The following is a 70,643-nucleotide window of genomic DNA, read 5'->3' as shown; positions in this document are numbered from 1 at the left end:
GCGTACCTTCAGGAAGTTCACCTACAGGGGTGTGGACCTGGACCAGCTCCTGGACATGTCCTAGTAAGTGAGACACTGCCGTTGGTCAGCTGGAGTCATCAAAATGAAAAACTTACACCGACTGACACTGTAGTTGCACTATAGCACATACTCACACTCACTGCACATATATATCTTCTAAACATGAATGTAAAGCTTAATTTTCCCTCATTTAAAACCTTTTAGGTTTACCTGTATTCAACTCATGTTTGACATTTAAGTAAAGCTCAGGGGTGTAACTGTACACAAGTCACGGTTTGGTATGTACCTTGGTTTTGGGGTTGTGGTTCGGTATGATTTCGGTACAGCGGGAAAATACAGGAAGAAAATAATTTGGTCCTTTGAGGAAAATGTGAAAATCTAATAGCTCGTCGATCAAAACTATTACTGAAATAGTTTAGTTATGCTACAGTAGAAAAAGAAAACATCCCTTCTGTTTATGAAGACTTATGCTCAGAATTGGTTCTTATGACTTGATTTCGACCACATCGGAAACCAAATATTTATAGCTGTTCCGAATGGCCTCACTTGAAGGCGACTGCCACAGACAGGGAAGGGATGGGGAGACATGGTATTGTGTAAATACTGGGATAAGACTGCGTATTTTAGTAATATTGTTTGTACTCAGTCAGTGTCATGGGTGGATCGTCCTGCTTGGATCTTGTTTGTTGTTCCGACGACAGCAACACTACATAAGCATGGGTAACAAAGGCAACTTTGCTAAGCCGGCGAGTATACATCTATAAAAATGCTACACCTATGTGATGCGCTGTTAAAATGTTCTTGGTGGAACTTGCGCTCTAGATTATGGTTCTACGTGTTGGAGTTTGTGGATTGTTAAACTGTGTTGACAGGTCACAGAATATACTGAACTGAGGAAAGTTAAGAACCAAACATCCGGTACCAAACAGTTCAGGGTGAATACATATACTTTTAAACCCCTAGTAGTGAAGCCTTTATGTCACATTCTGTAGGTGAGATGGTGAAGATTATTTCTGCATAAGTCAGGAATGGCCTTTTTACTAACTACATCTGGCTATAAAATTGTCTCCAATCTAAATTGATGAAATGTGTCTGCATCAGCTCTCTGTCCAAAGATATTGAAAAGGTAGGTTTTGTCACAGTCCCAATGTAGATGATAAACATTGAGCAGAGTGATCAGTTAGTAATCTGATAGTTTTAACTGATTTAGAGCCATCTGGAGATGATGATAGTGTGATTGCACCTTTTTATAGTCATGTCACTATATCTTAATTCCCTATGTTTTCCATTTCAGTGTAGCTGGAAGTGTAAAAGTTGCTCACAGAGCATTTAAATGCCAATCAATAACTGCCACTAGAGCTACAACAATTACACAGAAACAAGACATTTAATCAATCAATGTTTTCAGTCATTCTCAAATATTTTCTGGTATCTTTAGAGGTTGCGCCTTGGGAAGAAGTGATCTGAATTTTTCACCATTTTCTGGCATTTTATAGACCAGTAAGATGAGTTAATCGATAAAATAGTTGACAGATTAATTGATAATGAAAATAATAGTTGCAACCCAAACTGCCACTATGGTGTGCTGATGATTTGCAACACATGAAACAAATGTTAATGCCAAAGATCGCCAAGAACTTTGTTGACGTCATTGTCCTGTCTCTCTCTGTAGTGAGCAGCTGATGCAGCTCTACTGTGCCCGCCAGAGGAGGAGGCTGAACCGTGGCCTGCGCCGCAAGCAGCAGTCCCTCCTGAAGCGCCTGCGCAAGGCAAAGAAAGAAGCTCCCCCCATGGAGAAACCAGAGGTGGTGAAGACCCACCTGAGGGACATGGTCATCCTGCCTGAGATGGTTGGGTCTATGGTTGGAGTGTACAACGGCAAGACTTTCAACCAGGTTGAAATCAAGGTGAGCTGCTAGTGGTCAGGAGGGAGGAAGAACGTATGTGTACATTTTGAAATGCTCAGCTTTCTCAGACAACCATATCCATTACTTTGGTCACCTTCCTGAGAACGAATGTCACTTGAGTCCCAAAAAAATTACATGATGGGTGATCTGATAGTGAGGCATGCATGTGTTTTTAAAAAAACAAAACAATCCCCCTCCCCCCCACCATACTAAGCTCAGGATAACAGTAGACTGTGCATACAAAGCTTGTGTCCAGGTAGAAGTTAATCAAAGCTACAATGCTTGCAGTCACACTCACTTTGAAGCCATTCGTAATAATTTCCTGTATCTGTGGCCTGTAACAGGAGACGTTTCCTATTAATGTCAGAGCTTTACGCATATGGTTTAGGGAAAATTTGATGTGTAAGGTTGCTTTCGGACTTGAAATGGATAATTGACCATTTGAAAGACCCAAGTAATATATTCTAAATTTAGAATTATTGTTTCTTTGTACACACACAACCACAATTGAATGGTGGCTGTACATGACTGTAGATGGTAAGATAAACTCATTTGCATTTGAAAGTAATAAATTAGATACAGTCTCATTGATGCACAGCTACAGACCTGACATTTTTGTGAAATTTGAGTTGATATAACTCTTAAAAAATTTCAAGTTACTGCTGTTATTTCATTCTTTAGCATGCACCTTGTATGACCCATTATGCTGCAAATTTACCCATTTATACCTACTTTGTTATCCCCTTCCTCCACCATGTAAACCAGCCTGAAATCACAACTAAAGAATTGTAATATTCAAAACATGAAGGACCATAAAATATACCTCTGGCAACATCAAATTCATTGATTTAAAGCAGGATGTTACAAAGTGATGGTGTTGATTTAAAAACTAAGAGCTGTGTTAAGTGTACACTTTGAATTTATCCTAGACCTCAGGTTATGATTAGCAGTTATTACATTACTGTGTACTACTCTTGAGGCTTGATTTTATGCTGTGCAACTGCTTGTGATGTATCACTGTGAATTTTTACTTTTTTTTTTTTTTCTTAAGTCTGAATAAAATTGAGTCCAATTGTACAACTTACTGTTCTGTACATGCTGCTCTAAGTATTTATCTTGTGGCATTTATCTTGTTACTAACAAAGCTGTTTGTCCTCCCCACAGCCTGAGATGTGCGGTCACTACTTGGGCGAGTTCTCCATCACCTACAAGCCAGTCAAGCACGGTCGCCCTGGTATCGGAGCCACACACTCTTCCCGTTTCATCCCTCTGAAGTAGAATGGCTGTATACTTTGTATAAATAAAGACAATTGGGTGCTCCACAAAACTTGTCTGCTTTGCTTTCTTTAGCATACTGCCTCAAAATGAAAATGTTTGTACAGGGTGTTTTCATACAAAGTTGAGTGTTTGACCGTGATTAACAGTGGCTGGCTTCAAGATAATTGTGAAAGAATGTACAGAATGTTTGCTCTGTTGGTTGTGATTAATATTGGAAAACCTGAATAAGTACATTCAACATATGTGATTGTTTATTTCTGACTGCATGATTAATCTACTAAGACTTAAAATAGGGAAGTCCCATTTTACAAAAAAAGAGGAAAACCCAAGTATAGTACAGGCTGAAACAGTTCATATATGTGGTGGCTTTGGAGATCGTTAAGTTACTAAACTGCAGCTTTTTTGCTGACATTGTCTGAACTTAGACATGTTTACCAGAAATCAGAGCAGAAAGATAATTAAAAATACAAGAGTCAGTTTCTGGGAGATGAGGAAACACCGCGCTACGCTGCACCGATGCCTCCTCCGAGCGGCAGTGCGACCCTGAAAGAGTACCGTGTGTGTGCACCCGCCGGGGCAAAGGTTCCTCTTCTTTCCGGTGTGAAAGCAAGCTATATTGTGTGTGTGTGTGTGTGTGTGGCCAGTCTGGGCCATGGATACAACCTTTAGCAGCTGCGAAATCTGTTTACTGACACCAAGCTAATAAAGTCCAGAACTTGGTAAAAGAAACAGTGGCCAGATTGGTAAGTATTTCCCTTAATTTCGGTTTGTGTCGTAGGGACGTTTTTTTTCTTTACACAAAATCAGCAACCGCTAGCTTTGAGCTCGGGTAACGGCAGCTAGCGTTAGCTTAGCAGGTTAGCTTCAGATCGAAAATGACAGAAGAGAGCTGTGATTTCAGAATTTAGCTATGCTATATATAGATATATTTCAACATCGACACTGTTTAATAGCTGTCATTTTCTAACAACTTTGGGGTTCGTCATTCAGTGCCAAATGTAACTAGCCGTTGTACCATTTTACATGTTAACAGTGTGAAATGCATTTACCGGTGTTCTTCTCAGTGTGGATGAGTTGAAACCCGAGAACAAAGATGTATTCTAGGCAAGCTAACGTTAATTGTTCACATTAACGGTAAGTTACCGTTGTTTTACTATTTCACCCGACTTGTTCCCCACCCTTAAAGTTAGCCTGCTGAAGGCTATCAAGTAACCGGCTGAGCCAAATTGGGCCTTTCCATGTCTGCAAAGGGGCAGTGTAATTCTTATCTATTATAACACATTTTACAGAACAACACAAGGGCCTCGTTAAGTTAAAGTTTAATGTTTAGATGGGTTCAGACAGTAGTATAGATGCATTTCCTCTTGTACGGGCTAATATACATTTTCGCTAATCTCCATTCATAAATACACTTCCCTTAGTCCACTCTTCATATAGATCTCCGCTGTAGGTACGAGTTGACAGCTTAACATATGATACTAGTGATTGTTAAGTTGACTCTTTATGGCACTTGTGACCTGAGGTTTAACTGAAGGTACTAGTTGGTGTGTATTTTTGTTTCTGAGCTCAGTGTTTCTTATACACAGATTTAAGGTGGCCCACCACAGTGTCAGACCAGCCTGCCACAACTTCCTTACACTAACGTAAGAAAAAGGCACTTAAGTTGTTAAGAGTATCCCATTTTTCCCACTGCTCTTTGAGTCATACTAATCCCTCACCCAACACAGATTATAAAGTAAGGAATGTGTGGTATTCCCTTAAACCCTGTACTTCACCTGTAACAGAGCTGGAGACATACAGAAGTCATAAGCCATGAATTGTCACTTTTGTGCATTTTTAAGATCTATGGCTTCATATTTCTGAGACAACATACTGTATAAAGTCCTCATAAATGATTTATGTTTCCCCCTTCTGTTTGAGGCACATTTTGATCATTTTTGTTGTGGTCTTAAGACTGCTGTAACAGATTTCTTTTTTTAAACTGCACTATCCCTAAGTCAGGAATGTCTTCAAGAAAGGAAACTGTCCTTACTTTGCTGTCATTATGAGCAATTGCTGTCCCCTCACCATGTTTATTATCAATATGTGTAGCTCTGTTTGTTAACACAATGTAGGAATTTTGAATGATCTTGGTACTGTACTTTGTCCATAGGTTGCAGAATCGGAGTGAGGCGTGTTGACCGGTGAATGCATAGAGTCAAGAAGGTCAAACTTTGTGACAATAAAGAAGGTATCTGGAAAAGGTACAGTATGACACCTAGGGTTCATGTTATTTCTCTTATCACTGCTTTGATGCTTTGGAAGTTGTTTAAATTGATGCATTTAAAGGAAGTAGAACTGAAGTTGTGCCTAGTTTTTTTTGTATTTTTTGCACTGCTTATCTGTTATTTCTAATGTCAACATCCAGCTGTGTGACAGTGAGCATGACGGCTGTGGACGGCCTTTCGGACAGTACAGAAGTAGTGGAGATGGAGGATGTCCCATCTCAGTTCTTTGTGGAGAAACACTCTTGGGAGGGCCTCCGTGACATCATCCATTGTAGCAGAAAGTACTCAGGCATGATCGCCAACAAGGCTCCCCATGACTTCCAGTTTGTGCAGAAGAAGGATGAGAATGGTCCCCACTCTCATCGGTTATACTACCTTGGTAAGCCACTTGTCAGTTTACAGTGTTGCATGGTAGCGTGTGATTTGTATTAGTTATATACTACTCTCTTGTACTCTTTTCACTTGACCTCAGCCTTGTTTTCCCGCTCGAGGCAGCAGAATATGATCGCCTCATGACATTAAAACAAATCACTGTGTGAAATTTCTCCTTTTCTTGTTTTTGCTGTCGTTGAAGTTGCCTTTTGTTTCTTTTCTGTGTGTGTACCAGGAATGCCTTACGGAAGCAGAGAGAACTCGTTACTCTACTCTGAAATCCCCAAGAAGATCCGGAAGGAGGCCCTCTTAGTGTTGTCATGGAAACAGATGCTGGATCACTTCCAGGTGAATTCCCCTTCTTCCTGCTCGTGCAGTGCCAATGCCAAACAGCACAAGGCAATGTGTATTTTAGATGTTTTTGAAAAATCCCCTGTAAGAATTTTTGATAGATTGCAGCCTTTTCTTTAGTTTCACTTTCAAGCTGGTTTCATTTTAAGATAAGGAGTCCCTGAGGGAGTGACATTACAGTTATTTTAAGGATCTGAAATATGCTCTGAAACTTGAAATATGCTCTGAAACTTGAAAGATTGAGCAACCATGTCAGAAACTATGAGAGGAATGCCTTGACTGAACAATCATTATGTAGTTTTTTGATCTGGGAGGGGATGGGTCAGTTGAATGTGTCACATCTGATATTTCTCAGTAATGATACTGTATATATTAGTAAACCAACAATTATTTGCACAGATAACTTGTATATTAATTATTTTCAATTTCTACTAATGTTGTACATCTGTCGTTTCTCTAAGGCTACGCCGCACCAGGGGGCCTACTCTCGAGAAGAGGAGCTGCTGAGAGAGCGTAAACGTCTCGGGGCATTTGGTATCACCTCTTACGACTACCATGCTCAGACAGGCCTGTTCCTCTTCCAGGCCAGCAATAGTCTCTTTTACTGTCAGGATGGAGGCAACAATGGCTTCATCGTGAGTATACTGCTGTTTTTTCTTCAATTTGGAATTCTCACTCTGGACAGATGTCATTTAGAGAAAGGTACAAGTCTGTAAAGTCAGAATTCCACAATGCCGCTGTGTAGCCTGTGCTGGGACTGATGAAGTACTTGACAACAATCCAAAAAGAGGAAGGGTGTTACTAAGCATCTGCTAGGTAGGGCTGTGCTGTTGCTGTGAGTCAGTTAAGCCAGTGTGTACTTATTCATAATGGTGTCTGCAATTATCTGTATGTTGCATTCTCATAGCAAAATGGATGTACTTTTTTGTATTTATAATTTTAATACTGTTGCCTAGAATTAATCAAAATGTTTTGGTATCACATGTATATTATTACAGTACTACTACAGATCTGACACCATGCTTACCATGCATTGCAAGATATTATGGGGAGAAGTCTATATATCAAGTTGTGTGATTTTCATGCATTAGCTTCGGATATAAATTGCATCTCTGCTAGAAATCTTAGCTATAAGAGAGTCACGGAGGCACCAATTCAGTTATGTGAGAATCTTTGGACCTATAGTTTATGTAGCAACTGTTTTGTTAAATTGGTGTTTGTGACATTTGGTGATCCTCCTCTTTGATGATGTGGTTGGTTTGAATCTGGGATCCTGATCAAGATTGTTTAAGTTACCTTTATTATTTGAGAAGGCTGCATCTTCAGGGTGCCTTTGCATTGATGTTTGTGTCTTTTGTAACTTTGATACTTTGATACATAAAGTTGTTAAATTCCTATGTCATGGTGTTTCCCACCCTACAAACAATTGGATCACTTGTACATTATAATGTTATTGATTTCACACCTATTGAACAGCTAGGACATTTAAAAACATCTTGAAGTTTAGCATTTGTCTGCAGGCCATGTCTTTACACACAAGTTAGGTTGGAGGTATGAGATTGAGGAGTTGGTGATTATTAGAAAAAAACTTTTTTGCACTTTTGAAGCATTATACGAGGTGCACTGTTCATTTTATTGAAAATATTGTTAATTGTATTGATTTGTTGTCAAGTGCCACGTCTGTTTGTGTCTGTCGTCAGCTTGCAGAAATCTTTTAAGAAAGCCTCCTGATGGAGCAAGGTGCACTTCACTGTGCTCAGTGTACCTTCTCATATCTATGAAACGTTCTGAATTTAAAAAGATCCTTTATCTTTGCTTTCAAGTGTACTTCTTTCTTTGCCTTTGGCTAATATTGCGTCTGTTGGTTTTAGCAGTCTGCTCCTGTAAAGCCAGTGGAGATCAAGACCCAGTGCTCAGGGACCCGCATGGACCCCAAGATCTGCCCTGGAGACCCTGACTTCTTCGCCTTTATCAACAATAACGACCTGTGGATAGCCAACATTAAGACTGGCGAGGAAAGGAGACTCACTTACTGTCACAAAGGTGAGAAGGTTTTGGGTTTTATTTAATTATTTGAATAGTTGACAAAAGGCCGTACAATGACATGTTTACATGATATGTATTTACTAGCCTTTAACATACTGTAACTGCATAGTATTTTATAGTTTGCTTTTTTACTGTTATACCAATTAACATTACATGAATGTAATCCTTTATCTTTTTAAATTTTCTTCCAGGTGTGGATAATGTTAAGGAGGACCCCAAGTCTGCAGGTGTAGCAACATTTGTCATCCAGGAGGAGTTTGACCGTTTTACTGGCTACTGGTGGAGTCCCTCAGCAGTGGAAGGTCAGCAACTGTAGCATTAGATATGCTTTTTGAATGTACATACACTATTTTCTGTATAAACTTCTTAAATTCATTATTTTCCTCCGCTTGTCAGACCCTGATGGAGGTAAAACAGTGTACCTGCTGTATGAAGAGGTGGATGAAACGGAAGTAGAGATTATCCACGTTCCATCTCCAGCACTGGAGGAGCGGAAAGCAGACGCATACAGATATCCCCGCACAGGTGATTGCAGCCATATTTTATACACACACATGCTTGGAGCAGTGAATTGTTTTTATTTGCTATTTATATAACTTCACATTTTCTCTTTTTTTTTTAATTTATAGGTAGCAAAAATCCACAAGCTACCCTTAAACTTGCAGAGATCAAGACAGACCATCAAGGAAGAGTGAGTCTTTCACTCTTGGCTTGTTTTCCTTTCATCTCCCATGTCGTCATCAGGCGTTTCTAATGTGTGTGTTCATACGTGTCTACAGATCGTGAGCACACAAGATAAAGAATTGGTCGTCCCCTTCACCTCCTTGTTTCCAGGGACGGAATACATCGCCAGAGTAGGATGGACGAGTGATGGCAAATAGTAAGATGATGTCACCATCTTCAAAATAAACAAATCTGCTATTTGGATTTTGTGTTATTGTGAGATTTTTTGGGGGAAATGCGCAAACATACATGCTGTTCTCTGTAGCATTTGAAGGAAAATGTTATGTTGCTGGGCAAGATTAGATGTTTTTCTTTTTTTTTTGCTTCTTCTTTTAAAGTTTTGTCTGCTCTGTGTCCCCCTAGTGGCTGGGCAGTGCTGCTGGACCGAAGTCAGAGGAAACTACAGCTGGTCCTGCTGCCTCCAGCCCTCTTCATCTCTGTCACAGATGACCCAGCTCAGAGGCAGGCCAGTCTGGAGGCCGTGCCCAGCAACATGCAGCCGTACATAATCTATGAGGAGACCACCGATGTCTGGATTAATGTAGGTCCTTTCACCTGGCACACGAAGATTAGCCTCTCAGTTGGCTTTTGGTTTGGCTCAAAGTTATTATATTTATTCATATTCATATTTTGAATTTGTCATTTTGTTGTCATATTTACCTTTGTGATAGAGTTTTGTAAAACACTCAAACCAGCACACCGCGATCAGAAATGGCATTATAAAGCTGATACAGTCCTAGTTTTAACTAGAGAGGGTTAATGAGTAGATCACTGATGGTGCATGAAGGTTTCTGCAGATCAACTAACTGTTCTTCTCTTTCTACAGGTTCATGATATATTCTATCCCTTTATTCAAACAACAGAAGATGAGTTTAGTTTCATTTGGGTAAATGAGTCGAAAACAGGTTTCAGCCATCTGTATAAAATCACTTCCCTGTTACAACCGGGCTGCTACCACTGGACAGAGGATTACCAGCACATAGAGGGTAAGTGACTAGTAAATGTCTATGTATGTCTTTTTTTAAAAGTGAATAGTATTTTATCTCATCTGGACTCAACTGTCAGGGTTTACGTCAGAGTTTTTGGTATGTCAAGGAGCATGTTGATTCTGTTATCTGCTTTTTCCAGGAGACTTCAAATGTGCAATCAAGGAGGAGGTTACATTGACCAGTGGAGAGTGGGAAGTGCTGGCAAGACATGGTTCCAAGGTTAGACGAAGTCCATCAGTATTGCATATAAACACTTATACCTGTAAATGATATGCAGGTAACTATAGTGCAGTCAGAAACAGTTTTTTTTCCCAGGATAAGAATTCTTGGCATTACAAACTCCTGTAGGAAGAGAAAAGCAGCAACACTAAGAAATCTATATCTGCATATATTGCAAGTTGCAGTTTATTCTGGGAAGTTGCTGCTGTTTCCTTAAAATATTTTTCTTTCTATCTAATGTTGTTTTGCTTGCCTTACTGCTATTGTCTTCTCATTCTCCTTCCATTTTTCTCTCACTGGCCCATTTTACCTCTCTCTCTCTCTCTCTCTCGCTAGATCTGGGTGAATGAGGCAGCCAAGTTGGTGTACTTCCAGGGAACCAGAGACACTCCTCTGGAGCATCACCTCTACGTGGTCAGCTATGACTCACCCGGAGATGTGGTCAGACTAACCAAGCCTGGCTTCTCTCATAGCTGCTCTGTTAGTCAGGTAAAACTTGAAAAATAAAGTTGTAAGGCAAGCAACATGGATGATATTTTAAAAATAAAGTAAAGTTAAAAGCAGCTGTTTAATTCGGCACATATTTTGTAGGTAAATGTGGGCTTGTTTCAGGAAAAATGTAACTTCAATGACTAGTTAACATGAAATCCATCACCAATCATTGTTAACATTGTTATCATTTTGAACTTCTCTGCTGAAAAGCGGTTTCATTGTGGCCATCACCTTTGGAGCAGTAGCCTCTCACACCGTGAATGCTCTCCCTTTAATTGGAGACCTCCCAGCTGCACAGCTGGAGCTGAAGCCGAAGCCACTGGCAGCTCTACCCGTCAACGGACGCTTCAGCTGGGTTTAAAAGAACTCCTTTAGCGCTAACGTTGACCTTAAATGGCCCCATTCACCATAACAGTGGATTATACGATGTGAATCCCAGTTGTCTCTGATGAAAGTTTGTAAAACTACTTGGTGTACAAATAGTAACTATGAGTATGAGTGCTCTAGTTTCATATGGTAGGAGAGAGGTCATGCTAGTAACCCCTCTACGTCATAGAGCCAGTCACAGATGGAGAGATTTCCTCCAGCAGGTCAGTTTTGCTGTTAGCCGCTGTTAGCACCTGAAGCTTCATGCGAAAATGGTTATTATAATTTTATTCCCATTTAAGTTAGCAGAGAACTAACCGGAAGTTAGTCGGCTTGACCAGTGGAAGTCTGTAGTGAGCATGCTCTGCATACCGGACAACTGATTAAAAACTCTGGTATACTGTGAAATACAGAGAGATTTATCATGTAGTGATTGGTTTGATCAGCATTATGTGAATTCATTTGGCAAGGGCTTGAATTTAGGACTTAATTTATATGTAAAAGTTCCGTACTGCAGGTTTAAGAATGATGAAAGTTAAGACACCTTCAAAACCTGAGGAAAGCTGTCAAAGCTGGGGATTGACTGGATAGTCTGCAGCATAAAAGATAAATGTTCTCCGGCTGTTAAATACGCTCTACGCTGACAGTAGCTCATGTTGAGCATTCTTACACAGATCTGTGTAGGATGTTTCAGCATTCCATATCTTCTCTCAGCTTTTCTGTGCCTTCCTTGACATTTTTGTCTCCCTCTCTTTCCCCTCTCTCTCTCTCTCTGCAGAACTTTGACTTTTTTGTCAGCCACTACAGTAATGTGAGTACGCCTCCCTGTGTTCATGTCTACAAACTGACCAGTTCAGAAGGTGACACACTACACATGGTACCAGAGTTCTGGGCCAGCATGATGGAATCACCAGGTAAATGGGATTTGATGTTAACCCCCATATAGTTCTTTTCCTTACAAAGACACAGAAAAACATCTTGACCTATCGGTAGTGTTTATAGACAGATAGTATCCTGCACATGTAACTATGTAGACAACAAACAAACAAATTTCTGTTTGACATATTTTGCAGTCATGTGGCACTTGAGGAGTCAGAGCAGCGTCTAAAACTCAAACCCTGTGCCAGATCTCGATTAAAATATCTTTGTTGCATTGGCAAATATGTACGTAATTTGGCTCAGTGAGTATTTTTTAGTGAGCAATCTGGCCAAGTGTGAAGGTTGTCCAACCTATCTGTGGCTTTATTTTTGGAACAATCAATAGAGCTAAGTCTGTAGGGGAAAGTTGAGGTCTGGTTTTGATTAGATCAAGGACAGTCGGTTCGATCTACAATGGCGTCCTCCAGACAATCCTGACAGCAATCAGATAATGTGGTGCTCAACCATCTACGTCATCTTGAACGCTTTGTGTCAGAGTTGATTGTCGCTTATGATTCAACCACGAGTGAGAGAGCAATTCCTTACTGTCATGTGTTGTCGAACGACAATATTCCCCAGTTCCTTTTCACAAGACTTATTGGGATGTGTGGTATTTATGTGTAACACTAACATGTTTTTATCCATTTTTTTAGATGTTTTTCATACACTAAATGCAATCTGCTGCACTTGTAATATGATTTCCACTAGGAGTCGACCCTGTAACTCTGACAGTTTTACCCTGCGCTAAACTAATGACCATGTGTTAATGTGTCTTCCAGGTTGCCCGGGAGATTACAGTCCGCCTGAGATTTTTGACTTTCCAGGGAAGTCGGGCTTCCAGCTTTATGGGATGGTTTACAAGCCACACAACCTGCAGCCGGGCAGGAAACACCCGACAGTTCTCTTCGTGTATGGAGGCCCACAGGTTAGTGGCTATATCCTGTCTTTGCTTGGTATTTGATGTAATCATGTGGTATCTCGTCAAATGAGATCTCATTGTGACTGCTATCCTTTTGTCCTAGGTTAAGCATTTAGAAGAACATTTTGTGTATGTATGTGTTTCCAGGTTCAGCTGGTTAACAACTCCTTCAAGGGGATGAAGTACCTCCGCCTGAACACACTGGCCTCTCTGGGCTACGCTGTGGTCGTCATTGATGGGAGGGGTTCCTGTCAGAGGGGCCTTGAATTTGAAGGAGCACTTAAAAACAAAATGGTAAAGTAGGAGTTAGATAACAAACTAGAGGGGAAATAGGAAAAAGGTTGCACAAGTATCAGTTTAAATAACACTCTGATGTGCCTTTGTCTACTCAGGGTCAGGTGGAGATTGAAGACCAGGTGGAGGGGCTTCAGTATGTAGCAGAGAAGTTTAACTTTGTGGACCTGAGCCGTGTCGCCATCCATGGCTGGTCCTACGGCGGCTTCCTCTCTCTCATGGGCCTCATCCAGCGGCCCAACGTCTTCAAGGTTAGGAGGCCTTTTCGTCCTTCAGCCCTGTTTTTATCCTTAAACTCACTTTCTATCAGTTAGCGTTCTCTCATTTAGCCAGAAACAGGGAAGCATACTACAGTTTGTATCTTGTATCACCATGTAGAACACTTTAAACAGCATGAATTGCTTAATTCCTGAAGTATACTGTCTTAAATCTGAGCTTGTGGTGTAGTTGCCACTTACATCCACATGGTGTCTGTGTTGGACAATGCTACAGTGCTAACAGCCTTCAGTCAGTATGGATATCTGTGGATACATCACTGTAGAGGAATTGAAATTTAATTTTGTGCCCATGCTTTTTTCCACCTAATGTATATCCAACTGAGCCATAATATCAGAATATGCTGTAGAATTATTGAAACATTTCAACATTTTTCAGGAACACACTAAAAAAAAATTAAACTACTTCCTTTCTGTACCATATTTGTTGAGTTACTGTCTACGCAAAATGACTAATTTCCACAATATAATAGCATTTTTTGGTCTTCATTTCTTCTCCATCTGACCACATTGCGCCTCTGTCAGTTGGCTATTGCAGGTGCCCCGGTGACTGTGTGGATGGCCTATGACACAGGCTACACAGAGCGTTACATGGATGTGCCTGAGAACAACCAGCAGGGCTATGAGGAAGGCTCTGTGGCGCTGCACGTGGACAAGCTGCCTAGCGAGTCAGTACACATATGAGTGGCCAATAGTGCCTGTATTATTGCACCTAATTTAACCATACTGCATGTGTACATGTGTAACTGCATAGATATTTCATCATGGCTGCAGGGAACTTCTTATTTCTCTCATATTCTTCAGTCTGACATGTATGTGTCAAAACTATTTGGACGTATAGATCTTGTTCTTATACCTTTTTTTTTTTTAAATAATACTTAATTTTAATCATTCTCATGCCTGACCTAAAGTATGACTCACAAATTTATGAAACTATGAACCTCTTTAACAGGAGGGAATGCTTTATGAATATCTAAGCATGTCTGTGTGTCTTTTGCTGGGATCAGACCACACAAATTCAGCCCGATTTTGACACAGTTTTGTTGCCGCTGAAAAATTTCCAACGTTTGGGCCGATTTATGAACGTCAAGAATGACGAATTGGCCTTGTAGTGTGACATAATCAAAGAACAGTCGTGTGACACCCCAATGAAAAGTCTAGCATGTCAGAATCTTTTGTATTTTCCTGCCTAGTTTGACATCTCCGTGTTCCTTGACGTTGACCAATAGGATGGCAGAGTGCTCTCTGGCGGACATAAACACCAACACAGCCAGCTGCTGGACAGCTTTGACTTCCTGTGTTGGTGTTTTCATATGTGCACCAGAGAACACTCAGTTATAGTGATTGTGAAGCCACCTGATATTAAAACAAATATTTGTATCTTCATTTACCAGAGTATACAATTCACAAAACCCAATCATTTTTCCCTCCACGAGACCCTCTGTTTACATACAGCGTACCTGGTAGCTTTATGTAATGTTCTTTACATGTTAACACAATCGTTACCTCAAGTTCTCTGTGAAGGATAGACAGTCCATACTGTCCCCTTTTTGACATCCAGGAACAAGCCCACAATTGTTTTTTCTTTCTTTTCGGAACATAAGACTGACAGCATCAAGTGTCTCTGTAGCCGTGACTGACTATTTCTTGACCCTCCTTGACCTATGCACTTGCGCAAGGACATGAGCAATGATTTGTCAGGGTCATACTTGTAGTGTTGCCGGTCGCCCAGACAAGACACGGCAAGAATTTCTGGCACAATGATTGCCTAATCTGACATGGTGACCATTGTGAAAGACAAAAATATTGTGTAGTCTGATCCTGGCATTAGATGTACTTTTAAGTTATGAACATACAATTTTTTCACTGCCAAATGAACATGCAAAATTTGAGGTGGCAGGCTAAGTCAAGTCTCAGTGTTTTAGGGACTGAGGACAGCCTGAGGGCTCGTCAAATGGCATGTTGGAGCACTGCTCTTGGATACTGACTTGAAACTAGAGTTGCTGAAGCTCTGGAGCTGCAGTATTTCACCTTTCTGTACATTTCTTTGGATCACTGAAGACTCCTTTTTTAAATCATGAAGGATTGGAGAGTGTTTCACTGTTTAACATGTGTTATTTCAAGAATTTCACTGTATATCTTAATAGCATATTGAAGCCTGTCATATGGTAATGTATCATACTGAAACCATGTAATCCATGTTGTTCCAGGCCCAACCGTTTGCTGATTCTCCATGGATTTCTAGATGAGAACGTGCACTTTTTCCACACCAATTTCCTAGTGTCACAGATAATCCGTGCTGGGAAGCCCTACCAACTTCAGGTTAGCATCACAAGCCTTATGCAGCCCACTAACATATCTTTCTGATGCTGCCATATGAAATCTCTACATGCTAGGTTAACATTATTTGTAAATAATGTAAATTACTAATTCAATGTAAATTACTAATAATGTCTCAAGTATGAGTCTGCTTTCCAAAAATGTACAATATCCCTAGTATATGTGCAGTTTGAGTGTTTTTTTTCATATGATCACGAACAGATTCTACTAGATACAAATATGTAGTGCACTTGTACTGAAATACTAAAAATACTTTACTAAAATACTAAATACTAAAATAAGTCAGGTCTGTTTATTGGTTGCTTTATTGTCATTTTCTAGGTCTATCCCAATGAGCGACACAGTATTCGCTGCCCTGAGTCTGGAGAGCACTACGAGATAATGCTGCTGCACTTTCTACAACAATACCTCTGAAATGAGACAAAATGGGAGAAGTGACGTCTAGTTTCCCCTCTGTCCTCCTTTACCCTTCCAGCTCACCGCCCATCTATACTCTCCCTGACCTCCCCAACCCCGTCTGACTGTTCACCCTGTCATCGAGAGACTATCAGCCACAAAGCCACTCTCTCTCCTATGAACTAGTCCTCTCGCTTCTCTACTATACTTCCCTCTTTCACTCTCTGTCTCTTGTTCTATTATTTGCGTGCTTACTCTGTCTCCTCCATGCCCCCCCTCCCCTCCTCCCTCCCCCTCCCTGTGTACAGTCTGGGGTATGGTTTACGAGCACAGAGATTTGGTGTCTCACCCTGAAAGCTGAACAAAGACAAGGACATATGGAGAAATATTTGCAGGCTGTGTCACATTGACTCATCGCTCACCCACGTCCTCATCGCTGCAACCATGATGGTTTTTGCCAAACGTTATCGTGTTGTTTCCTCCCCTCACCCCTCCGGCCCCACCTGTTTTATTCACTTGAGTCAGTGGTAAGAACGGGGGTTACAGTTCACGGATATGAAATGGAACCTATACACATATTGGCAGACATGAGCTCATATACTACATATGTAAAATACAGTTTATTTCATACATGAACACTGTCACTCACTCACTCACACAGAAATGCAATATCCATACATACTGTGAGTCTGTACCTTGCAGTTTGTGTGATGATGAAGAAAGGAAGACTCTTGTTTTAAGTGTGTGTTGTTTAAAAATAAAATATTTTTATGGATTTTTATTCTTTTTTTTTTTTTAAATGAGTGCTGACAAGCTGCTCATTGATATTTTCACGCCGTTTTCTCCCCTTACATTACATTGCTCGAGATGTCTGCTTGCCTTCTTAACACATAATTTATATTTGCCAAAGTACCTCTTGACTCTTGATCATGCTGGTATTTCCTTTTTTTACTGCAATAAAGACAACAGGAGGGTGAGCACTGGAGTCTTACAACAGCTTTGTACCACCGGAATACAATTTGTACATGATAATGAATAAATGTATGAATCAATCACATGCTGTCTTCCACTGCAGTCTTCTTATTCATGCAATGTGTTAAAGCTCATGTACTGTATGTTAGTTGCAGCATGTGTTTCATGCAACCAGGCTATCTTACTCTCTAAAGCACTTATCTCAAGTGAATTTACCTGTATTAACATTCCACTCTGACCCTTAATTATGCCCCTAGTCTCAAGTCCTGCTATTCACATGAGAGCTGCACCTGACCAAACCTCCACCACTGCTACAACAAGGGCTTTCTTGCACAAGTGCAGTAGCAGATGGTTGTTGGTTCTTCCTCCCTCCTCTTTTATGGAGAGCACAGTTGCTATGGTAACCTTTTTATAACGGGATACTCGTAGGTGGCTGATGCCCAACCTTGATCTGAGAGCTAGATAAGAGGAAATCTGCTGCCCTCATTTATTAACACCACCTCAGCCTAGGGCATCCTGCTAAGCCTCTCAGCATGAACCATCAGTAAGCAGGTGATTGTGAGAAACTGGCACCTTAAAATATACTTATTTGCTCTCCTGCCAAGAGTTAGATGAGAAAATTGATACCACTCATGTCTGTAAGGCAAATATCAGCCCACAGCCAGAAGCCAGGTAGCTTAGCTCTGCATAAACACTGAAAACAAGCTAGTCTGGCTCTGTAAGAAGTTAACAAAATCTGCCTACCTCTCACCTCTAACTGGTAATTCACACATTATAACGTATCTTTTTTACTACTTTGTTCTGTGAAAGAAAAACAAGTGTAAAAACGACCACGTGTGGTTTTATGGAGGTGTTATGTGCTGGACTATTTCTTTGGTGGGAACAGTTGACTCTAGTCTTGGTGGAGCAACAAAATAGCTTGGCAATAACACACCCCCGTAAAAAACAAAACAAAACTAAATGTTCTTGGGTTTTTGTATGGACTTAACAAAAGTGATAAATGAAGTGTAAATTAGTGAGCTTAAGTGCATTTTGTTTTCTTTTGACAGACCCAAACTAGCTGTTTACCCATTTCTTTATGCTAAGCTAAGCTAACCAGCTTCTAGCTCCAGCTACATGCTCAGTGCAAAACTCAAGAGTGGTATTGAACCTCTCATCTAACTCTTGACAAGAAAGCTAATATGCACACTTAATAAAATTAGAAACATGTGGGATATGTGTTTTGCATTCATAAGAAATACTGTGACTGCTCCACAGAGTAATTTTAATAAGAACCAAACATGTCAATTGCTATGCTCTCTGTTCCTCTACAGGTACCTAGTGCCATCCCTCAGTTAACTCTCCAACTGTAGGACAGCCAGGCATGGACTTTCACTTTTGATGGTAGAGGTCATTTCAGAGCAGCTGTCATCAGATCGGCTGCTACAGAGGTTGATCCTGAACCAGTTGAAGCACATTAACAGTAAGCCTGACAAGGACGCAGAGAGAGGTGCTCTGAAAAATTAAAGGTGACACCAAGAAGATACTGAAGTTTGCCTCCAGGTAATACGACTAAGCTGCTAAAGTCTTAGAGGTTAAGATACAAGAGATCTGCCACGTGTATGTGGCTTAATGAAATAGTTTAAACCGTATGCGTGTGTTTAGGCCTGCAGTTGGTTTAAAAAACAAAGAAAATCTCCTCATCCAGACAAGTTTTATTGATTAGTGATGAGCTCAGTTTACACCAGTGGATTATTTTAAAAATATAGAAATTCTACTGTATGTCACAAAATTTTGGAGTGATGTAATAAATGAGAATCAAGTAGAAACCTTGATTGTTTGACATGGAAAAGAACAATATGTGAAGAATTAATCATTTGAAATGTCCTCTAAGTTAAACCATAAATTAAACTAAATTAACATTTTCTACCACCAATGGCAAACAAATCCAAAATATTTCATTCAGGCTAATTTGCTTGCATTTGATATAACAAAATGTATAATAAAATCAGTTTGCATATGGGCGTATCCACTTATCTTGACTCTGGTTGTGGTTTATTTCTCACAATATATTATTTTTGAAATATTTGTGAATTCTTCTGTTTTCAGTTGACTGTTATGTTAGTCTACTACCTTGAGCTGTATTTGTCTGAAACTGTACTTTTTAAGTGGCAACAATACACAGACAGAGGGCAATATTAGTTTAAATCAATTTTATTGGCTTCTTATGGCCATAAAATGGTTATTTTCTCTTAAAAAACAATTTTACATCTGGTAAACACAACAAAGACAATATAAATTACAAACAGGCAGCACCAGAAATATATATATTGATTCTTTACAGCATTTAAATAAGAAAAGGGAACATCTACAATAACAAACTCTCAAGTCACAAGGACACAGATAACACACAACAAATGGGTAACAGTTATATTTCTGAAAACACGGGTGACATTCCTTCATACACTATTTACAAAATTATGTCTCTCCTCTTAAAATAAGTCAATATGACTTAAAATCATTAAAATCTCCACAGAAAAAATAAAGTCAGTGAAGTATATGCTGATTTGATTCAAAATTGCAGGCAGAAAATATATTGTACAAAGGCTGGAATGGTTTTCAGTGCCCAACGAAGTTCTGAGAAAGAACTGCTTTCAGTCTTGACACAGTTTCTACATTGTAATCCTAGTTTACAGTGATTTATAACTTTACATAATGCTTTTGAACACTAATCTCATCATGTTCATGTGGAAAACGACTTTGTTTTAATTAAGTCACCATTTGGTCCGCACCATTGAGTTTAAAAGGTTTGCTTAATCAGCCTGCGTTTTACTCCCTACATCCATCTTTTACCAAATAAGAACAGTTCTTAAAAAGTTTTTGTGCTGACTATGCTGTTTACTTGCTACAAAACCACATTCAAACTCAACAACAGCCCACATACACAGATGACACCACATGTCTGGTGATGAGTCTTGACTTGCTGGGAATTCTTTGTGGCTTACAGCACTGCAGACAGGCCAGGACTTGCTCTGTGACACTGTCCTTGCCAGGGGCCCCCTCCTTCACGCCAACAGAAGGAAATAACTGTAATGGTACAGCATGTAAAAAAAATTTCCACTGCACATTTTATGCACGTTTTATTTCTGTCTCTTCTTCCATCTGTGGCTCTAGGTGCAGGGAGGGAAACTGCTCGTCTCTCGGAGAACAGAGCAGTGGAAACGTGGAACTCATTTGATGTGAGTTCTTTGTGCTTCTATTTTTGAGCCTTTGGGCTTGGCTGTGGTATGAAGTCTTCCTCGCAGGGAGAAAACCAGGGGAATGGAAACCTCTACCTCATCAACCAAGCACCAAGAAAAGAAAGAATAGTCCAACATCTACTTCTTTCTCCCCCTCTCTTTGTCTTAAATGTTTCATCCTGTCTGTCTTTATTCTTTATGACTTGTTCTCAACTGCAGCGGGGGCAATCATCATCATGCTGGACTTCAGGGGGTAGTAGCGGCCCCTCCAGGTCTTCCAGAAGATGCCCTGCTTCCTCTGGTGCCGCTGCTTGGGAGGAGGGCTCTGGAAGTATCTTCCGTTTAGGTTGGAGCGACCACAGTTACTGAACCACCAGCCACCTGCGAGGACAAAGGATAATGTCAGGTTAGATGCTGAGTTTTTATCAATCCATATTTGAGCTCTATAACACGTTGGTCTCTGGAGATCTAACACTAGAGGCATTTACCGGAGAGGTGCTTGGCACAGTTGGTGTCATTTTTCTGGTCATTGTCTTGGTCGCGGGTGGAGAATGGCAGGCCGGATGTGGCATCAGTCCCCAGAGAACTCTCCAGAGTGCTGAAAGTGCCGGTCTCCTCAATCTGCAGTGAATATTTGGTTTCCTGTCCACCAAGTTGGAAGGGGAGGTGGACGGATGCAAAGTCATCCCCCCAGTCAGAGAACTTGATTTTGAGGGTGTATCCGCCAACTTTGGCAATGGAATGGATCTTTTCAAGACCCAACCAGAACTCTCCTGGAGAAGATGAGAAGAGGAAAAGAAGCAGTGAGAAAAGTATCCACTAATCCTCAAACTGAATTTTAATCAGTGAAATCAATCAAAGCAAGTAAATCCATTTCAAGCTTATCAGTGATAAGATGCTTTTGGAAGCCAGCTCCTGCTCCCTGATGCAGTGGTTATAGACACAGTTAAGTTGTGTGAACAATCACTAATCTGGCCAGCTAACACTTGTCCAGTCCAGTGCTGGAGTTAGCGAGAGTGAGACTGAAAAGAGCACTTACCATTCAGGTTGCCAAAGCCTTTCTCGTAGGCCTGCCATAGCTGGTCAAAGTTCACTGAGCCGTCCTGACGCCTTTGGATCACTGTCCATCCACCATCTGGTCAGAAAGAGAGAAAAAGAACTAATCAGAAAAAGCCAAAACAGCAGCTTATTGTGAAGTTTAGAACTTTGAACTATTCCTTTGTTTGACGTTGGTGACCTGATGTCTGAGTAGTTAGCAATTATATGCTAAAGCAAATGAGGCTGGTGAAAAACATTGACTCTGCTTACCAGCTGTCATCTCACAGAAGACTTTAAAGGGCTCTGCGTTTATTGGTTGGATGGTGTAGACCCCGCTGGTGGTCTCTCCTCTCAGGAACAGCTCATGACAGTCTGATGCCATTTCTAGAAGAAGAACAAAAAGAAAAAAAAAAACACAACAATGTTGAGACAAACTGCTCCATATCACTGCAAGGCCCCACAATCCAAACAGCGCTATCACCTTTCCTCTACACTGCCACCCATACTACTTATACATGACACATTTAACAGATGTGTTTTTCATCATCTTTAACCCCCCTTGAACTTTGCACTGTCACTGTGATAAACTGGGCAAAAGTTGTTTGTGAAAATGAGGCTGAAAGCTCGCTGGCTAATTCCAAGTGCACCTGTTCTGCAGGAGCCACATCAAGAAGTTTAACTGCTGTTTAATCTCTATTTTCTTCCATCTTTCTTGTTTTGAGGCAATTGTAGAAATCGGCGTGTGAGTTATTTTTAAGAGGCATTTGTGATTCTGGACTTTTTTTTTTACTCTACCCAGTTTTCATAAGTAGGTCATTCACCTCTCAGCGATAGGTTTCCCTGCACTACGAGAGCACAGTGTTTGCAAATAACACTATCATTCTAAGTGAGCTTATCAGGAAGTCTGGAGATATAAATGTGTCCCCGATAGTGCCTTCGACCTAGTCTTAACAAGGGAGGGAGCAAGTGAGAGCTTCCCTCTCAATTATAAATATAACCCTTCTCCCAGTTCCCAAGCAGACTTGCCTCTTTACTGCTGCTTGGCCTTCCAGGCTATTGAGTTACACACTACTACCCTTACATTCCTCAACCCCCTTTTCCCCCTCGTCTCATCCACCTCCCCCCCACCTCTTTGGCTTGTCACACATCCCTCACGTGCAAAGCAGCCAGTCGGTGACGTAGGCGTGCATGGCTGGTGCATGGCTGGTGCATGGCTGGTGCATGCATGGGGAGTGATCAAAGGGTGGTGAGGGGGGGATAGGGGCTGCTGCTGTAAAGGGACATTGGAGAAGGCAGCGATACAAAGCAGGAGGCAACTGGAGCTGTCATGTGCTTCAAAAGGCACAAGACTAATAGCATCCCTCCCATAATCCATAAAAAAGGATGATATCATCACATGAGGCCGTTTAGCATCTTCACACAAGAAGCAATAATAAATGTTATAAAAAATGTGCTTTTTTGTTGGCTCCTGCTCATTGCTTCAGTGGAAGCATGCCAGGTGACTGCGGAACAAAACAGAACAAAACCTCATTAGTCTGGAATGACTTTTACTCTAGAGGCATGAACTCTTGGTGGCCAGTCGTGGCTGTAGTGTGCCTCAGGGTCAGGGGTTCTCCTGAACTTTGGCACACTTCTTATTCATTACAATGGGAGAGAAGGAGGAGATGGTGGTGGGGGTTTTGTGTGAAGGGATGGGGGAGGAGAGGAGAGGATGACTGAGGAGGAGGAGGAGGAGGAGGAGGAGGGATGTCTGACTCCGTGACAGATCTAGGGGAAAGGTTGCTCATTTTTGAGGGATGTACAAGTGTTTGTTGTACACCAAAGGTGGGATGTCCTTTAAAAAAAAGAAGGGAGGAGGCGAGTGTCTTCAAAACAGTGGAGGATATCTGTACAAAGTTCACAGATAAATTTAGACCGTCTTTTCCCTGTTTCCTCCACGTTTTCCCTCCTTTTTTTTCTGCACGGGCACAAGTACAGTAATCTGAGGAACACTGCATGCTGGATTTGTACAAAGCCTCCCCTCTTCTTTCCAGGTCCCCCCACCCCCCACCTCCCACCCCCACCACCACCACCACCACCACTACCACCAGCACCACCACAGAAATGATCTGTGTGAGTAATCCTGTTGTGTGACCCGGACTGAACGCTCTCAGAGCCCAGCGAACTTTCCCCCAGTTGAAACCTTGCCAGAGAAACTTGTTTCTGTTTTACTCATTCCTAAAATCCTGCTGATGTCAGAGCTGTGAGGTGTTATTGTGATTTGTACTGGCTGACTGAACTCAACTGTTGCCTCAGCCATGTTCACCTTTCACCTACTTCTCATCCATGACCATCAGAAATAAGGTGTGAGCTCAAATTTATTGCAATTTATCCCAGATTTTTATATTATTACTGAAACTTGCTCATACACTCTTAAAAAATATTTTTTAAAAACAGGCTTTGTTTGTTCAATATGTAAAGATTTTTTTGTTTTGCATCCCTGAATGCTACTAAAGTAAGACCAAAAAGTGGTGGGCTGAGAAAGCTGAAAGTGTGTCTCGACTCTTCCCCAGTGGGTCTTTATCCAGCCTGGATGAAAGCAGGCATTATGACTGCTGGTCCAGTCATGATTCAGTTCAGATGGGAACAGCAGCTGCTTGGCATGGCTGCAGACTGAGGGCATCATTTACTGACTGTTACAATTACTGTAAGCCACAGTATAAAGGGCACTGACTCAACTGACAATGTTAATTTCCCCTTTTCTCTACTATTTGTCTCAATGGATGAGTCTCCTCTGTGGTGATTGAAATAAGGCTATAATAAAACATGAATGATGTATATTTTATAGTTTTTAGTTTTGAAAAGCAGGAGGCCTAATTTATGTATTTCTAAATAACGAATCCTCATTACTCATGTCATTGTGTTATGCTATCCTATATTAGTTAAAATAATGTCGTTAAGATGCGCAGCATATGTCTAAAGTCCACCAGTTGATACTTCTGGAGTCACGCTGAGCAGAGAAGCGTGTCCCAAATTGATTAGATTCCTTGATTTTAATTGCTAGTGATTTAAGCTTCTTTATGGCCTTACTAAACAGATGGCCCGCCACATTTAGCGTCTGATTTTGTCCCGTCGACTTAAGACGCTGTCAAAGGAGATTTTGGACGCTTTCTGGCTTTACTTACCGACTGGTGAGTCGCGCTGCTCCGGGTCGCGACTTTGCACAGAGCCGTCAGTGTCGCTGCTCGGCAGGGATGCTCTCTGTCTTGACTGCTGGATCTGAAAAAAAAATGTTTCGAATCAAAAATGAGATTGCAGATTTTGTTTAAGAAAATAAACACACGGTAGAGTAAATTATTATCACAAGGAAATGCAGAGCGTGTGATTACAAACTGTATGGGTGATTGCAACGCTTCCTCACCTGACTTTGCAGGGTTCTGATGCGCACATTTTGCTTGTCAAGCTTCTCCTGCTGCAGTCTGATCCGCTCCATCAGATCATCAATGCGTCTGTTTTGAGCCTCCAGCATCAGCTGACAGAAAAAAACAACACAAAGGTACCACACATTTAGCATTTTATCAACTTTATTCCACACCGCGCCTGTGCGTAAAGTACGGCGCAGCAGTGCTTTAGAAGACATCACTAAAGAAGCATCAGAATTTACACAACAAATGGGCCACCTGCTTGGTTTCACTGAAAAGTCTGAGACATAGATCCTAGACACATTTCCACCCCTAAATGACAAGGACTTCTCCTTTCCAACCAGCTGTAGGATGGTTACATAACTCCCTCTTAGCGCGGGATTTTCCATCCCACTATAAAGCCTTTCAGGTTCACATACTGCTTTGTAAATGGAGAGGTGCACAAGAAAAAAAAAACAGCGCTCATGTAAGCCCCTTTCAACTGTTTTATATGGACTAACACTAACCAGGCTGTAAAATTTGACAGCTGTTAAAAATGATCTGCACATTCTTGCAGCTGATACATGCATATCCCTTTGTCTGGCAGCCTTTAGTGTTTCCCTGCACGTACTGCACGCTCTTCCTCCACGCCATGCAGGCTTGTTAACCAACCCCCCTCCACTCACATCCACCACCCACTGCTTGCACTCTGTGCTTTTTGATTTAGTGCCTTTGAGCTCACAGAAAGGGCCTGATCATAAAAGCCAACTGTCCGTATATACTGTAAATTCACTAACAAAGAGTCCCTTTAACCGTCTACTGCAGTGCAGCAGCATTTAGAAGTTTGTCTGGCTTGATTGTATTTAATTGTATTTTGATGTAACAAGTGTAAGAATTATGTGTATATATGTTCCATACAGTGGAAAACCTCTTTGGGCAATGAATGACTTTCATTATCCTCTCCAACTAACTCACTGTCCAGTATCACTGCTCTTATCTTAACATGCTCATACCTTCCCAAACAAGTTACCATCAAAACCCAAAGACAGAAACTCTTTCATTCTTACCTGGACGTTGCGAGCATCACTGTTGTTCTTGGCAGCACTGTTGCCAGTATTCGAGTCAGGCAGCACTGCGTCTCCCTGCAGCATGCTGTCCACCTTCTCCTCTAGCCGGCTCATCCTCTCACTCATCGTCCTCCTCTCCTGCTGCATCTCCTCTGCCTTCTCTCTCAGGCCGGCTGTGACATTCAGCAGCTGCCCCTCTCTGTCCTCCAGTCCCTGGGCTCGAGCCTTCAGGGTCTCCCCCTCCACTCGCAGCCTCTGGCTTTCCTTCCCCAGCTCGGTCACTGTGCGATTGAACACCTTCAGCTTGGTGGAAATGTCCCTCATTTGGACTTTGGTTTTGTCCACATGCTCCTTCAGCCCCTGGCCCAGCTGCAGCAGCCCATGGGCAATGACATTCACGTCATCCCATGCCGCGTACTGTACACGCTTCTCCTTGGCACTGCCGCCGGAGGTCGATCCCCCTTTCCTCTCGAATGGGAAACCTGTAGCCATAAGCACCACCAGGCACAGAGTCAGAGTTGCCAGTGTCGTCTTCATTGCTGCAGTCTTGCTTAACTGTTGAAATCTTTCTTTAAGTGGTGTGTTGTCTGGTTGCAGAAGCGTCCCGCTCTGTCTTCTTGAGTTGGATTTGAGAGCTCAGGCTCCTGGCTGAACAGCCTACAGCACAACTGTTATATAGTTTAACAGCCCTCAACTCTGAGCTGTAAGCTGCTTGCCATTGGCCAGCCGAGGAGAGGGAGGGGTGCAGTTACTCTCAGGTTTCTGTCCCTCCTCCACCTCTCTCTCTGTTAACTATTCATGTCAGAGGCGGAGGAGGGATGTGATATAACAAAAAGATTGTCTTTCATCTCAGCACAGTGGGAGACAGGGACTACATTATCTACAGGATGAAACTAAACATTTGATATCCCCTGCAGTGAAATACTGGAAATGTCAAACTTTTACTAGCACAAATTGAGATATATTGTTAAATGAACACTTACTATGATCTGTATAGTCACTCTGACTACGTGAGCTAATCCCTTCAACATCACAGGAATTTGATAATGATATCAGAAACCTGATTAAAGGTCATGGAACAGAGAGTGGAGATGTGTTTGAGGAGGTCATTTAATATCACAATAAGATGTGAAGAAAACAACCTGTCATGTGCAGCCGCTTTTTATGAGGGATTTTAAAATATCAGGGGACATCATTTACTGTAAATCGGTCTGATTTAAACTGAGGTATAAAAGCAAATGTACTCAGCTCTATTATGACAGTGAAAGCGATAAATGCCATTACGGGCTGTAAGTGGACCACCCACACTGATGGCATGAAAGATGAAGCCCAGGCTTTTACAGAGCAGAGTCATCACCATCTGAGGAGAGTATCTCAATCTGTTCCTCATGTCATTAATTCACACAGTCATTAAGTGGAGTCCTTTATGTATTTCATTGTTACAAACTGATGAAATTCAGTTCTATGGATCTTGCTATTAGTCTATTTTCTGACTCTAAATATATGTTTCTGAGATTATTTAGATAATTAGTTTTAGTTTCAGGGGTATGATAAAGGCAGTAATTAGTAAAGTAGTGTAATTCAAATTTATGTTATCAAGGAAACAGCATATTAGATTATCTACTACTACTAAAAATAACACTACTGCAAACACTACTAACAAGACAGAGAGAGAATTCAGACAAAATAGTGATAATTAATGAATCAAAAGCAAAACAAAAAGAAATTCAAGACGAATTCTGTATTGTAGACAATGCCAACTTAATCTTAAAGCAGTAAAAATGGTTACTCCCCTAATCCTTAATTGATTCCACTGAATGTAGCATACCTGTTATCATTATTATACTGTTATATCATATTCTTATACTACTGATTCAGATATTAGATCATGATTACAAATTTGCAGTTGTGCAAACAGCACTTCCTATAATCTTTCTTGGGATATGGTGAGGAATAAATGAAGTCAGAGACAATGTTGAGCATGTCAGGAAAATTCGTACAATTTGGCCTGAGGTGATCCTCGGCAAAGATCTGCTGCTGGGAGGCTGGTTGACTGTGAGAATTAGGGGAAAGTTCACAGCACAGAGAATGGCCACATTACAGGCCGTAGGGTTTTTTAACAACCTCTGCCGAGGAGCTCGCAGGCCATACGTGATGCGGGGCCAGACCACAAAGAAGGAACTGGTTTAACCCTCTCCTGTCTGCAGCCCAGACTAAGTAGGTGAAAGGTAACTGGGAGACTGATGACAGTGCTGAGAGGGGAAACTCAGTGCGAAGGAATTACAGGGCCCTCACTTATGTGTCTGGAATGTAACAAACATGCGTTATATTCGTTAAAGCCTTGGCAGGAGGGGTTTTCCACTTGGAAGGCCAGCGACTGCTCAGTTCCAGTTAAATATAAGGTTTTCTTCAAGTAATCTTCTCCAGACTGGTGTATCGTTTGTGATGCTGATTCATATCCTTTTAACTACTGTACTGCAGGATTATCATTGAATGGACGAAACCAAATAGAATAGAGACCGGTTTGAGCCAACAAATGCAAAAGTTGAACTTGATGAATGTCTGGTACACGAACGTCATGATCTTACATGCAAAGAACGTACGTGCCTTGTTGCATTCTTATGGGACATTGCAGAACTTGGCAGGGATGTGAGTGCAGCGTAAGGATGTAAAAAAGGATGTGAAAGAGAAACTGCAGGCCTTCATTTCTGTTTCTTCTTTTTTTCATTCTATCTCATGCATTGAGAGGCTGGTTGTTTCAGAGCTTGGTGAAGTACAATGTATGAAGACCTTAGGTCAATTTGGAGAACTGCGATAGATCTGGATTTTGTGGTGCGAGGTTGACGCTGACATGATGTGAACTGTCAGGGAGAAATCTGGTTTTTCTTGATACTGTAACCACGTTGTAATGATGGGATGAGTCAGTTTCCATCATTACCTCACAAACAGACTTGCATAATAATCCAACATTATATTGTCATGTGTTTCAGACCAGTATGTCAGAAGTATTCTGATCTTTTATTTAAGAAAAAAGTAGTAATACCACAGTGTAAACATACTCCAGTACATGAAAAAGAACTGAAATATTATTATTATTAAATGTACTTAAAAGTAAAAGGAGGGTACTCATTATGCAGAATAGTCTCTTTCAGTCATTTTATGTTATATTGGATTATTATTACAGATGCATTAACCTTGAAGCAACGTTTTAATGTACATGGTTGAGGTAGAGCAAAATATTAATAATATTTCATCATTATCAATATACTGTTGGATTGTTTGATGTACTATATTTTTTCAGATCACATGTTTTGCATGTAATTTCTTAAACATCTGCAAAGTAACTGCTATTAAATAATTGTAATAGATTATAAAGTACAATATTTCTGTCTCAAAATGTAGTGGAGTAAAAGTGTAAAGTAGCATGAATTGGAAATTCTCGCAAAAAAGTACTTCAGCATTGTACTTAATTACAGTATTTGAGTGAATATAATTAGTTGCTTTCCACCACTGGATTTCATCATGGTGAAGAGAAGAATAAAATCAGCTTAAATAAGAATGTCCAATAGCCAACTAGTCTGTCCGCAGACAGTATAATATTTACTTTAGGACAGACTAAACAAGTGGATGAAATAAATAATGTCTGTGATAACGAACAAGGGTTGTTGGAATTTGTCTCCTTTGCGTCCTCCCGGCCGGCTGCATGTTACTGATCACCACCGGATCTACACCTCGCCACAGCTGCTTATTTAATTTCCCAAAATGGCCGCTCCCATTTTAGCCGGCATGCTGACCTTTTACCCAGATTCCAAACACATCTGTAAATCCCAGTGCAGCCCCCAGACTAAGTCATGTACGAGGGGATGGAAAGAGGGAGGAAAGAGAAAGAAAAAAAACAGGTGCTAGAGCCTGTTAGAGCAGTAAACCTCTGGTTCCCATGGATAGAGAGTGATCTGTGATCTTTTCCATTTGGGAATATTTTATGTGATTTTTTTCCACTTCTCTTTGCCAGAAATACATATTCAAATACATTTGAATATAGTAAATAATCTTGCATAAGGATTCTGACCAATTTGGAAAGGGAAAACTGACAATTGAAAGCAATAAGGAGGAACAAAAACCATCATCAGATAGGGTACTCAATTTCACACACATACTGTAAACCATGTCTTGGGTTGTGTCACCTTCCCAGCTCACTTCTCAGATTTATACCATCTGTACATATGTTCCTCATTTCCAGTTATCTGACTGCACAGCCACTGAGGTTTCAAAATTGAATGGAGTTCATGACTGTCTTGTGATTGAGCAGAAAGGTAACTCAGGATTTGCTGGAAAAGTCATTAAGAGCTGCAGGGAGATATGCGTTCTCATTAAACATATCAGGAAGGGTGCTGGTTTGTAGGTGTGTCATAATTATAACTCATGTATTTTTTTGTGTGTTGGGTGTGTGATGAGGTGTTAACAGTATGTTAGATGTACATTTCAAAGTCTGATTGATTGAAAATTTGACTTTCATAGCACGGGTGTAACTGTGAACGTAAATGATTCCTGTTCCTTGAAGTGTCCCAGTCAACAATGTCAGTGAGTCAGCATTAACAATAAATTAAATGCAGCCTTAAATAATGTTATTAGTCACACCTGTGCTTTTCCTGCTACAACATGTTGATCAATTAACTCAGAAAGTGACACCCTCAGGGATTTTCCAGCTCATACTCATATTTTTATTCTGGGATTCCACTGGAGTAGCTTTGCATGATTCACATTTCAGAAAAATCCTTATTTATCTTATACTGGCTCTTTATGCAGCCCCTCAGTTCAGCCTCTGTCTAAAACAGGCCATTTTAGCTCCTCCCCCCTCCTGATCAGCCCATTCCGTTCTGATTGGTTAGCTTCCGAAAGCTGTGCCACAGCCGACTTCCGACTTCCGACTTCCAACAAACAACGAAACCAAGACTATGGAACAGATGGCTGTTTACAGGCATGCGCAACAATTTGACGTCAGCTCATGAGGAAGATACAAAAAAACTCCACAAACAAAGTTCAGAGCAGGTTGATGCTTTTGTCTTGCAGTGAGCATTTCTACACACGTTAACCTCAAGTTTGGAAATTTTGACCATGTGTAACATAGATATCCGACATCATAACAGTATATAAATAACAGAAAAACACAAAAGCATCATAGGTCCCCTTTAAATGAACACCAACTCATGTTTTCTGTCTGATTAGACCTCTGCTGAGGTTGACATTTGGCGAGCAATGCTGGGAATTACATGAGGACAAACAGGCGAGTGTGGGAGATGTCAATCAAGCGCAGTCTGTACACACCCACACAGTACTGCATAGAGATCTAATCAACAAGTAGATTAAGTGAAAACATCTCTGCAGGTCAACCATATCTATGTAGGTCAATTTCACCTTTGTCCCAACTCAGAAACTATACGTCTAAACAGTGTGTATAACAGTGTGTTTACACCTGTGAATGCCTGAAAATGTCTTCTTTGAAAGGCCTATTCCCATTCTGTGGTGAGAACAGAACACAACCTGATAATACACACTACTGCCTCCCAGTGGTGCAAAGCGAGAGCATAGCATTCCTATTTATCCAGCTTTGACCCCTGCCCATTTATCCAACAGGGCCCCTCTGGTGAATGTTCTACAATTGTTGCCCCAGGAACTGCAAACTGAATGTGAAATAGCATTGAAGCAAATGAAAACCTGTAGTTCTTTTTAAAAAAATTCTTTAGCCTCCAGCAATCCTGAGAGATGAGGTATGATTTGTTTCACCTCTGGTTTGTTCAGCACAAACAGCTCTGCAGGCCTGGGCAGGGAGAGCAGGCTAAGAGGACATGACAGATTTCCTGTGAGGACTCTGACATGCTGTCCTTGGATGGAAAGTCTCCCCGTTTTGCATTCTGGAGAAATGTCTGCAGACTCGAAGAGTCTCCACAAAAATGCTTGATTTCTTAATAGGCGGTTACTCCCAATATCTGCTTGTAATTACCTTTTGTAACATCCTATCAAGATTGCATGCGCTGTAGAAATGTTGCAGATCAAAAACTTAGTGACATAAGACAAGTTATGTAAGATGAATGCATAATTACTATCCATATGCTCCAGTGACCTGGTTGTGCAGCTGACCACATAAACTTTAATCAACACATACACACACCCGATTCGTGCATGTATCTTTCTTGCATGCTTAGTTACACACACACACATGCGCGCGCGTGCGCACACACACACACACACACAGTCTTCTCCTTTTACATTCCTAACAGCTCATGTTCAGCTCACACATGCATAGGCATGTGCTATATGATACAAATGAATGTGTTTTTGTTATTGCTTCTTCTTGACCGCCTCTGTATTTGTTTGCTACTTTTACTTCTCAGACTGGTTGTGAGGAACAAGCTCCCGCTAATGAAGAACCCATATCAGCCTACATGCTCACTTCCACAGACGCGCCAAGCTTTTCCCTTAGTTGCTTCATTGCTCATGAGCTAAATGAGCCTCCCAGCTGGCAGGAAGCAGAAAAGTACAGAGTGTACACATACCCCAATTTGGAAAATGTAAATACATATAGACTGCGGTTGACCCAAGCAGCTGTGTACGCTGTCAGTTCTTTATGGTGCTGGAAATCTACACTGATTTACAGTATTTTTGGGTTAGGCCCTGCCCCTTTTCACAGAGTAAACAAACACTGCTCATATAAGATTGCAAACAGTATTAGACTTGATCTTAAGACTCAGCAGTGACTGCATTTAAGAAGGACTCTGGAGTGAGAAACAGAAATTTAAAATAAGGGCAGCTGAGTCACAAACTGCACCGAAAATATGAGTCATTTTACCTTCCCGCCTTGATTTTACTTCACTTCCAGACAGGAAATTCACAGTTACACAAAGTTTAACAATGTAAAATACCAACTTGACTCGCAGAATCTGTTTCTCATGCAAGACACTGTTGAAGCTGATGGCAGAGAAATGGCTGAAGTGACGTTGAAAGGAATAGACATTTTGGGAACTACACTTATTCGCCCTCTTGCTGGGAGTTAGATGAAAAGATCAATGTTCTGCTACCAGCAGCAGTTTTCAGTTGGTTTCAATTGAACATTTGGTTGCTAGTAGCAACCCCTACTGACACAGTTTGTCTGAATTGTATTGTCTGTGTCCAGGCAAATACTGACAGTCATCTTTTATCTACTCTACAAATTCACACAGTCACACAGGCAGGAGCAAATGCTGACTTGGACAACACCTCCCTGTTGAGGGGATACCACTCAACCTGAGGCCTGACTGAATGTTGATCAAGTTTACATCAAGAGGGAAGGCTGCAACTACAATTTTTGTATTTCATGAATGGTCATTGTTTTTCCTGGATTACTCAACAACGAGGTAGATGAGGCAGTGTTATCGTGCCTCTTCAATGGGCCATAGACAGACAGATCGAGGGGCTGCAGGTGGTGGGAACAATCCATTCTCTTTGGCATAGTTCAGCCTATCAACCAACAGGTGGGAGCTGTGGTTGTCAAGGAGCAGGGGGCATGCTCTTTCTCAGCCGCACCTTGTATGTGCCACAAAATGTTTTAGGAAACTCATAAAATGCTCCTCCTTCATCCACCCACTGAGATTTGTCCCTCCTGCACTTCCTGTGGGGGCGGAAATTAGGAAATGGTTATGTAAGTTGACCCAGGGGAAAATAAAGAAGGGGGGAACACTGTTCCTGGTGGTGGAGACAGCACAGGAGAGGGTGACCAGGGTTCCCCTCTCGGCAGATGTCAAAGACCCCATCTGCTTGTAGCCTCTCCTGGTTACCACCTTGTTTGGTTTGTGGACAGCGGTAATTACCAGTTTTATTCATATTCCGAATGGACTGGGGCTCAGACTGGTGTCTTGCCATCACCTCCTCCAAGTTGGTGAAGAACTGGTCCACAGTGTGCTTATTGAAGGCACTGGAATGTGCAAGGCTGGTGGCCTCCAGGATCCTGATTGAGAGTGATGGGTGTCAGACAACCAGTCTGCCCCTGCTATCTCCTTCTATTCCCATTTACTGCAGACAGGGACATTATTGTGGACTGCATACGTGTATGCAAGTTTGCAAAATTCAACAGGAGAGAGGCCAAAATAAATGTCAGTGTCAGCAGTGATGATGTATTCTGCCAGCTGACTTTCCTGCTCTTCATTGAAAACTAAATGATATTTGATATACCCTACTGGCAAGGATGGGTAAATTCCATCTCCAGCAACTTCTGATGGACTTATTTCACTCCAATATCTTGCCAGAGTTTGATAGTTAATCTGAAAGTCCTTGGCATTGCTTCTGACTGTTTTGTTGTGCAGCTTTACTTCTCTTACTGCCCTGAGCAGTACATCTGGTGGATTCTGGCCCTTGTTTGTTTCCCTCACAAAATTCTTGCCCATTTTTCCATCTAAAAAGAAAGAAAGGACTAAATACAGACAGGTTACAATTTAAGGAAAAAACCAACATAAAGTGTCTTAGTAAAGTATTGAGCCACCATGTGTTGCCAGAACAGCTTCAATGCGCCTTGGATTTGATTCTACAGTCTCTGAACTCTACTGGAGGGATTAACACCATTCTTCAAAAAGATATTCCCTCATTTGGTGTTTTGATGATGGTGGTGGAGAGCGCTGTCTAACACGTCAGTCTAAAATCTCTCATAACTGTTCAACTGGGTTGAGATCTGGTGACTGTGAAGGCCATAGCATATGATTCACATCATTTTCATACTCGTCAAACCATTCAGTTACCCCTCGTGCCCTATGGATGGGGGCATTGTCATCCTGGAATAGACCACTCCCATAAGGATAGCAATGTTTCATAAGAGGATAAAGATGATCAATCAGAACAACTTTGTATTGATTTGCAGTGACCCTTCCCTCTAAAGGGACAAGTGGACCCAAACAAATCCAGCAAAATGCCCCCCTCACTGTAGGGGTCAAGCATTCAGATCTGCACCAGTTTTTCCTTTAATGTGTCACCCATCTGTATATCACACCATGCATGTATATGCCAACAAAGGAGTTGGTTGTCACATGTCACTCTCAGTCCTGCTGAGAGTGATCTGCGCTCGGGGTTCTGCTGTAAATGCCCCCTTAGGACATAATAGAAACTGTTTGCGCCGATTCATTCTGAATGAGTAACGGCCAATGGGGAAATGGGGAATGGGGAAACTCACTCGGCCGTTTGACCAATCGTGTAACTTCATCACTCAGTGAGTCAGTCAGTCAGTCAGCGATGGGTCATTCAGGGTTATAGAGCTGGTCCATGGCTGGTCCAGCCAAAAACTGTAATGTATAGAGCCATTTCTCATCGTAGTACTTTGCCATACTTTATTGATAATGGTATCTTTTTCTGATTTGTGATCACTGTTCTTGAATTTGTTGTTCAATTCTGTTTTCACAGTTTCACAATTGCTTCCAGTAAAAACCTCAAATCAATCCACTGTTATAAACCTTTATTGGAAGTGTGTTTAGCTCGCTGCATAGTGAGGGTAGAAGTGATAGCTTTTTCATGTCTGTACAGTAAATATGAAACGGGCGGAACAGCTAGTTTAGCATGTTCACACATCAGTTTTTGTACAGATTAAACCAATAAGATATAACATGTTAATTAGTGACCTTTAGAGGTGCTAGAAGGTGGATTTTGTTACCTTTAGACAGAGCCAGGCTAGCTGTTTCCCCTTGTTTCCAGTCTTTTAAAGCTAGCTAAGCTAAGATAACCTGACCATCACCTGGCTGTAGCTTCATATTTACCATACACATATTAGAATTGTATTGATCTTAAATATAAGTGTGTTTCCTAAAATGTCAAACTGTTCATGTTTTGTGTGAAGGGTGTTGTAGTTTGTTTGTTTTGTGTGATTCAGACATTTTAAATTAGTATATTAATCAATATATATACACTGAAGTACTGAATTATGTGTGGCTTAACAATATCAAAAGCATGTAATGAGGAATCCTCCTGTGATATACTGTTTTGCTCAAAATACAACAAAAACAAGTTACCAAGGTCAGCTTTGAATTCCATGCTAAATGCAGTTGCTGTAAATAACTCAAATGCGTATTTACATTGTCAGGGGATTCTGCTCAAATGGGTCAGCTGTGGGTGCTAAACGAGCTCTCCAGAACACATCTTTTACTTTTCTTGGACCCACAGGCTCAGACGTGCTGTTTAGCTGTTTAGTCTCCCCAGAGTTTCACAGAACACAGCTTTGTTCCTCATTCATCCCAGAAATCAGCCCTTTGGTTGTTGCCCCAGTTATAAGCGTTGATTCCCATGAACTAATTGGCCTCCTTTGAGACATTCAAGCATGCATACTGTGTTTACCAGAGAGAGGGGGGCACTTGAGGCCACTGGGTGTAGGTTACTGATCACAATGATATCAATTCATTACCCCACTACTTTTAATCAATAGGAGTGGAGGTGGAAGCAAGAGCATGGAGGAGACACTTGAACTGAAGAGGGATCTAATTGTGAATGAGGCCTGTTTTTGGGGAAGATGTGGTAACCGGCAGACAGCCTCTTACTGTCAAGTGCTGAGCAGCTGGTGGTTTGGAGAAGAAAAAGGAAAGAAAGCTTGAGTTACAAAGTGTTCTTCCCAAACAGTAGGAGTCCTGACCTATAACTGTACCACAGCAGCTGTGCACTCTTTAGTTCTGATATTCCAACAGAAATTACTTACTTATGTCTATTTTTTTTTTAGCTAAAAGAACAATATACAGTACACTTGTGTGGAAACCGCTCACATCCTGGAAGTCCTGTAGTGAGACATGTACAATATCTCAAAAGTGTTTGTATTAGTATTCTTATTTCTTAGGTTCAGTTTTGCTATTTAAAAGAATTGTTTGACATTTTCAGAAACAAATTCTTTTATTTGTGTGTTTATTTGTTAGTTTTAGAGGTGCTGGTAGGCTGATTTACCAAAGCGTTTCTGGCCTTTATGCTAAGCTAAGCTAATTGGCTGCTGGCAGTAGCTTCATATTTACTGCACAGTTGTGGCGGTGGTATCGATCCTCTCATCTAAGTCTTGGTAAAAAGAAAAAAAAAAGACAAATAAGTGTATTTTCCAAAATGTTTAAACATTTCCTTTATCCGTATCCCTGTTCCTTTCCTTTGTGTTACTTTTAGTGAAGGGTGTTGTCATTTGTTTGGTTGCTGTGGTTTAGACTGTTATAGCAGACAAGAACATGTAGAAACAAGACTTTGACAGGAAGTTTTCTTTTTCATTCAAGCATGACGTTTAATGTAAAATCCACCTACAGACTTCAAGAATGATCATGTCACACTGAATGCGTCACTTCTGACCGTCTAATGATCCATGTTAATCTCAAATCCTGAATCGTAATTGAAATTGAATGGTTTCAGCATTGTATTCTCCTGTCTTTCTCCAAGTACCAGAGGCCACAGGTTTTTATGGAGTTTTCTAAAGTGGGGAAGGAATCTTTATTTTGTGAGACTCAGCAGTCTCAGGATGTAAATACCACAAGCAGTCATGTGATTGCAGTTATTACTTGAACATGTGCATCAGTTTAAGTCCTGCTAAAATGGTATTTTATGTTATGTTATTTCACTCTGGAGCCTTATAGACCCTGGTGATATATGTTTAGAAAGGAGAGGTTTATGATTGACTCCTGTTTATATAAAACAGTATTTAAATGGTGATATTATCCATTTTTTTTTAATTCTGATCTTAAAGTATATTGAAATATATCAATAGGCACAATTTGCTCTAACCTTAAAGAGAACACAGCGCCCAGCAACAGATTATGGCATCAAAGTTTTCAATGTATAAAACAGTCAAATATAACCAACACAAATTACCAAATGTTACCATATTCATGTGGTGATAATATAAAATGATGGATGCTGTTTCATTTTTCCAAGATCTTTTTGTGCCAGGATTAAAAATGCAAAACAGATGGGTTAGTAGCATTCCACTCACTTTCCCTGATTTGTCTCCCCAACATTATTTAAACAATGGCATAAATGACAGGTCAAAGCAAACTTTCATGTTGTAGCTGAAAGGTCAGAGTAACCTGTCAGGTAAAGATTTGGCAATATTTTTCCCCCAAACCTGGATTTTAACTTGTTGAATTCCACTAAAGTTTGTTCCTGCTAAATATTGACCCAGCTGTGTGCCCTGGTTTCTCATTAGGTGTGTCAACAGCTCGGGGTTTTACTGCTGTATTTTGATTTTCAAAAATATAGGTGCGCCAGATTCTTCCAGGATCATAATATAAACCGGAATGCGACGCCCCTGAAATCCGACCCTGCAGCGTGTTCTTCAAGATCTTCACGTGTTATTGACTGCTGTATCTCATTTTGAGCTTGTATTAAAAACTGACACAACCTGTCCCTTTCTTTAGCAGAGAGAACAAACAAACTGGAACATCAACAAAACCTTTAACCCAGATAATAATTTCCTCATGCAGGTTTAGAGTTGTTGAAGTAAGCTGACTAATATGCCACATATGTCATTGAATGACACTATAAGGGGTGTAACAGTAATGTAATATTCCACAAGCAGTCTTGAGGGGACCTACTGAACATATAGTGTTTCTCAACTACTCTGAAATTTACAGTTAACAAGTGACTCGCTGTTTCTCCACAAACTGTGACTTATTTTTAGTGGTGCATCATTATTATCAGAAGATAAACAGCACAGATAGACACGCTAACACAATGTTGAAGGAATAATTTCATGGTGAAAGTCAGCTGAGAAGATTAATACCAATCTTATGTAAACATGCCTGGTCGTATCGGTTTTGCCCTTAGTGCCACAAACACCTCTACCTCCGGAAAAATACCTGAGGGGGACAGAGTCCACAAAGCTTTGTTTTCACAGTGTTTACGAGAAACGGTGCGCTACAGAGCTTCAAAACAGCTCTTTCTTAACTCCTCCTCTACGTCGCCATCCCTGCACAACAGGCTTCATTATCAACAACCCAGCATCTGACCCTGTGTTTCAGCCAGTCACACTTTCTGTCTGTCTGCGCACCTGCTGTTTGTGCTATGACATTGTTGTGCAGGGAATTGTGAGAAAAGATATTTTAACAAGTTGTATGCATCGCAGGGGATGGAGCCTTCAAAAAATAAATGGCTGGCTTGTTTTTGTGACCTTCGCACAATGAAGTCCCCCCTTTTGCACTTTTGCTTACATAAAAGTGAATCAAGACTGTCCAAGCTGTGTTTGGTTTATCGTTGTCACCCTTCAAGCTGTCTTCTTTTGATTTTACTCTTTCTGGTCTTATATTTATTTTTTCTTACCGCAGTATGTTGCTCTTGCTCTCACAGATATATAAAGGATTCTTTATATGCCTACATCCAAAGCTATTTGTTTCAAATGCTCAAATGCTCCTCTTTCAAGGTCGTGTGTGTTATTTGAGCATCCTGGATTTGATGTACTGTTATTTCCTGGACAGTCGTGAATTAAAGCCCTGTGCTTTTTTCAAACAGGTAAACATTATCAGCATGTTTTGAGTGAGACATGAGAGAGAGAGAGCCAAGTTTTTAATCTTTCATTTCAGCCTTTTTTCTCTTTCTTTCTAAAGCTCCCCTCATTGCTGAGAGCTGTGAAAACTTGGCTTGTCCTCCTGGAGCCTAATTAAACCAGCCGCACCTTCGGCAATTAATGGCAAGAAACTGGGATAATCTGTAAAGAGGCAGGATGTACTAAAGTTCAACAATCAGAGGGATTGGAGGGGGACAGAGAGGGTAAAAAAAAGTACAAACAGGCTGGGCAAAGAGACTGTGAGAAAGAGAGGCAGAGAAACCAGCAGGGGCGAGTGAAAGAGAGGGGCAGGGATGTCTTCTAGTTACCTCTGGGGTGATTGTCTTCTTGGCATCCCCTCTGCGTCCTATGGGCCCCATTTGTAAATTTGAGGTCCGTGACCCAGGTCGTAGCTGGGTTCAGAGTGTATAAATCAGAGGCCTCTCTCCCTCTGGAGGCTTCATGACCTCCCTGCTGTACATCCTGTTCCCCAGCATGGGAGAAACAAAGCCCTTAGCCCCCTGCCAAGTTCATCCAATTCCAACAAGCCCGCTTACACCCGCAAAACAAGATGATCTCCAGTCATTTGTCACAGAAAAAAAGTAACCATGGTCAAAGGTAAATTCTAATATTTGTCAGAGCTCTCATTCTGTGGTGGAAAGTAGGCCAAACTCAGTACATTTACTCAAGTAAGAACTAAGAAGTACTTAAGAACAGTTTTGAGGTACTTGTACTTTAGAGGGAAATATACTTTTTACTTGCATATATTTAACAGCTGTACTTACTAGTTACTTCACAGATAAAATGTCTACATTCAAAACATGATGACTAAGATACGAAGCATTCTTACAGATTTAACTACCCAACAGTATATAAAGTAGTTAAAAGTAGCTCCACCTTCAACAGCTGCAACAGGAAAATGCTGCCTACACATTAATACATTAGAATTAACAATCCAATAAAATAATACATCATAGTATAACACTAAAAGGTAGCATATTCCTGCATAATGAATACGTCTTGTTGTTAATACATCTGTATTTTTACTCATGTTTTACCATTACAAACGAGTCACAGAGCAATGCATCGAATATTTAACCGGTTCTAGTTGTAAAACCTAAAAGGTTGCTCTGAATGAAAAACTAGTTTCAGTTGGATGTTTGAACTTCACTGTGCAGAATGATTTATTTGCAGAGTTTGACACTAGAAGACTGTTTTCAAATTCATCTGCTGAAGGAGGAGAGTTTCTCTGTGTTCACTTTAAATCTCAGTTTAACACGTGTACCTCTAAGCATGATTTGTGACATCACAACTATTTTGGAGCCAGTTGTGGCTCAGTGTGCAACTTACACACGTGTGATGTGGAAACTTGAAGCCTCCAGTGCACAAACACTGAGAATGGACTTTACAGTGAAGTAGGAGACATTTTATGTCCAAAAGGTCAACTTTTGAAATGAAAAATATTTGCATGTTCATTGATTCTGGAGTAGAAGGAGTAGATGTCATTTTAAAGGTTTTAACAAGATAACTGAACTTCTTTTGTTGAAAAACCATATTGGACACAAATTATTATTCAAAGTATAGAGTATTTTATATACATCTTAAAACATGTCTGGAGGGGCTCTTTAAATTCCAGTCACAATTTGAGAAACAGATTTAAAAGATAATTTTTTTTTCATTTTCAGATGGTTAGATGAGTCTTTGAGGATTCTGGAGATACTTTAGAACAACAACAAGTGCTGTTAAATGACCGTCTGGATTTTTCAAACATTGTACAGTATTTCTTTTTTTAAATCAGATGCTTGGCTCTGTGACTTGAATGCATAAAAAGCACTCGAGGGCTCAAGGTTTTACTACTTGTACTTAAAGAAAATAACTGTTTTAAGTTAAATTTGATCATTTATCAGTTTATTGCTGTCTTTCAAATCATTCAGTCCAAATTCAAAAAGTCTAAAAGTTTTCCAGTCAGTATAATATGATTAAAGTAACAGGGACAAAACAGATTCAAAGAGATGATGTACTACATTTAGATTAGGTCTAAATCTGGAAAGCAGTAAATAACATTTTCTACCAACAGTATTATAATAGCAGCTACAACTCTACGCACAACGTCCTTGTTCTTATTGATGTTTTGCATGTCTGGCATAATGTTGCAGATCCTGCCTGCAGACAGACACACAGACACACAGACACACAGACACACAGACACACAGTGACACTGCTGGGCTTTTCTCCTGGCTGAGTTAGACCTTGGTGACAGGCAGACAAACAGGGAGTGGCCTTGGAGTAAATTTGTTTCTAACCCGGTATGATCCTGCTTCAGAGAGACAGAGGGAGGGGGAGAAGCGGGGGAGATGGAGATATGGTAAACACATGCCACCCGTCTGAATGAGTGGGTGAGGCGGCGTGATGGAGAGGTGCGGAACGGTGATGACAGGGGGGTAAGGTGACACCCAGTTGTTTTCAAGCACAGAGCTGATGTTGAATGTGAGGTCTGTTGAACAACCTTGGAATCCCCCTCTCCCTCGCTTGTTCTCTCTTTCTATTGTTCCCTCTTACTTTTCCTTTTGTTTTCTATCTTTTAGATCAACAAGGCAGTCAGATAGTGATGCTGGTGCAGGTCTTTGGTAAACTTTCCAGCTTTCTTAGTGAACAATCAGATCCAGACTGTGAGATCTGTAGATTTGTTTTCTGATCGTGCACTGGCATGATTTCTGTTACATAAATGCGGCTTTCTGGCTGGATTCATGAGCTAAAGATGTCAAATCACAAGATTTAAATTTTTAAAAAGTAAAGCAAGTCTCTGTCTCACTCTGGCCTTGCTGCCTTTCTGTCTTGCTGTCTCTGACTCTCTGATTTCAGGCGTCAAGTGCCAGCATGTTGTTGTTGATCTTGCGTGTCTTACTTTAACTTTAATGAATAGCTGCCAAGAATTAATTTGTGGCTTGGTGTCAGTTTCCCACTTTGGTTTCGTGTTACCTGTTGATGCCCTCCTGGTTCCAGCCACAGTTAAAGTGCACAGTTATTAACTAACCAAAAGTAAAAAACCTAACATACATTAAAAGATTGAATTACTGTTCTGCTTTGATATGGAAGTGTTTCGCTGTAGTGCTACTGACTGACTGACTGTACATTTTATACATTTTCATAACAGTTGTATGTGCCATGTTGTGTGATGCTGGTGTTGCTGTCTGCGAGCCAAAGCAAGGAGAGTTTACTAACTGAAAATCAAACCTTTACAATCACTCACTTTATGACACAGTCGATAGTATTTTCCAAAGTTATAATTGATCATCTTATTTACAACTACAAAATGCTATCCACTGCTATCCCTGCTAGCACTGTTAATACCAAGGAAGCGTGCCATAGCACTGCACTGTGTCTGGCTAAAGCACATATCTCATATCATTTATTGATTTTACAACCAGAATAAATTCACTCGTCTACATTAGCAGGTCAATTCAAAGCTTTGTGTAAAGTAGGTCAAGGTAAGATGGAAAATATAAGGCCATAAGCAGCGAGAGAGACTCTGCACAACACATAACTCTAACTGACCTGCTTTCCTGTTCAAACAGCCACTGGACTCCCTCATGAACCTCAAACTGGAATTCAGCCAAATACCTTCATGCAGAAAAACAACACGGCCACTTGAAATGTTTAAATGTCTACATGTGAAGAAAACATTTTTATTATGATTTCTGTTTCTCCCTGTGGGGTGTTAATTTACAAACTCCATCCCAGAGAAGGTGTTTCATATTTCAGCCATTTTACATTTGAGGTATATTTTAAAATGCAGAGAGGTGCAGTTATGACTTTCATTTAATGGAGCTTTACTGTCCACAAATGTGAGTAGAGAGTGTGTCTCTGGCTTTGCAATTAGTTGGTTAAAAAAAACCAACTATATTAAATTCATCAGATGTATAACATAGATATGTAAATGTTTATATTTGTGTATTAAAATTAAAAATAGAAGATTTTGCCTCTATACAGAGTTTTGAGAATACATTAAGAAAATGATTTTGTGAAATGGCTCTTGGGTGATGAGTTATTTTAAGACAAGCTGCTGGTGTTGAAATAACTCAGCACAACTGTTTGAAGACAAGACTGTGCAAAATGATTGTTTACCTGCAGGACATCACTGAGGTGAATGTAAATTCTACTATCAGCTGAGTGATGCTGCTCTCTGCTGGGCAGAATGTGAACTACACAACCTGATCCTGCTCCTAAAAATCTCTACATGTAGATAAACAGCATATAGACTGATTGATTTAGGCGAGACTGAATATGAAGTCCCTTTTATGTGTTATTGCTCGTTATATGATGATTTAAGGGCTGCACTATTCAGTAAAATGTCATCTCTGATGATTTTTTCTGGATGAATGATTATAAAAAGCTGCATGTCAGGGAGGGAACCTTTTGTGTGGCTGATTTTATTTGTAAAGCTTTGGTACAAACGACAAAGTTCTTTGTTTGCAATGTAATGTTAGAAATTTTTTTCTTGTCTATGTTTGACAAATGTTTCAACACTGCAACTGTATTTTGGTGTCTTGTAAGTCCATTTGTAATAACTACTGAACCACATTGGGCCATATTTGAGATGAAATAAATCAACAAGCATTATAAAACTAATCTGACATACACTCACAACGGTGCTCCTGTACTGCTTGACCATGACCTTCATTTGAATTGGCCTTGTGACATTTGGTCACTTAAAATAAATCTTCTCTAGTTTCCGTAGGGCAACTAAGTGAAAGCTGTTTTCTCTTAAAATGCTTGTGGAAAAACTAGATACATTAAACTGCATTCAACATTATTGCACTCAACATTATTTACTGCTACAGCCTCTAGATTCAGACACTGTATAATAGATTTTTGTTTCATTTTTAAGTTTTATACACTGATGTCACATAAATTTGGCACTTTGCTCATCAGTTACTTGACAATAAAATCTGGAATATTTAGGATCATTGCTAATGCTAATGTCTGAAATGTTTAATACATATTTTCCTGCAAACTAATAACTATTTAAAGTACATTAACATATGTGCACAAAAACAAATAAATTGCCAGAAGGCTTTGTTGAGTATAATACAGCACTGAATTAGTTGCCAGCCTACTGCTCTGTCATCATTATGATGAGGAAAAAAACCTGTTTACAACTGCACAATAAACACAGGACTTCCACAATATCATCTTAATTACCAACTTTATTTCAAAACATCTGAACAAGTGAGATGCAGGCCACAGCAAGTGAAACTGATGGTGTCTTCTGCTCCACAGCGATGGATTGGCACCTCACAGCTTCAGTGGGCACTGTGGAGACAAGAGAGATCAGTCAATTCAACTCAGCCAGCAAAAATTAAAAGTCTGTCTCCTTCATCCCTTCTGTATGAAGAGGATAGCAGCAGATAGAAGCACACTGACCCGGAGTCTCAGATTAGCAGATTTAATACTGTCAATCAGAGACAGTGGTTCTCTGTAGTGCAGTCCAGACCTGCTCTTTGTAAAAAGTGCCCTAATAACTTCTGTTGTGATTTGGCGCTACATAAATAAAATTGACTTGACCTGTCCTGGTTATTGTGATGAGGTACTGCTGTTTTTTTTTTTTTTTTTTATCCCAGCTGCCTGCCTTCTGTGTTCAACTGCTGTTCCAGGAGGAAATTAGTCCAGATTGAGCCACGAACAGTGAGAACTAGCAGTGCCTAAATCTTGACATCCAGCACAATGAACCACAGAACCCTCCGTGACAGAATCACAAGTGTTCACTGCATTTCAAACGTTTTTGTTTTAGGGTGACCATCAATATAATACAATTACTTGGATGTTTTGACATGCAGTCTACAAGGTTTTTCAGCCGTGAATATCTGTAGCATTAGACATTTAAAGTGGTGGTTAATTCTGATGAGGGCCAGGAGTGGGATGAATGAAATGCACTCAGTGACAGGACAAATATGAACTTTGTCAGAAAACTAGGCAGTTCAGAGGACTTGCAATAATCCTCCTTTTGGAAGCCCTGTTCAGATTTTGTATACACAGCTTTTGATTCAACTCTGGTAACTTCAAAGATGATTTGTCGACACCCATTTGCATACATCAGGGAGCAAAATACTAAAAAACACCTTTTAATAAAATGCAACACAACTATGATAATAGCTAACGTTAATTATGGTCACTGAGTGTCCATTGGCTATTACACATCACTGGAGGCCTAAGCAATGTCTTCAAATTGAATTCTCTAAAGTGTAATGCCAACTAACTTACAAGTTCACAACTTTTCTGTAAAACAATAGTCACGTTCTCAAATAAACACTGATGTTTACTCGCTGTAATTATTTTTACTAAACTGACTGTTGAGGATACAAACTATTGAACAAACTCAGACAGCTGAAGCCCCATATTATCTTCTGATAAACTTATAAATACATTTCAGGTCATAATGAGGACTGTGGATTTTGTCCATCACTTACATTGTTAGCACATTTGTAGGGGATCATCTAACGGCAGTATAAACAGGAGGAATGATTACAGCAAGCAAAACCTGTTTCTATGTTCATATGGGCACCTGACTATTGTTTTAAGATGGTCAATACATGACACTGGACATGAAAAAAATTTGTGAACCCGTCCGTTAACCACTCATTAGTGACGGGGCTAACAGACATGGCTGGGCTTATGTCCTCTCACCTATCGCAGCCTCCTGGCTTCTCTTTCAGACTCCAGAAGTGTCAGCACATCTCCTTCTCTGACTGGGCCCTTCACGTTCCTGATGATGGAGCGGTTGCTGTCGTCCATGAACTCAACACGGACCTGCACGAAAATAACAAAATGAATCACGGGTCAAGCTATTAATATTTAACAAGTAACGTCTTACATGAATTACATTATATTGGCAGAATTAGTAATATCCATTAGTGACAACCACTATGTGAGTTGTGGCTAAACATCAAACCACTTATAACTAAGCATTTAGCAAGGATTCAGGCGTGCATTCACGTGAAAGTTGGACAAATCTCACTTGCCAATAAAACTTACTGCCATAGACTGTACAAAACAATTCCCAAATGTTTTCCACGACAATGGAGGGAAACTTTTGTACTCCTAATATTGGTGGCCCACATGGAAATCTTCACTGACCAACCACTTTTCTATATTTTTATGTTTGATGGATTTATTTTAATGGCATTATTCACTTATTTTATTTGGTGCTAATGGTGAGGTGAAAGTTTATTTAATAAAGGCTTATAAATGGAACTCAAATACAGTTAAGGAAGTGATTTCATATGACTCCTTATTGGTAGTAGTTTTTTTAAAGCATTATTTTCCTTTGCTTGCAAATTTAACGTAACATTCAAGCATTTTGGGCTGCAATAGTCAATAAAAAAAAGAAAAAACCCAACTCCGAAATCCCAGAGGGACTGAGAAGCAATTTAAAACATTTACTTGACATGCTGCTTCACTGGAAAAAAGCTACCACATTCAGAGGTTCAGCACATCATTAGGGCTCAATTTTAAACCTTAAAACTATGTTGTCTTTGAGGGGAAACGTGTTTTACAGCCAAGTAAAACACGGACGGACTTTATTTAAAGCTACAGCTTCTTTCAGGACATACTGCACTTCTGTGAATGTCAAATGTGAGTAGACGAATTACCGATATACAAAACAGGGGAATAAAAATACCTATATTTAATAAAAACACCCAACTGTGAGATATTAGTCTCTGGCATACCTGTGTACATTGTCCCTGGGAACCAGTTCTTCCGAGCACCTTAGTGACCTGAAAACCAAACATAAAATAGATTAGTTCTGCACATTCCTGAAGTCAACGTTGTCTTTTTTTTTGTTGTGAACCGAAATATAAAAGGGACCAGCAGTCTACAACATGTTGAACTAGCTAACGTTAGCAGCGTGGACTGGCCTCCATGATGGAAGCGCGAGAAGAAGAAGAGCCGTTTACTAATCAGGAGACACAAGTCGGATTTAACTTCAAGTTTTTGGCGCCGTATGAGACGTTAGTTGTTACTGTAACTGTCTATCCGTCCGAATGTGATTATTTTTGCCATATTATATATTTTCTTACTCTTGCGAGCTTGATCGGCTGCACGCGGCTGGCGTCCATGTTGTCAGGTTAGACCGGAAAGGAAGTCACGTGGTCCCCGGAAGTCATATATGTGCAACTGTAATAATTCATTTTATTACATTTTGACCATTTTAATTAAACTGTAATGCAATTTGAACCACATTCATCTGAAACATGCGTAGAAAAGTTGAAAACATTATTATTATCATAATTTTAAAATACAATTCAATTTTTTGCTTTAGCTTGTCGTTTCCTTTTCCGGCAAATTGGGCGATACTATTCACATGAACCTCCACGGGGGGCGCCGAGGACCCTACCATTATTCACCGTGTGTCAATCTTTTTTTCTTTTTTGGCCATTTTACTAATTTTATAACGTGGAATAAGAGACCAAATTAATTATATCTGTGTGTTTAACCCCCATTATGAACATACATTTATTTTATACATAATAGTCCTTTGCTTTCTGTTGTATATTGAAACTATAAATACCTTTAATATCTTAGGTTCAGTGGCCATCTGCAAAGAAAATAGACCATAACCATTATTTATCCAACAGGCTAAATACACATAAGGCTAGGCCCATATAAAATCTGAACATGTTTGTGTTAAATACCTGTTTTGTGGCTCACTCACATGTTTACAGCAACCGATTTTACATTAGCCAATTCAGTAAACTAAATCATAATTATTTGCAATCCCTTGTTAAGTATTATATAATCAAAATTTGACTTTAATTTTTTTTACTTTACTTTATTTTGAATTGGACAAATTAATTAGCCTATTCTCCCAAGAAAATCAATGATCTGATTTGAGGAAAAGCACTTCATTTAAAATTCAGAGGAAAAACTGAAATAATGCATGCTAAATATTGGAGTCTGTGGATTTAAGATACAAACCCAAGCTTATTTTTACTCTTCAGAGCAAGTCCATATGGACTATAGCTAGAGCTACCCAATAAAATCTATGTGTAGAATTAGTATGAACTTCCTTTGCAAAAGCTCTTCACAGCCTAGTTAGCAATGCAATATTGTCACCACACCACTCACTCCGCCTTTCCTCCTCTCTCAGAACTCAAAGCCTTAAATCACAACACTAATCCTTGTGAACAGTATTTTTAACTTGCGTTTGAACAGAAAGAACAGCAATAGGATTAGAGAATCAGTGAGGAGGCTGAATCCCTAACTCATGCAGTTGATCTTCTTGCATGCTAAGAGACGCACAGCAGCTTTTTCCTTATCTTTAGTTCAACATGTTGGCAGATTTTTTCAGAGGACAACATCCTGCTTAAATGGAGATCTTGTGGAATATTGTTATCATTGTTCACTGACTTCCTCTCTCAACTTGGTGTAGAGCTTTTTTGTTGGTCTGTTTTCTAAGGAGCCGCCACAATGGAGAATATGAAGCCAAAGCTGAAGGTGCTGAAAAAGCGCCGCTCCAGTCTTTTTGCCACTATAAAACGGGAAATGAGCATGTCACAGAGCCTAGAAGAGCAAGAAAGTGAATTCCCCTTTTCACAGGACTGCTCTGTGAAACCATGGACATCTATGGACAACCTTGACAATCCAGATGATGTAAAAAATGTGAAAAAAGATCCGATCCCAGAAGCACCAAACCCAAGGAAATCAAACATTGTCAACCTCAACGTGGGTGGAAAGGTGTTTCACATCCCAAAGCATTTGGTCCTCCGACACCCAAAAACCAGGATTGGAGTCCTTGCCCTCTGTGATGATCCGGTCAAGCGTTTGACGCTCTGTGACGATTACAATGTTCAGAACAATGAGTTCTTTTTTGACAGGGACCCCATGTTTTTCCACTACATCTTCCATTTTTACTGCAGCAATGTCCTGTGGGTGATGGATAGCCTCTGCCCTGTCAACTTTGAGGAAGAGATGTCTTTTTGGGGGCTGAAACTGAAGGACACTCCAAGGTATGCTCTAGATACTTGATACTCACTACTGTGCTCACTACTGTACTGTGTAGCTTGGCCTGTTGTTGCTTGTATATTTCAAGCAGGATTTTTAAAACATTTTTTTGTAAAAATGGGCAATAATGTTTCTTCTTCTCAGGTGTTGCCGCATTCTGTTTGAGGAGAAAGTGGACGACATCAGAGACCAACTGAAGGTCAACAAGGAGCTCATTGATGAGATTAAGCCTCACCAAGATGACGAGGCCTACAAGACCATGTGTCTTGGAAACTTTCGGAAGATCCTCTGGGACCTGATGGAGAATCCTTACTCTTCTCTGTCAGCCAAAGCCTTTGCTGTGTTTTCCAGTCTCTTTGTGCTAATCTCCATCGTTGCCATGACAATGAATACAGTGAAAGAACTCAGGGAATACAAACTTGCTGGCAAAACCTACATGGAGTGGATAGAGGTTGCCTCCATCCTTTTCTTCACCTTAGAATACTTCTTGCGTTTATTCACCACATCCGACATCAAACATTTTGTGAAGAGTGCCCTCAACTTTGTTGATGTGGTGGCTGTTATGCCATATTTCATCCAGATCATTTTTGAGGTGTTTGTTTTAGATTCAGAAGACTTGGGTGCACAGGAAGATTTGAAGGCCATGGCAAGGGTCAGTAAAGTCAGCAAGGTGCTCAAGGTCGTCAAGTTGATGCGCATCTTCCGTATCCTCAAGCTTGCCCGTCACTCTACAGGCATGAGGGCATTTGGTTTCACCATCCGCCAGTGCTCTGAGCAGGTATGGAGGAGTATTAAACAAGAAAAAATAGAAACACAAAAATACATTTTATGAACATCTTTAACTGAGGAGACATGCATAAATAAAACAAGGAACATACGTAACTCCCATATTAGCCATATGAAAGTGGTCGCTCGTAGTGACAAACCCACAGAGAATTATCACCTGTTTTAGCACCTTTTAGCTCACTGCATTAAAGCTGCAGGTTTTCAAGCCTCTCATTAATGTCATTTGCAGATGTAGGAGACAGCTGTTTTTATTAAAAAAAAGCTCTAAATAACCACTGTATGCTAGTTACCCCAGCACCACAAGGACAGACAAAGCTACTGACTAGCTGGTGAATTTAATTGAGGATTTGGCAGACATTTCTTTAGGAGTTGGTAGAGACCAAAAGCAGAGCTTAAAGGAGAGTGAATATTGGACTGACATTTGGTGGCCTGTTGTTCTTACAATTTGTTCACCCTGCCTCTGATGTGGCCAAAAAATCAGTTCTGGCATATTTAACGTTCACACTGGCTTCGGACACAGAAAGATGTATGGAAACTTTCACCATTCAAAAGGTCATGAAAAATTTTATGCAGTAACCAAGGTGTCCCTATTTTGTAAGGAGTTCAGCTAGGGGGATAAATGTTAATTTAGCTGAATAATAGGTTTTAAAATCCATGATTTACATAACCTGTGTAAGCATTCAGAATACCCTTTTCTTATCTTTTGTGACTTCATTTTCCAATGTAGCACTTTTCTCCATCAGTGCTGCCACCTGTGATGAGACAAAAAAGAGATCTATTTCTAATGGTCATGTGGGTACAGGCCTGACACAGGTTTCTTGTATACAGGAGACCTGTGTGTGAACAATGAAAGTCACAACATTACTCAAATAAATGTATCTGTCACTTCCTAGCTAAACAGTTTTTGGCAACTTCTCTATATTGGGGCCATCCATGTTGAAAACACTGCACAGTAAGTGGTAATGTAGATATATTATGTAGGCTAGGTATCACAGGGGGGTTACAGTAAAGTTTAAAATTGCCATGTGGCCTAATGAGTGGTCCCAGATTTGCAGATATGCATTGGCTAGGCATTTGACATGAACTTTTCTGTGATCCTTTAGGTGTGTTGTCTGTTTCTGTTCATTGCCATGGGAATCTTCACATTCTCTGCTCTGATGCACTCTGTGGAGGTGGATCAGCCTGGGACACCATTCAGCAGCATACCAGATGCCTGGTGGTGGGCTGCGGTGAGTAGGCTAAACTTCATCTTCCAGTTCAGCAATCTAAACATGTCTCTAGTCCTGGACTTTTCTTTCTTGTGGTTTTAACTTTAATTCAAATAGAAAAATACCAAACTGCAACACTATTTTGCAATTAAACCTGGCATGTTTGTGACTTTGCAATGAACTTGGTTGTATCCAAGCAGCATAAAGAAAAAAAGGAAACAAACAGTATAAAGATTTTATGAATTTTAAAATGTGATCAAAGGTCTTTCCTTTCTTACCATTTTCCTTGACCTTAACGGAAAATGTCATGAATCAAGGAAAAATGGATCATAACATTTAATTCAGAAAGTTCAATCAAAGTGCTAAAAAATCCAACTCAACTTGCACTTGCCTGTATGATGCCTGAATTGCTCGTCATTATTAATAAAGCAAGGAATGATGCTCAGTATAGAGGATTCAACCACCTCTTATGGCTGCCACTTAGATTCTTCCGGATCAATTAGCTTAGTTATGAATCTTGCTAAGCTGTTCCTCTTGACTGTGTTGAAGAGACAGAGGAGAAGCTCAGTAGAGGGTGTGTCAGTATGATCAAGCAGAGCAGTGCATTTTGGGTGTCAAGGATTAGGCCTGCCAGGATTTGTGCTGCCTGCCTAGTCAGACCAAGACAAAATTTCAGAGTACACAGCAGAGTCATGTTCTGTGCTATTTTTGTGGCCCTACCAAGCAATGCGCTCATGATGAGATTGTATTTAAAGACTTTGCTAGCTTAGTACAATCCCTTTCTGTGAATGACTGTTTGGTTAAATCAACTGTGATTTGAATCTGAATATAGCAGGAAAACATTTGATCAATTTTTCATTCTAAAAATGGACATGTGGCCGCAACTGTCATTCAACATTGATGTGTCAGTGTGGGCTATGACACGCAAAATTACCGTATATTCAACACCTCAGTAAATGTGAGGAACTGGCTTGTTAAGGCCATCGACGTGTCCTGTTGTTCAACACCAACTTCTGCTCAGCTCTCTGAGTAAAATCACTTAATTGCTAACTAGAGCAACATGGTAACCAAACGTGTTATCACCTCCTCCAAGCTAATTATTTTAGGGGTGCCACGCTGTATGTTGACTCTTGGTAATCTCCACATCCTGCACAAGAACATCAATTTCCTCTTGTGAGCGGCTTTTGTGGCAAATCCAATGCAGACTTTTGTGGAGCATTGAGGATTTGATTGCCCCATGATCGTGTTTAGCCCTCACCACGCAGCCAAGAAGTAATTATAACACGTAACTCTCTGTAAAACTATAACTTGTTATTTTTACATTTAGTGAGCTTTAGGGGTGCTTTGGACAGAGCCAGGCTATCTGATTCCCCTTGTTTCCAGTCTTTAAGCTAAGCTAAACTGACTGTCTCCTGCTGCATCTTCATATTTAGTGGACAAACATGATCAAGAATCAATCAAACAAGAAAGTGAATAAGCATTGATTATTGGCAAAAGTGGCATTGGTGAGAGGACACAGTATTGGAGTCCTGTAAAAAGTAGAGGTTTTAATCTGGAATCAAAAGCTGAAAACATCTTCTCATTACCAAATTGTACAAGAATGCAATTAACATTTGGATTCCAGTTGATTGAGGTTTTGCAATTGACAATGTAATTATACAACAATTGGGTTTAAAGTATATTTATCTAATTAGCTGTTTGATCAAGTTGGTATTAGGGAAGCACTACCACTATTTTGGATTCTGTTTCTCATCATAGTTAAATTTTAAAAGGCAAACTTTGGTAAGGATAAAAGATGCAGTTTGTCTGAAGTTTGCAGTGTTGTTTACCATAATGACATTAACACATTTTGTAAAATCTTTGCCTTGTTTTCATGCACTAACATAGGCTTTAGTGTGTTTGTACATCATCCGCCTGGTTCTCTGTTTTTCTTCCACTCTCATTTAAGGGCATTTGGATTTTATTTATCCGGTGGCAGCTGTTAACTTACGTGTCTAATCCCCTCTAATACTGTGTAACGTGCTTCATTTGTGGCCAGACACAGTGATTGCATTCGAGAGATGGAGAGTGTTGCAGCGCCTTCCTGGAAGTTTATTTGATCCTGTTCATGTTCAACTTGCAGCATAGCAAATGATCAGTACAATAAACATCTGAATTGTGGGATTCTCAGAAAAGCCATTGCCAAGGGTAATTTGGAGAAAGCCTGAAAGGCACCATAAGGATGAGCCATGATATCTACCTGCCTTATTTGGAGAAGAATGACAAAAAGCCCAATATTCACTTTCCACACCATGTTCTATATTTCTTCATGTTAATTCCAAAAAACCCAACTAGATTATGGATGCAAGCAGACTCACTTTACTCTTCTGTTTCTACAGGTGAGCATCTCTACTGTGGGCTATGGAGATGTCGTCCCTATCTCCTATCTTGGCCGCTGCGTGGCATTTGGCTGCATCTCCTTTGGCATAATCCTCAATGGAATGCCCATCTCCATCCTGTTCAACAAATTTTCCGACTACTATGCCAAACTGAAAGAACAAGAATACACATTTTCAAACACAGAACGCACGTTCCAGCTCAAGAAACGTCTGAGGCGCAAGTTTGACAACTGCTTCGAACCCCAGCCAGAGGAATCCGATGATGAGATCCACATTCGGCCCAGTGGAAGGCAAACTATTCATGTGAACGAAGATTAAGAGAAGCTGCCCGGTCACAACCTCGCTTACCCTAAATGGCCTTATCACCCTTCCAGAAAGTGCAAGACCCCATCTGCCTCCAGCTCTGAGCCTATGTGATGTAAGATAAACAATCCAAGGGGGGAAATGGAGGCAGCAGCAGCAAGTTGAGATAAGCTTTAAGCCTGAGCTTTACAGTAGGTGCTGTTTGCATGCTATGGGTGATGACTCCTCTGTTAAATGAACAAGATGCTGCCACTGGACAGCTTGTTATTTGTTTCCAAAAAAAAAAAAATTTCAACTAACTGTGACTTAACTGAAATAGATGTTTGACAAAAGGAGGTCAAATAGTAAAATTATGAATGAAGCAATATTACGCACATCATTTCAAAGGGAGCGTGATGCTTGCGAAGATGTTTTCATTGAAAGTGCTATTAATGAACTATATTTGACATTCTGGATGGTCTGTTACATTTTACTTTACATTCTTGATACTCTGCATAAAAGACAATATAACTTTAATTTCAATCTTCTGTAAAACATTTGGCAAATAACAGCCAGTCAGACATTGTGGATGGATTTTAGTCACTGTCTTGCACTTTCTTATACCAAGGAAATACAAGTGTATAAGACACAAGAACTTCTCAGATTTACTGTATGTACACCCTGAGAAAAATTTCAACATCTCTGGTGAAAAGCACTTCACATTCTGTGTCATGTGCATTATTGTCAAGAGCACACTTTTTTTTCTGGACGGTCATCTGGCATGCATTTGACTGAACCAAAGTGGGAGGAGAGGGGAACTGGAGGTGTGCCAGTAGTGGTCAAGAGCCACAGTGTAATTTTGTTGTCAAGGATTACCGGGATTTGCACTTATGCTTCCTTCCTGGTCAGACAAGGGCAAATGTCAGTCAGGTACTGTGCTATTTTGGTGGAGAGTCTGCACAATCAGGCTCTATTTAAGTGCTTACAAGCTACTTTCATGGATGATAGGTGATTTATTTCTGATATAGATCTCTCAAGTTGAAAAAACTTAATTTTCATATTAGTTACACATGTGCAATGATATATACAGTATATATAGTAATAGTCATCTAGTATATGGCATCATCCCAACAGGAAGAGAGATTTGTGCTCCATGTTCTTGGCCTGTAGATGTCACAGACAAGCGTGACCCACTCCTGTAGTCAAACTGTCCTTCCACTATGCTGGTGGCTTGTGTTGAGCTCTTTGGCCAAAATCATTAAACCAATTAGTTTGCTGGGCAACAGTTCTCCAAGGACCACAGAGTTTCAGTATGTGTTATCTCCTTCCTAACATATTTAAGGTGCTGTATTGGCTACTCTCTCATGGTAACTGACAAGGCAAGAATTTCTCTCAGATATGCTCAATAATATTCTGTCCAGTGCACTGGTTTAAAACAAACAGGACGGATTTAAGGGGAAGGAAAATAAGTTATTTGATTGGTCATGATCAATGCCAGCCCCAACCACACCCACTGATTCACCTCTGATTTACAAAAACAGAGCCCTATGAAGTATTAGACATTGACTTCACTCATACAGAAAATATCTAGAGACAGCATTGTGAGCATTTTCAATGTGATTATTGGTCACCAGCATCACGTTACTCTTGTTTCCTTTGTTGTAGGTGGCTGAGGATAACAGGGAAATCATTATTTCATTTGTAAGAGTTTATTTCAAATCAATGAATGTGAAGGATCTGTCTACATGTGACGGATGTGTCCAATATTTGTTAACATTGTTAACAACAGTTGCTTAAAGATTTCAGAGGTTTTGAGTTGGGAGTCACTGGGTTGAAGTCCTTGAGAAATCTTGCAGAATTTTACAGATGAAAAAGTTCATTCATGCTGAGCAATCAAATATGACCAAAGAATGTCATTCTTTTATATCTGTTTCATTGTACAAGCATTTCTAGTTATTTAATTACATTTTCAATTCATATACATATATTCCTTGAGAAAGCCAATCTATTAATCAGTGGCTGTAAACAATGAGTGTTGCTATGTGCTGATACCACAAAAAAACATGTAAAATGCATTTTTTGTTATATATTATACATATTCTAATGTGGAAAAAGGTAAAGAGTACTTCTTGCTCAATAAAAAACTCTCTTTATGTACATAGCACTACTGTATTATCATAATCATTATCATCCATATTCCCTTTAAATACACGAAACCTGATGTCCATGTCTATTAGCAGACGCCTCATTTGTCTCATTCGTCTGAAGGACGATGCTGCCTGTCTAATAGTATTAGAGGATAAGGTAATGGGAGAGATGCCAATGGTTTAATAGTGTCGTCAGCGCCAATTAAAACTCAAGAGTGCTGAGAGGTTCTGGCTGTCTCATGTGACTGAGCCGGGACTGAATGGATAGGAATAGATGCAGCTGAGAGGGACATCAGGGAAAGGTCAGTAAGACAGATGGACACAGACAAACAGGTAGACGGATAGATACACACATACAATGTTGGGGACAGATAACACTAAACCACCTGACCAAAAAAGTTTCTGCATATAAAAAGGGATATTTTGATATTTCTCTTTCACTCAGTGGGAATTTACAGCATGTACAGAGAATATATTTGGCTGTATCGACTGTATGCCTTCTTGGAAAGGCATACTGTATAGGCCTTTTTCATTAAAAACATCCTGACATGTCACAACAGGAAAAGCACAGGTGTAAATAATACAATTAATGATGGCTAAATTTTATTTAGCTGCTTTAGTTTCAGGGTCCTGGTATTGTGCATGCTTGGCTCACTGTCATGACTGACTGGAACATTTCCACAGAACAAAGCCATCGTTAATGTTGTTAGTAACACCTGTGCTGCTACTACTATGACAAGTCAAAATGTCTGCTGTGAAGAGAGGTCTGTTCACTAAAATTAGGCAGTAGGAGCAAGAGGCTGAGGGTTCTTTGCAAGGTGTTTTCAGACAGAACGCAAAGCAAATTTCTGCCTTCTGTTATTTGCTCAAATTTGACAACTGAACCATTTTTGCAGTATACATTTATTAGCCCCAAACAGCCAATGTACGGATTGTACAGATGGTAGCTGTAGCTGATTAGCAACGTACACACCATCCATCCATGTGTGTGTGGAATTTGTTGACAAATCTCATGTTCAGAGCCAAACCAACAATGAACTCATGCTTCTTACAGGTATTCTGTGTATCCAAGACCTTCGCTAGCTTGTTGTGCTACATATCAGGACCTCTTGAATTCGTAATGAAGTACTTTGAGAAATGTATAATGTAGTACAAAGAGGTTGTGATAGGCTATGTAGCACAACAAGCTACGTAGTGAAGCTCTGTAAACAGAACCCAGTTCCTAGCGCATTCGCAGTGTGTCTGCTGTACAAGGAACTACTCTCCTGAAACTGAAAACATGATTGCTATTATTAGTCTTTGGAGTCGTTTCTAAACAAACAAACATGCCCAAACTCTCACCCAGTGCAGTGGTGTGGCGTAAGGATAAGTCACCAGCCTTATTGTTTAACAGTGTGTGTGACAGTTCACGCTCTGACTGATCTCAGTACTCACCTGAAACTCCAGTTATTTCTGTTATTTTCCTTCAGTCTCCTCGTCTCTATACATTTATGAAGTAGATTCATAGAGCCCTGGGACAACTGAAAACATTAGTTCTAGTTAATGTCTTTGACTCTATTCGCACCGCCTAGAGTATTTGTATGTATTTGCGACCACTTGTGTCTCTCATGCATTCATGCCACATCTACTGAATACTTTACCAAACATTGTGCACATTGCTGGTTACTTGCTATCCCACACTGCTTTCAAAAGCAATTAGCTTGCGTCCCATAAAAAATGAATTTGGGCTTCAAAACTTCATTTTGCGCCATTCAGTGTTCAGAGGGGTCTGACACATACTTCATCGACCTCAAAAACCACTCTGATCGATCTTAAATGTTGAGTTAACATTTGAAGTTAACATCTTGAAGACCTGGAACCACAGATGTTTCCTTTCACTCCAGAAAGGACTCATTTTTCATCTGTAGTTATGAAAAAGAAGTGCAGAACATAACATTTGAGAGAACATATTAGCCAAATCGAAATTTTTACAGTCCTCAGTAAACATTAAAGTCAATTGTGCAGTATCACATCGAGCCACAGACACTCATCTATCAACATCTATATAAAATATCTGTTAATGAACAGCATCAACTTATTTTTTCCCCAACACCTTCTAAAAGAAATAAAGAGAAATAAGTAGGATAAAGGGGATAAACACGTAGCAGCTGAGTGTAGTAAATCAATCACTGCAGTGAAGAATAACGTCATTAGAGGTTAAAATGCCATGCATAGCCAGAAGTACATTTAAGATGTTGACGTGCCACCTTACATATTTTTAATCAGTGCTGGAAATATGAAACACTCATCTCTGGCATGATTACGCAAATACAGTGAGGCCTGGGGTGACCATGTGTGTGCATAGTTGCGTCAATATCCTTGACGTCTTTTTTTGCCAGTCGCACTCTGTTCCAATTAACTCCCATCCCTCAAGATGTGTCAAGATAAGGTGTAAAAAAGCAATGCATAAGGACAATAGTTCACTGTAATAACATGAATTATGACGTTTGGACAATTTCTAAACATATGTGAGAGTTGTATTGTAGTCGAATGGGAAATCAGGGACGTCAACAAAATTAACAAATGAATGATCCTGATACCACATAAAGATCAGTAGGCACAGGGCCTTCTTTTCTAAATAAAGGTACAAATGCAGACTACTGTGGAGTCACAACATGACTAGAGCAGATGTTCTTCTGAGCCTCAATAACGGCAAATAATTCACTAAACTTTAAAACCGTAGATCACTGTCAGTCTAGGTTTTTATCTCAATGAGAGTTTCAGCCTTGAGGGCATCACTCTCATACTGAGCTTGAGATCAGGACATGCTTTTCCTTCACCAAGGCTGAATACATCTTTGGAAGAATCTGTGGCCTCAGTGTTTTTTTTTTTTTTTTAAAGCCGTCAGTACAGGTAGCACATATTCACTATATAAACCCCCTCAAGATCACCTCATAAGTCATCACACATCCTTATTACTCTCCACACGCCCAACCTCTCTAATCCATCCATCCATCCATCCATCCGGGACGACATCCTACAATGTCTGCTGCTAAGTGTTTGCTGTCTCTGATGGTGGTGTTTGTAGCAGCAGTGTGTGTGGTTCAAACGCAGGAGAGGATTAAGATGTGTGGGAGAGAGCTGATACGTCTCGCCGTCTCATCCTGTGGTAACTCTCGGCTTAGGAGAAGCATCCCAGACGTAGAAGTGGGGCAGCGTCAATTCACTTCTCACTGTAAGTACTTTATGTTACAATTTTAACATCAGGTGCCTTTGGTTCAGAGCCACTGTTTGCTTTAATACCAGTATTGTGGATGGTCACCAGACACATTTAACATTTTAAACATTTAAAAACAGGTTTGAGTCTGTATAACTTTATCTCTCCTGCTGTAGAGACATAATTTTTCTCATCAAGCTTTATGAATATCTTACCTCTGATCCAGCAAGATGAATATTCTCATGGATTCATAGCTATTTTATCAACTTATTAAATAATTCAATTGATAAACAGCTAGATAAATTTCTCAGTGTTTTAGTGGCATTCATGTCAGTTTGCAACTGCATAACCTTGTGTCTCACAGTTTGCTCCAAAATGTAATAAAAACATCAAGTTCTGAGCATAAAACTATAGATCTCTATCTTTTCTTTCCTTCTCCTCTGTGCAGGGGACCAGGATGCCACCACAGAGGAGCTGCAGGCTTCGGAGACGGTCCACATGCTTTCACAGTCTGATGGGGAAAAGGATGTCTTCGCCTTGGCTCCTCATTGGTACCCCCTGTCCAATCGCATCAGACGAGCTGCTAGAAAAATATCTGATATTTGCTGTGAGAAAGGATGTAGCTTGAGAGAGCTGATCCAGTTTTGCTAGATGTATTCATGATTATGACACATTTGGTTGCAAGACGAGTTAAGATATTGTTACAAGTTGCCTTGAGAAGTCAAATTAAAATGATTTTGCTATATTTCCAATCTTGTAGCATTCTGGCAAACACTGCACACCAGTAATTATAGATACTTGATCATATTTAATAAATTATTTACAATGACATACAGGAGGTAAAATCACACAGACTGGAAAATTGAAATGATTGTTTATTTTGTATTAATATATTTGCAATCATCAAGCTACACTGTTATAAAGCTTTTGATGATTATTTATGAAGGTTTATTTGTTATGCTTTTTTTCAACGTTCCAACTTCTTTCAACTAAATGCAGAGCAAAACTATCAACTCAGTATCACAATATTGCAAATCCATTTAATTAAAATCACATTTTAAGGACGATCTCTTGAGACTGAAATCTGTTTTTCAGTAGACTTCTGCTCAAAATGTCCGCACAATCATGTTGATCAAACCAACACAGAACAACATACAATAACTTGGACAGATCTGGGCCGAATATTTGTAAAAAAATGTTTAGACTCCGTGATCCATTTCGGTTGATACTGTACAATTCCCTAAAACTATCTGTATTTGACAAGGAGTACTGGCAGACAACAAAATCATGTTATACTAATTATGAACGTAAATATCAACATGTTGCCATTGTTTACTGTGTAAAATTCTACTACCATCATTTAAATTTCACAGATTGGTTTTATTTTGCATCTGTCAAAACTGGTGTCTTATCTGTATGAATTAACTGGCAACACACCAATCAACACTTCTAAACAACTATATAAAATCAACACTTAGTAACACTGTGTTCTGTTGTTAATTAAAATAATCAAACTTGCAGAGAAATTAACCCTGAAATTGTGAATACACATACACACACGGGCAATAAGACAGTGGTTCTAAAAGTGGGGTCCGGGGACTCCGAGGGGTCCGTGAGGGGGCTCCAGGTGGTCTCTAGCAAAAGGGAGAATAATTTATTTTCACTATAATTCCATCCATCAAGTAACACAATGACAGAATGTATGACTGTTTTGGTCATGGGTTTCATACACTTTCTCCAATAAAACATCTAAAAGCAAAAGATGGGGGACCCTGGGGCAGAATCTTATCAAATGGGGGTCTGTGGTCTAATTTGTGTCAGTTTAGGGGTTCTTGATGTAAAAAAGTTTGAGAACCACTGCTATAAGACACACACTGGACTAATGCGACAGTGTGAGTTTGCTTTACAACACTGGCGCTCTCTCTGATAGCACTAAATCGGATTGAGGCCATTGGCCGAGGCATTCAGCCCCATAATAACAGAAATAATCTCTGTAACCCGGCCAGTTTCTCACACTGAGGAGTGCATAATTCTCTCAACGGATAATCAAATGTGGTGCTGATTATCTGCCACTCTATACTGCAGCCTTCGCTAAATGAGTCTTAATAGCAAATGAAATCAGCCTACAGTGACTGATTGGTTAATTGGTTTTATTTTTGGGAAGGATGGATTGCGTTGTATGTACAATTGGTTTTTGTGTAATTGGTTTTTATCTGTTTGTTTATTTATTTATTGGACAAAACAGCTGAAGATGAATTAAGATCAACTTGTAAGCAGATAATTCTGCTTGAAAGGCTTTTAACCACAGATACTTAGAGAATACAACAGTCTGATAGTGTTTTTAATTAGTGGCTACATCTAGCAAACATCTGCTGTTCTACATACATCACCTTTTAAACATTAAAACTATTTCTATGCTTGTGTCCTTGAGCTTATTGTAATGATACAGTCTGTATATTGGCCATAAATGAATAATATTACATTAGAGGATATTTCAAATGAGAGAACAAACTAGACAACAAAACTATGAATTAAAACCCAAATTACACATGCAAGTACATTTACACTTCATTTTAAAGGTTTAAAACTTGCCAGTCATTTTATACAAAGTTTCCTGGAACAAACTATGTAATTTGGTATATATATGAGGGAAAACAGTGTACACTTACAGTTAATTAATAGCAAGTGTAATATATCTTTAGCTAGAGCAGAGACAGCCAGACGAACATGCAAAATTGTGCAAAATTGTGAAATTTGCCAAACATACAGTTCAAACTAGAGAGGGAGTTAAGTTTTCAATGATAGAATGAATGATATTGAAATATTAAATTGGGTTTAAATGAAGGAGTTATCTGAATGAAATTCCTCAGTGAAGTCAACAACTGCTAATAAGCTCAACACAAGTTTTTCAGAAAATTGTAAAGAAAGCATCCACCTGTAAAAATAAAGCAATGAACCAAAACTATAATTCTTTTCAGAATTAAATAGGTGCAAAACATGTGTGCACTTTTAAATAGACAATTTGCAAATTTGGAGGGAAAGGAAGAGAAAGCAGGAAATGATCTGACCGAGGGGGTTTGTGCAGTGTACCATGTTAACCAGCAGAGAGTGACAGATATCTGCTTTTAAATGATGTACTTTCTGCTCGGCCTTCCTGCATCTACAGCAGGACTGACCTTTCATAGTTGACCCTGGTGAGTAGAGGGCCAATTCTGACAATTCAGGAGTGTTACTTTTAAATTTTAATGTTAATATATCAATTATTTTAGTTCCATTTCTGCCACGTTTCCCTCTCCTGCTGTGATGGTCAGTCTCTTGAGGCTCATTATTGTAAAATGGCCAATCACCTCAAGTGATCCTTTATCTCCTTGTGACAAGAGGATACATCTGATCAGAGGACACTTCTATTCCTCAGCCCATCATCATTTAGTGCCAAAATGAAATGCCACTCACACACGGCTGCATGGGGCCTCTTTGATGGACTCCTCTACATGCCTGTTTTTCTGTCTGAAAAGCTGCTAAACCAAATAAAAAAAAAAAACTGAAATCAAAACCTTTATCTCTCTCGCTGACTTTCTATCTCTTTGTATCCAGTTTCAGTGAGCAGGAAAAGCAGCGGGACAGAATAGCACCTTCACTGAGTGCCAGAAGAGCAGCTACACTACTCACACACATGCATGAACACACACATACAAACACACACACACACACACACACACACACATGCACGCATGCCAGGCAGGAGAGTGTGTGAGTGTGTGTGTGTAGTGGACTGGTGGGTGTCAATTTGCATGTAAATGAAATGGCTCTCAGTGCTCTTGTTTCCAACAGTAAAAGTGTCAGGGCTAAAGATGCTATATTTGGTGTATGTGTGTGTATACGGTTCATGTTTTGACACATGGCACATGTATACACTCTGCATATATGTGCATGTGCTCTGCATAATGGTGCGAGTGTGGGTGTACAAGACTAGGAAACCCATTTGAAGTTCATGTCTATACTTATCTATTTTTTCTACCACTGTGTTTGTGTGTTTTCTTTGTAACCAGTGGGCACATATGGGTGCGGGAGCAGAAGTAAGGACAAACACTGACATGTCTGGTTTTTGTGTGTCCATCATTATTAGTGCTCGGGGCATGCTTCTACATAACACAAACTGTCAGATGTTGTTTCAAAGAAATCCTCAGTTAACAGGCTCTTTGTCTTGTCTTGCATTATATGGAGCCAGAACAGTGACTTTAAGTTTTGGCTTTGAAAATCAAATTTGGCATTGAAAACAAAACCTGAACTGAAAAATAAAACATTGGCATTGAAACAATTGTTTTGAAAAAGTTGTAATGGCACTGAAAAGTTAAACACATTCATTAAAAAATCAAGCTTTTAATAAAATATGAATGTATTATTCTTGTTTATTTTTGTGACCATGCACTTGCAATCCTATTATCTTATTTTATTTTGATATTTTTTAAAATTCTGATGTGTTTTTCAATGACAATCTTCACATTTTCTCTCAATGTCATTCTTTGTATGCTGACAGTGTTTGACAGAGCACCCTCTTATATTCATATTTTATTAAAAGCTTGATTTTTTTAAATGACTTTTATTTTTCAGTGCAACGTTTTTCAGTGTCAATACAACTTTTTGTCAATACAAGTGTTTCAATGCCAGTGTTTCTTTTTTCAGTTCAGGTTTTGTTTTCAATGCCAAATTTTATTTTCAAAGCAAAAAATTAAAGTCACGGTTCTGGCTCCATACACATTGTCCCTCTCTGCAGTGATGAGCAGCAGTTTTTGATTGATTGTGTGGAAGCATGTTGTTTATCTAAAGCAGCCAAAACTTTGAAAATGCACCAGCTAGCTAGCAGGTGCTGCACTGATGTCATATGGGAAGGATGATAGAGGAAGTTTACCATGTTTACTATTCTAGCATTCAAGTCATCAGATGCATCAAGACCGTTGTATGATTGCAGAGTTGGTCAAGTGACAATATAACACCATATCCATTCAATTTAGGTTAAACTACCTTGAACAACAGACTTTGCTTGCCTGAGGTGACCATATTTATTTATTTTATATTTTCAGGCATTTCTGCATTATTAAGCTCCAAGTTGGATATATTGCCAGAAGAGTCACCAAGTTGTCATTTCAACTTGGATGTTGACTTGAACACTATTTACATGTCAGAAACTGTATAATAATGTGTGACAAAATCCCCTCCAAACACTGCATATACTATATTCTGGTTTTCTGTTTTGCACTCTGCCTCACAGGTGGATATAAAAGGCATGTTGGAAATGTCATTTTTAGCATTTAACTCTTGATCAGGTCGATCACTCCAACTGACCACTTACCTTCAGGAAAACAGCTTCAGAGCATGCAGGACCAAAAACCATAACAAAAGAAGCTGCCAATGCATTCTGTTGTTTTTAAGCCTATAGTGGACATTTTAACTGACATAGCAGGATCTCCCAAAGGTGTAACAACTGGCATGTGAAAACTCCTGTTTACAGACACAGATACAGACTACTTACACAGAGTGGATTTCTCTTTTCCATGCAACATGCAATTGAGAAACATAAGGTGACACATTTTTTACTTAGGCCTCGGCATCATTCTTGGTGGATAACACATTTAGTTTTTTTCACATGTATTTGATGTGTAGGTCTACATACTCAAGAAATAAGCTTTCCAATTAAATCTTGGTTTTGAGGCCACTTTCTATTTGCTTTGTGTTTGCTTTACTCAATATTAACTCTAGCGGTTATTTCGACTCTATAAACCAACTAATACACCATCAACTGAATTTATGTGTTGTTTCTCTTGAACCTCGGCATAAACAAACACAAAGAACATTTCCGCTGCTGAATGTTTCAATCAAAGCCAGGGTTTTTAATTAATCTCGGCCCCAAAACATCATCCTCTATATCAGGCAACTTGGTTATCTTTCCATCTGCGCCTCCTCCTACTACGAAGTGACGGGTCTGTCTTCTTCTCTGCTTGACAACATTTAGATGGCCTGACCAGCAGTGACAGCTTCAGGAGCATCGTGTGATTAGACGCTCCCAGGGGAAGAGGGAAAGGAAGACGGAGCCACCAACAGAGCTTTCTTGTTGTCTTTCGATGTTCTCTGATCTCCTCTCATCTACCTGGCTGCATGACTGGGATTTGTGTTTCACTATCTTTAGCCTTGTTATTACTAGATACTGCAAATAAACCGTTTTCTGCTAAGAAAAACTGTAGTAAAGTAGTTAATCTAGATGTTATAACCATATTTAAACCAAGATTTGCAGATGTCTGTATTCTTTTAATATCTATTCAATGATAGAAAACCATTCTAAGACATCTTCATTATCATAAACACATAGTATATTATCTAATATATTACAAGCTGCCAGGAAAACCTTAATTTTTATGGGGCTCATAAATAATAATATTAGGATGAAGCTCTTTTATAGCCTTGTCAAAACCTCTGTATGTGTTTTGTTGGCGTTAATAAGTAGGATTTACTGTGTTTAGCTCTCTAAAGAGGGATTCGGTGGTTCAGACTGCAGACAGATGATCGCTAGAAGGCATCAGTGGTCTTGTCACTCTATCATGGGTGTTCTCATGTTATCCTGATCCTCCTTGCTGATTGTCCTTAGCATTACTTTCTAGTCAAGTCAAGTCAATTTCATTTATATAGCGCCAAATCACAACATAAGTGATCTCAGGGCACTCTTCACATACTGTAGAGCAGGTCTAGACCGTATTCTTTAATTTACAGAGACCCAAAATTTCTCATGAGCAAGCACTGGGTGACAGCAGCAAGGAGAAACTCCCCTTTAAAGGGAAGAAACCTCGAGCAGAATTGGGCTCTGGGTGGGTGGCCATCTGTCTTGACCGGTTGGGTTGTGAGAGAACAGTCTACAGTCTGCCATTTTTTTTTTTTTTTACACAATTTGGATGTAAAATATCACATATTTGGCTCATCAGAAGGTTCTTTTCTATTTCTGTACTATCTACTTTACTGTCCTTTTCATTTCTTTAGAAATATATTACTGTATATTGATAATCCTACCCTTTTCACTTCACAACCTAATAATATTCCTTATACCCTGCAAAAGAAATAGATGACCACTAAAATACATGTCTTGGGGTCTTTATTCACATTTACTAAATTATTTTGAGCTGGTCTAATAGGCCATGGGTATGTGGTGACAGTTTTCTGTTTTATTCTTCTACGACTGAAATGTCCCCAGACAGATTTTTGTAGCCAGTAGCCTCTGAACCAAAGCCAATTACCACCTCAACTTCCTTAATTACTTTCTCGCCCTATACGGTCTTCCATATGCATGTCATTGCGTCAGCTTAATCTGTCCAGTGCAAGAATAGAAGCACATGCAGCAAACACCACACACACACACACACACATGCAGAGACATTAACTACCACTTTGTCACAACCTCTGGGCCACTGGGAGGTGGTGAAGCTGAACTAATAGAGCTGAGCTGGTAGAGGGCAGTGTGGCAGCAGCAGCAGCAGCAGTAGCAGACGCTGAAGCAACTGCAGGCTACTTTTCTGCAGCTGCAGAGCTGAATGCCTCAGCGCGCTGGACTGGATGCTCTGCGCTGCTGCTTAAAGCCAAATGGCAGTGCTGAATAATTGGGACTCTATACTTTGTGTAGCATTTAAGACACTTAAACCCTGAACCTTGGCAATACACTTAAAGCTGTTTCTATAGTGGAATAATACCATGCATCAGTCATCTTGTATATTTGTAAGATTTTTATTCTTTTTGCTGATATAATGAATGGAAAGAAGAGATTGCAATTCTAAAAACAATGTACTTTATAATGCTTATAGTGTGTTATACAGTGGAGTAAAATAAAACCAAAATGTTTGTTCTCCTACTGAGTTCTCAGCATTAATATGACCCAGGTTGTGATTTTATTGAATTGTGTTGTACCTGTGAATAGATGCTTGGATAAATAAAAGGATTAAAATCAAAACCTTTATTTCTCGACTGGAAAATTGTCCAGACACAGGTGAGCAGCAGTGTAAAGTCCAGTGTAAAACAGAATAAATGCTGTTGAATCAATCAGTTTGAGAAAATATTGGAAGAGCTTAATTAAAACTAAAACTTTTATGAAGATCACAGTAATTCACTTTACATCCTGACCAGAGACTGAAAACTTACCTGACTTCTCTCAACACACATCCTCAGAGAGCTTCATTTCTTCAGTACCACTTGCAGGTCCACCCTGTTTGTGATGCCATAACTGCGACGTGATGCCACTTAATCTGTCAATCTAACGTGATGCAATTACTGCACGGCCGGCTTTTACTCTGATGCTGGAAGTCACTGGGGTTTCTTGTGAAGTTGAGGCTGATTGGAGGAGGCACCGAGACTCAGCTGTTGTCCTGTGTGTGTGTGTGTGTGTGTGTGTGTGTGTGTGTACATGTGTGTTTGTGTACATCATGTGTGTACATGTGTGCGTCAGCTCTGAAATGCAGAAAGAGAAAGACGCTCCTCTGATTCCAGCAGACAGTGTGGCTGATCACACACAAGACAGAAAATTAGACTCCAGTGTAATGAAAAAAGAGGGAATTGATAAAGGCAGAAAATGTGAGTGTGTGTGTGTCTGTGAGTGACTGAGTGTGAGTGAGTAGGAAAAGGGTAAGAGGAGAAAAACGAGACAGGGAGAGAGAGGCAGGAACAGCGATGGGCAGGCCCAAAAAACGATTACTCCAGCTGCTCTTTCACAGCTGCTCCCAATTGCTCCATTGCACCTCTTTCTCTCTGTCCATCACTCCCTCCATCTCATCTCATACAGCCATGTGCGACTGGGCTGCTTGTAGCTGATTTAATGTTGACAAAATACTACTGAGTGGGAGTACTTAACTGGTGTGGCACCCTGTTTCAATGACGTACCATCTGAAGATCTCGCTGTGAAGCAGCAGGAGAGAATTAGACTAAGACTGGATGTTAAAATATCATCAGATCGTTAAAAAAATCTAGTAAAGGAATCACAGATTTATGATTTTTCTTGTATGTATTGCCTTGTCAACAGCTTTATTTATTATAAATAAGAGACAGAACACACACACACACACACACACACACACACATACACACACATACACACACACAGGCAGAGGCAAACAAAGCTACACAAAACCACACAGACAAAGACACACGCATAGAGCACACATGCACACCCCAGCTTCATCTCACACCCTGATGGGGTGGAGAACTGGAAGTTACACAAGCAGCTTAGCTTTGATTAGGTGAAGTGTATTGAATGGACTGCTCATGTTTTAACAGCAGCCTCCCCCCTGAGATGGTCTCAGCCGATAACAGTGACAGGAATATCGAAGGAGGCAAGCCAAAAGAATACTGTGTGTGTGTATGTGTGTGACTCAGTGGGATACCTAAGCCCAGAGGAGCAGAACAACAGCAGGTACAGTATCTTACTACAGTGAAGCAGCTTTTTAAGAAATTGAAACGCTGCCTCTCTGTCACTTCCAGTAAGTGGACCCATTAACAAATACAGAGACCTAATGGTTCGGGGTTTGACCCCCTCTGTGGTAAATGTGCCATTAAAGAGGGTTCACCTTAACCTGGCGGGTATGAAAGAAGAAAAGGGTGGGGGACACAAGTTAGTCTTCTTATTTTTTTGCTCTACAATAAAACATATATCTTTAGTCTTAAGTCTCATATTCAGTCTTCAGATCTTATTTTTCATAAAAACAGCACGGCGAAATGTATTTGTACATGCATACAAATAGATGTTGCTGGAGAACTTGATGATCTAGTAACTTCTATGGGTCATGCAGTGGCTACAGTACCTATGGTTGTGGCTAGTTGTGCTTGTGGCAAAATGAATATAAAGAGGAAAACTCTATATAGGCGTTGGTTCTCATTCAGCTGAGCTGAGTTATATAAAATTAGATGGTGCAACACTGTTAATATGATAGCTTCCTACATTTTGGACTCCTTTTCCTCAAAGGTCAACATGCACTTTGCAGTTGGTCAGTGGTGCAAATTTGGTTTGTCTATGTTAATTAAAGTTTAACTCTATGCAAAAGCTCAAACAATTAATTTTGTTTGAATCAATAAAGTTGCACTTGATACAACATACTACCTTTTAAAAAATAATATCCTAAGGCTGTGATGATCCTCTTTCTCATGCTTATTTACCTCAATATTATGTTTTTCAACATGTTAGCTGAGTGGATTTAGGGATTTTAGGGATGGCGATGACAGTCTGTTGGTCGGTCCGCCACTAACCATTAGATTGAACCACTGGATGGATTGCAGTGAAATTTGGTAGTTATGCATGATTCCCAAAAATGTATCATAATGACTTCACATAATGACTGGTGATCCCTTGACATTTCCTCTAGTGCCACCATGAGGTTGGGTTGATTGCCATGAAATGTGGTACAAACTTTCACATCGTCCTCTGGATGAATTTGAATAACTTTGGTGATCCCTTCATTTTGGTTTATGATACCTGTAAACATTCCCATCAGCCTCAGCCTCGGTACTTTGTGTTTAGCAATTACTAGCATGCTGACACACGAAACTAAGTTGGTGAACATGATACCTGCTAAACATCAGCATGTTAGCATTGTTATTGTGAGCATGTTAAGGATGCTGATGTAAATACAGCCTGACAGAGCTGCTAACATGGCTGCAGACTCTTAGTCTATAGCTGAGCGTACCTTTACCGCTCCTAATAGAGAGCACTGTATTAATGTAGATGATGTCTGTCAGCATCTTTGTGGAACAAAAACTGAACAATGACCGATGTTCATTTTCACATTGTCACATTGTTCTGTTATCAGACCAGATTAACTGTGAATCACGTACAGCTCCGTTAACACAATGGGCTCTCTCTCTCTCTCGAGCATTTGCAACTTTCCCCACCTACAATCCCCCTTAAGCATGACAGAAACACCCACTCACCCCCCTTCCCACCCTGCCACCTCTGACGTGTTTTATCTCCTTTCCCCTTTCTACTCCACCTCCTCTCCACCTGCCTCCTCATCCCTCTGCATAGGTGGATACTCTCCTCTCCTCTTTCCCTCTCCATCCATCTCTCTTTCTTTCTTTTGCTCCAGCTGCCTGCCATGCATAATTAAGTTTCTAGTGGAAGTGCACCCTCCCACCCTCCCTCTCTCTTTCTGTTTTCTCTTCCTTCATTTCTCTCCACCTCATTCTGTCTTCCTTTCTTGCTGTCGTGTGAATAAGAGAGGTAAGGCCAGCCTGGGAATGCTGGGCATCTTTTCTCTTCCTCTTCCTCTG

General features: G+C 40.0%; 6 protein-coding genes across 9 annotated transcripts in view; 4 read left to right on the top strand and 2 right to left on the bottom strand.

The window, feature by feature from the left end:
• rps15 (ribosomal protein S15) overlaps nt 1–3,255 on the top strand; it is a 3,779-nt gene extending 524 nt beyond the window's left edge. The window contains exons 2-4 of the mRNA XM_067605488.1: nt 1–63; nt 1,694–1,928; nt 3,093–3,255. The exon at nt 1–63 is cut by the window's left edge and continues 23 nt beyond it. Of these exons, the coding sequence (XP_067461589.1) occupies nt 1–63; nt 1,694–1,928; nt 3,093–3,206 (412 nt within the window). The 3' untranslated portion in view covers nt 3,207–3,255. The remainder of the gene's footprint in view (nt 64–1,693; nt 1,929–3,092) is intronic.
• Nucleotides 3,256–3,773: 518 nt separating this feature from the next.
• On the top strand, nt 3,774–17,230 carry LOC137193986 (dipeptidyl peptidase 9). 4 transcript variants are annotated; one of them, XM_067605486.1, is made up of 22 exons: nt 3,774–3,949; nt 4,793–4,849; nt 5,359–5,449; nt 5,614–5,852; nt 6,081–6,193; nt 6,658–6,831; nt 8,071–8,239; nt 8,434–8,544; nt 8,639–8,767; nt 8,872–8,933; nt 9,022–9,122; nt 9,329–9,506; nt 9,792–9,951; nt 10,094–10,173; nt 10,510–10,662; nt 11,810–11,945; nt 12,729–12,874; nt 13,016–13,162; nt 13,261–13,413; nt 13,963–14,105; nt 15,648–15,759; nt 16,099–17,230. In XM_067605486.1, the coding sequence occupies exons 3-22, from the start codon at nt 5,394–5,396 to the stop codon at nt 16,189–16,191; spliced, it is 2,655 nt and encodes an 884-aa protein (XP_067461587.1). In that variant the 5' UTR covers nt 3,774–3,949; nt 4,793–4,849; nt 5,359–5,393; the 3' UTR covers nt 16,192–17,230. The 4 variants fall into 4 exon arrangements, with proteins under 4 accessions (XP_067461587.1, XP_067461584.1, XP_067461585.1 ...); XM_067605483.1 differs by having other exon boundaries at nt 8,068–8,239; XM_067605485.1 differs by lacking the exon at nt 3,774–3,949 and adding an exon at nt 4,090–4,340 and having other exon boundaries at nt 8,068–8,239.
• A 2,092-nt stretch (nt 17,231–19,322) lies between these two features.
• Nucleotides 19,323–26,517, bottom strand: angptl4 (angiopoietin-like 4). Its single transcript, XM_067605482.1, has 7 exons — nt 25,849–26,517; nt 24,802–24,912; nt 24,566–24,659; nt 21,672–21,785; nt 21,403–21,498; nt 20,852–21,136; nt 19,323–20,744 (listed from the first exon to the last, which is right to left on the bottom strand). The coding sequence occupies exons 1-7, from the start codon at nt 26,383–26,385 to the stop codon at nt 20,560–20,562; spliced, it is 1,422 nt and encodes a 473-aa protein (XP_067461583.1). The 5' UTR covers nt 26,386–26,517; the 3' UTR covers nt 19,323–20,559.
• An 18,027-nt stretch (nt 26,518–44,544) lies between these two features.
• On the bottom strand, nt 44,545–47,536 carry rps28 (ribosomal protein S28). The gene is made up of 4 exons (XM_067605481.1): nt 47,434–47,536; nt 47,083–47,130; nt 46,040–46,162; nt 44,545–44,668 (listed from the first exon to the last, which is right to left on the bottom strand). Exons 1-3 carry the CDS (start codon nt 47,470–47,472, stop codon nt 46,040–46,042), a joined length of 210 nt encoding a protein of 69 aa, XP_067461582.1. The 5' UTR covers nt 47,473–47,536; the 3' UTR covers nt 44,545–44,668.
• A 336-nt stretch (nt 47,537–47,872) lies between these two features.
• Nucleotides 47,873–56,217, top strand: si:rp71-39b20.4 (potassium voltage-gated channel subfamily V member 2). Its single transcript, XM_067605480.1, has 4 exons — nt 47,873–49,362; nt 49,502–50,135; nt 51,247–51,372; nt 53,730–56,217. The coding sequence occupies exons 1-4, from the start codon at nt 48,824–48,826 to the stop codon at nt 54,045–54,047; spliced, it is 1,617 nt and encodes a 538-aa protein (XP_067461581.1). The 5' UTR covers nt 47,873–48,823; the 3' UTR covers nt 54,048–56,217.
• Nucleotides 56,218–59,022: 2,805 nt separating this feature from the next.
• Nucleotides 59,023–60,295, top strand: insl3 (insulin-like 3 (Leydig cell)). Its single transcript, XM_067604640.1, has 2 exons — nt 59,023–59,372; nt 59,803–60,295. The coding sequence occupies exons 1-2, from the start codon at nt 59,180–59,182 to the stop codon at nt 60,003–60,005; spliced, it is 396 nt and encodes a 131-aa protein (XP_067460741.1). The 5' UTR covers nt 59,023–59,179; the 3' UTR covers nt 60,006–60,295.
• The last annotated feature ends 10,348 nt before the right edge of the window (nt 60,296–70,643 follow it).

The sequence above is a fragment of the Thunnus thynnus genome, chromosome 12, assembly GCF_963924715.1.
Source record: "Thunnus thynnus chromosome 12, fThuThy2.1, whole genome shotgun sequence".
Taxonomy (NCBI): Eukaryota; Metazoa; Chordata; class Actinopteri; order Scombriformes; family Scombridae; genus Thunnus; species Thunnus thynnus.
Note: the sequence above shows the minus strand (reverse complement) of the source record. Positions and strands in the feature narration are given on the sequence as shown.

Bases quoted from the DNA above. Each gene is read 5' to 3' on its own strand.
- LOC137193986 (XM_067605484.1), top strand. From the start codon at position 5,394: ATGCATAGAGTCAAGAAGGTCAAACTTTGTGACAATAAAGAAGGTATC. The intron at 11,946-12,728 runs GTAAATGGGATT...TGTGTCTTCCAG, and splicing joins CAGCATGATGGAATCACCAG to GTTGCCCGGGAGATTACAGT. The intron at 12,875-13,015 runs GTTAGTGGCTAT...ATGTGTTTCCAG, and splicing joins TCGTGTATGGAGGCCCACAG to GTTCAGCTGGTTAACAACTC.
- angptl4 (XM_067605482.1), bottom strand. From the start codon at position 26,385: ATGAAGACGACACTGGCAACTCTGACTCTGTGCCTGGTGGTGCTTATG. The intron at 24,913-25,848 runs GTAAGAATGAAA...TTTTTCTGTCAG, and splicing joins GTGATGCTCGCAACGTCCAG to CTGATGCTGGAGGCTCAAAA. The intron at 24,660-24,801 runs GTGAGGAAGCGT...TTTTTTTTTCAG, and splicing joins TCAGAACCCTGCAAAGTCAG to ATCCAGCAGTCAAGACAGAG.
- rps28 (XM_067605481.1), bottom strand. From the start codon at position 47,472: ATGGACGCCAGCCGCGTGCAGCCGATCAAGCTCGCAAGA. The intron at 47,131-47,433 runs GTAAGAAAATAT...TTTGGTTTTCAG, and splicing joins AGCCGATCAAGCTCGCAAGA to GTCACTAAGGTGCTCGGAAG. The intron at 46,163-47,082 runs GTATGCCAGAGA...ATTTTCGTGCAG, and splicing joins CCCAGGGACAATGTACACAG to GTCCGTGTTGAGTTCATGGA.
- si:rp71-39b20.4 (XM_067605480.1), top strand. From the start codon at position 48,824: ATGGAGAATATGAAGCCAAAGCTGAAGGTGCTGAAAAAGCGCCGCTCC. The intron at 50,136-51,246 runs GTATGGAGGAGT...GTGATCCTTTAG, and splicing joins TCCGCCAGTGCTCTGAGCAG to GTGTGTTGTCTGTTTCTGTT. The intron at 51,373-53,729 runs GTGAGTAGGCTA...CTGTTTCTACAG, and splicing joins ATGCCTGGTGGTGGGCTGCG to GTGAGCATCTCTACTGTGGG.
- insl3 (XM_067604640.1), top strand. From the start codon at position 59,180: ATGTCTGCTGCTAAGTGTTTGCTGTCTCTGATGGTGGTGTTTGTAGCA. The intron at 59,373-59,802 runs GTAAGTACTTTA...TCCTCTGTGCAG, and splicing joins GCGTCAATTCACTTCTCACT to GGGACCAGGATGCCACCACA.